Here is a 72,089-nt window from a genome sequence, read left to right on the forward strand (position 1 = left end):
AGATTTGAGTACCTGGCATTTCCTTCTTGTCTAATTTCCTTTCTTCTTTGACCATAAGCATTACCGTTCATACCTCTCTTCCTCGCTTCATCATGCTCCTCCTTTAAGTTTGGTACTCGTAACCTGTGAAACTCTATCTTTGACATCCTTGTTGACCTGACTTCGATTCTTATCCCTAGGAAGTTCATCATAGTTCTTTTGATTAATTAAGTTTGAAATCTCTTAGCGTACTTTGCATTTATGATATCTAAGTTCTTTCCTTTTCGTACAATTTCTAAACGTTTAAATTTATGATTTTTGGTTCATTGTTAAAAATTTGTATTATTTTTACAAAACCTTACCTATTTTAAAAGGTTCGAAAATGAAAATTTGATTTAGTTCTCTATCTGTTCTTTGAGTGTAAAATTATTTATCATGATTTTAATTGCTAAACCCGAGATTTCTTTAAATTTTATCCAATTTTTGTTAACTTTGATCTATTTATGATTTCTTTGTCAAAGTTTAATATTATGTTTTCAGGAATTTGACTCCCTTTTGAGTTTAAAACTGAAATCTTTATTTCTATTTTGGCTTTTGCAAAAGCGAATTTGAGTGGATTACCTTTTCTTTTGATTCTAACGTTGATCGGATGTTAGAACTCGTTATTAGAGATGTTTAATAACTTGTTCTACGCTTGTCGGCGAGTGATTTTTGTTTTAAATTTGTCTTTGACTTGGAAAGCTAGCGTTCTTGTGTGCACAACAAGAGCAATTTCGTTCCATAAATGAGACTTATACTTGATAAGTGCATATTTTATATACTTTCATCCCCTATATTAGCTCCATTTTATTTGTTATTTAGCACTTATCATAGTGTCATAAGCTAATATTTGTTGTTCTAGTGTATTTGCTTGTCTTAACATGTTTTTGTAGGAATCTAAGCATTTAGAGGCTTTTTCCTATCATTTTATACACTAAGTTCATTAAGCTAAACAAGACCAAGTGTTGGACTAAGCATGGAGCATTGAATTGGGTTTTGCATGGAGAAATTGATGGATTATTATGTATAGTGCAAATGTTGACAACAACCAAAGTCAAGGCCCAATGATCAAATCTAAGTCAAGGTGGAAAGCATAAGATTCCAACATGCTTAGGATGCTTTTTGGGAGTTCTAAAGATCATAGATGAGGCATTTACCCGGGTGATTAAGGAGCATTAAAGTATAAACTTTGGATTCCTCACGCAATTAAGAGAGGAATTAAGAGAAAATACCCGGAGACACACGACCCCGATCGGGGCCATGCAACCCCGATCGGGGCCACAGTCATCTTGATGGTTTACGTTATGCTCTCCTCTCCTATAAATAGGAGAGGTGTTCCAAAGCTTTTGGCATCCAATTTTTACGTCCAAGTTTAGTTTACAATAGCCTTAAGCATTATATTTCTCTCAATAGTTTTCATATTAGTTTACAAATTAGTTAATCTTGTAGTTCTTCAAACATTTGGTTCTAAGTTATTTCAAGCTTTTGGTTATACATTGTTCTTCCATACAAGTTCTCTACTTTTAAGGTATTTCTACTTATAGTTTATATCTCTACATTTCTATTTCAGTTTATACATAGTTTATAATTAAATAATTTGTTTAGATTACTTTAGTTTAATTCTTCCACATGTTAAATCAATTAGTTTATATAAATCATACAATTATGTTCACCATTTCTCTTAATTTAGTTTGCAATTTACATTTTAGTATGAGTAGCTAAATTTCCTAGTCTAAGGGCTAGGGAAGCCATGCATAAATTTAATATATAAACATGATAAAATAAGTTAATAATAATATTGTTCATATTGCTTCTATCACATGCTTGTGCCACAATGTTTAATCTTTGTTTAGGGCCCTATTCATTTGATTAAGTTTGTTTATTCGTTCTATAAGTCGAGAGGCACGGAATTGAATTAGACTAAGCATGTATAGTAGGACGACCTAGTCATGGACGAGAGTTTCTCTAGGACCCGGTCTATGGTTGATGCTAATGCCGCAAGGTGGGTATCTTTAAGCCTAAGCAATTGACAATGTTATTAGTACCGAATTTATCATAATCATATATTTACCTTTGCATGCGTGACCCGAACCCCTTAGACTCTATTTTATTATATAATTTATATCATTATTGTTATTAATCACCAAACAATCAAACCAACCCAAATCGTAATCGACCTTGATAAAAATCTACCCATAACAATTCACGAAGTAATTCCCGTTTCCTTGTGTTCGACCCCTATTGCTACATTAATTTGTGTTTAGGGAATTTTATCTTTGCATAGGTGTGCGAAAGCCTATCAAATTTTGGCGCCGTTGCCGGGGAAACGGTTTTATTGCATTTTGAATTGTCGATTTTTATCTTGTTTTTGTTTTGTCTTGAGGAACACTTGTTCCTTGAGACCGTTACTTATCATTTTCCTAGAAATTGTTGTCTTATGCCCAGGTCCTCTCGTAGTGGAGAATTGCTTTCACCGGATTCCAAGCCCGAGAAAACCTTTAGGAGAAGACGACGTTTTTGGAAGGAAGTGAAAGAAGCCACTTCTCCCGTACAAGTTGAAAGTGCTAGAAAGTCTTACTTAGACGATCTAGAAGCCCTTGAAGAGGAGGAGGTTTCTTGTTCATCATCTCCACCATCATCTACTACCAAAAAGATGGTGAGACTTTCCAATCACTCAAAGCCCACCGCGGCCATGCTACCGGCCGGTATCACCACTACTCAAATCACCGCGCCGGACTTCGAGATCAAACCGGCTTTTATTAGCCTTGTGGAGAGGAAGCAATTTGGAGGAAGTCCTTTGGAGCATCCCAATTTGCATGTGCAAAACGTTTGTGACTATTGCTCCATGATCCGTCAAACGGGCGTCACCCAAGCCCAAATAAGGGAAATACTTTTCCCTTTCTCTTTGAAGGACAAGGCCAAGCTTTGGATCAATAGCCTTGACCGCACCACCTTGGGAATCACCAATTGGGAGACATTGGCTCTTGGTTTTATCAAAAGTTTTTTCCACCGGAGAAAACTCAAACTTTGAGGAGCCAAATTACCGGATTCCGTCAACAAGCTCTTGAGAGCTTATATGAAGCTTGGGAGAGGTACAAGGAGTTGCAAAGGCAATGCCCACATCATGGGATAGATGATTGGTTTCTAGCAATAACATTCTACAATGGATGTTGTGCCGAGTCCCGAAGGATTCTTGATTCCGCCAACAATGGGCGGTTTGATCAAATTGACACCGATCTTGCTCATTCCACGATCGAATCTATGGCGATCCACGATGCCCAATATGTCAATTCCCGAGTTGTGCCATCCAAAAGTAAAGAAGAATCCTCTAACAACTCCGTCTTGCTAGCTCAAATTGCCTTACTCCAACAACAATTGGCGGAGAGAGATGCTAAGGATTCCATTCAACAACTCAATGTTGTGTCTTCAACGAGCCAAATAATTGTTTGTGACGGTTGTGGAGGTGCAGGCCACTATGCCGCTCATTGCCGAGCTCCTATGGAGGAGGTAAATGCTTTTCAAGCTCTAAGACAAAGTTCATATCCACCGGGTACATTTTCCAACACATATAACCCGAATTCAAAATTTCATCCAAACTTGTCTTACACTAGCAATAATGTGCTTAACCCTCAACCCCCACCACAACAAAATGCCTATGTCCCTCAACAACAAAAGTATATCCCTCCACCGGGTTATCAAAATCAACAAAGGCCCCCACAAAACAATTACCAACAAAATCCACCACAAAATGGCCAACAAAACAATCAAGGAGTTGGTAAGCTCGAGGGCATGATAATCCAAATGCAAAGGGAATTGTTGGCTCAAATTCAAAAGAATGATCAAGCTCATAGTGCCGCGGTCAAAATGTTGGAACAACAAGTGGCTCAATTAGCCGCTTCTAATTCTCAAAGGAAGAATGGTCAACTACCTCCCCAAGGTGAGCAACCACATGAAACCGCTAATTCTATTTCCTTGAGAAGTGGTTCAAGCTATGATGGGCCATCCATGACTTTGGATGAAGAGGTGGTTGTTAAAAAGGCTAAGCTTGGGGGAGATGACAAAAAGAAGGCTAGTGAAGAGCCTATTGTTAAAGATCGTGTGCCGTTTCCTCATCGATTGTTGATGCTAAAGAGGAAGAGCAAGCTTGATGCCAAAGATGTTGGGTCTCCAATGCCAAAAGAAAGTGATGAGGTGGTTATTGAAGAAATCTCTCCCAATGTTAAGGAGAGTGATGCCGTTTCAAACAAGGTGAGTATTCCCAAAGAGATAGTGAAAGATGTGGAGGATGCTCCTCCCAAAGAAGTTGTTCAAATACCATTTCCCCATCTTCTAGCAAAGCACAAGGAGGAAGGTAAGTTTGCTAAATTTTTGGAAGTTTGTAAGAATTTGCAAGTCACCATCCCGTTTATGGAATTGATTACCCAAGTCCCCTCCTACGCAAAGTTTATGAAGGAAATCCTCTCAAATAAGCGATCCTTCAATGAGGTTGAGACCATTACTTTCACCGAAGAGTGTAGTGCACTCTTACAAAACAAGTCTCCCCCGAAACTTAAGGACCCCGGTAGCTATTCTATTCCTTGCACTATAGGCACATATACCGTTGATAAGGCCCTTTGCGACCTAGGTGCTAGTGTGAGTGTCATGCCCTATTCTCTTTATGAAAAACTTAACATGGGTGCTTTAAAATGCACAAGTACAACATTGCAAATGGCGGACCATTCTTTAAAGCGACCTTTAGGTGTCTTAGAAGACGTACCCGTCAAAGTTGGCAAGTTTTTCATACCCGTTGACTTCCTCATACTCGATATGGCCGAGGACTCACAAACCCCAATTATATTGGGTAGGCCATTTTTACACACCACGGGTGCGTTAATTGATGTGAAAAATGGGAGGTTGACATTGGAAGTGGGTGATGACCGGGTTTCCTTTAGCAAAAACAATACCATTAGAAGCCCAATGTTACAAGAGTCTTGTTATTTACTTAGCACTGTGGACTCTTCTTATGCCTCTACTACGCTTGGATCCTCACTAACGGATCCGTTGGAGGACGATATGGGTGTTGTTTGCTTTGTAGGTGATGATGCTAAGGACGCTAATGCTAAGAGTGTCAAAAAGAAGAAAGGGAAATTTTATTTGAAAAATTTCAAATGGTTGCGAAATGCTAAAGGAGCTATGACATGGAGTTTGGTTGGTGGCAAGCTCAAGAACAAAACTTGAATCAATTAGCTTCTTACGTCGTGCGGGACGTTAAACCAGCACTTCTTGGGAGGCAACCCAAGCCTTTTATTGCTTTTATTTATTTTCGTTTTTAATTTTCTGCAATTTATTGTTTTTCGTAGATTAGTAATAAATTGTTCGACTTGATGATGTTTCTTTTTGTGATTTTTTAGGTGAAAATGAAGAAATGAGGTTTAGAAGTGAACATGGCACGCTTCCCCATGCAACAACCCCGTTCGGGGACGTGGTTTTCAAAAAAGAGAAGGAAATTACATCAACGCGGAAAAGAGGCAAAACCTGAAGAGGAGGTCAACCCCGATCGGGGTTGGTGGCCCCGATCGGGGTCGTGGTTCTGTGAAATTTTGGCCTTTCTTTCTTATGCGGGTGATGAGTAAATCGTTTTATCATTCTTATATAAACCCGATGGTACCTCCATTCTCTTTCTCTACCATTTTTCTTCACTATTTTTCACTTTGGTCACAAAGAAACATCTACATCTCCCCCCGAATTCATGCTAGCTTGGGAGAGTTTAGCAAGTCGAGTAAGTTTTTAATTGCTTTGCATATTAGTTTAGATCTTGCAACCCATTAGACATAACCTCTAGTCCTTGCTTTGTGCTTTGAGCCGTTTTTATGGTTTGATTGGGTGATTTGGATAGTTGGCACATTGAGGACAATGTGATGTTTAGCTTGGGGGGAAGATATTGCATTTGCATATAGCATAGTTTGCATGTAGTGTAGAAATTTTGAAAATTTTTGAGAGAAATTTTTGCTTTGTGCTTGCTTGTAACCTACTTTCCTCTTTGCTTATCCTAATATTGGCTTATTGCTAATGATTTATTCTTTCATGTTAGGATATTAGCTACATGGGGATGTCTTGACATAGTAGGTGGGAGATGGAGAATGAACCGAATAGGCTTGATCTTGACTTGTGGCAAGCTACAAAATTGATAAGGTAGAACCTCCTTTAAGGCCATTTCATCTTTATTTGGTCTCACTTAGGTGAGTGTAGGTGTCTCCTTATAATGTGTGTTACATCAAAACACACAAGTATGGTCTTCATGTCATTTCTTGGTAAGCATGCATTCATTTGTTTTAGCATTTTGGAGCCATTCACATGATATTTTAGCCTTTTTGACCCATTCACAAAATTTATCCTTAGCTACATCATTGAAATTGCCTACCCTTGTTGAGCTAGTAGCTTAGTTGGATAGTGTTTGGGTGCTCATTGGGATATATTTGGTTGTTTGTAGTCATGTGAGCTTGGTCTTAATGCTCAAGAAAGAAAAAGAAGAGGAAAAAAATGAAAAAGTTGAAGTGATGAAATTGGAAAATGAAAGAAAATGAAAAAAATGAATATGAAAATTTATCCTTAGCTACATCATTGAAATTGCCTACCCTTGTTCAGCTAGTAGCTTAGTTGGATAGTGTTTGGGTGCTCATTGGGATATATTTGGTTGTTTGTAGTCATGTGAGCTTGGTCTTAATGCTCAAGAAAGAAAAAGAAGAGGAAAAAAATGAAAAAGTTGAAGTGATGAAATTGGAAAATGAAAGAAAATGAAAAAAATGAATATGAAAAAAAATGAATGAATGAGAAAAAGCATGAGAAAAAAAGAAAAGAAAGAAAAGAAAAAGAGAAGAAGAAAAGATGTGAAAAATTCTCAAGCATTATTCATATATTTTGGAGGATTTTCTCATGGTTTGAATTGCAAAATTGGGTTGGAATTGGGATTGAGCATCCTTACATTTGGTTGTTGCTAGCTTGACATTAGCTCCACAATCCATAATTCATTTGTTCCCCCTTCTTACCCATGTTTATTTGCCTTCTTCCTACCCATTTGGCTTCTTTGTCATGCTTACATGTGATTACCTTTGCTTGCTAGTTTTGACATGTTTACCATATTAGATTGCGGGCACATTGTTATAAGTTGAGGATAGTTGAGTGTTTATTCACAAAAATTGTCCTTTCACATAAAAAGAGTTGAGTGCCCCGTGAGAGTCCATAAGTCAAAAAATCACGCAAGAGCTTAAAGGTTCATTCAAAGTTTTCTATGCTACGCCGTCATGTAAATCTCAACCATGCTTTGCTTTATTCCTTGCCCATGTTGTTTCGGGTTTCAAAATCATTATGCTTAGCTTGTTTGGATATTGCAATTGATGGGATTTGGTTTCTTGCTTGAGGACAAGCAAGGGTTTAGCTTGGGGGAGTTTGATAAGTGCATATTTTATATACTTTCATCCCCTATATTAGCTCCATTTTATTTGTTATTTAGTACTTATCATAGTGTCATAAGCTAATATTTGTTGTTCTAGTGTATTTGCTTGTCTCAACATGTTTTTGTAGGAATCTAAGCATTTAGAGGCTTTTTCCTATCATTTAATACACTAAGTTCATTAAGCTAAACAAGACCAAGTGTTGGACTAAGCATGGAGCATTGGATTGGGTTTTGCATGGAGAAATTGATGGATTATTATGTATAGTGCAAATGTTGACAACAACCAAAGTCAAGGCCCAATGATCAAATCCAAGTCAAGGTGGAAAGCATAAGATTCCAACATGCTTAGGATGCTTTTTGGGAGCTCTAAAGATCATAGATGAGGCATTTACTCGGGTGATTAAGGAGCATTAAAGTATAAACTTTGGATTCCTCACGCAATTAAGAGAGGAATTAAGAGAAAATACCCGGAGACACACGACCCCGATCGGGGCCATGCAACCCCGATCAGGGCCACAGTCATCTTGATGGTTTACGTTATGCTCTCCTCTCCTATAAATAGGAGAGATGTTCCAAAGCTTTTGGCATCCAATTTTTACGTCCAAGTTTAGTTTACAATAGCCTTAAGCATTATATTTCTCTCAATAGTTTTCATATTAGTTTACAAATTAGTTAATCTTGTAGTTCTTTAAACATTTGGTTCTAAGTTATTTCAAGCTTTTGGTTATACATTGTTCTTCCATACAAGTTCTCTACTTTTAAGGTATTTCTACTTATAGTTTATATCTCTACATTTCTATTTCAGTTTATACATAGTTTATAATTAAATAATTTTTTTAGATTACTTTAGTTTAATTCTTCCACATGTTAAATCAATTAGTTTATATAAATCATACAATTATGTTCACCATTTCTCTTAATTTAGTTTGCAATTTACATTTTAGTATGAGTAGCTAAATTTCCTAGTCTAAGGGCTAGGGAAGCCATGCATAAATTTAATATATAAACATGATAAAATAAGTTAATAATAATATTGTTCATATTGCTTCTATCACATGCTTGTGCCACAATGTTTAATCTTTGTTTAGGGCCCTATTCATTTGATTAAGTTTGTTTATTCGTTCTATAAGTCGAGAGGCACGGAATTGAATTAGACTAAACATGTATAGTAGGACGACCTAGTCATGGACGAGAGTTTCTCTAGGACCCGGTCTATGGTTGATGCTAATGCCGCAAGGTGGGTATCTTTAAGCCTAAGCCATTGACAATGTTATTAGTACCGAATTTATCATAATCATATGTTTACCTTTGCATGTGTGACCCGAACCCCTTAGACTCTATTTTATTATATAATTTATATCATTATTGTTATTAATCACCAAATAATAAAACCAACCCAAATCGTAATCGACCTTGATAAAAATCAACCCATAACAATTCACGAAGTAATTCCCGTTTCCTTGTGTTCGACCCCTATTGCTACATTAATTTGTGTTTAGGGAATTTTATCTTTGCATAGGTGTGCGAAAGCCTATCAATACTTCTGAAAACTCTTCATTAATGTTTTTGAAAGTATTTTGATTTTTGATTTATACAAATGATTTGCTTTTTGACCTTATCTTTGATTTGGAATGTGATGTTCTTGAATGCGCAACGAGAGCACTTCCGTTCCTTTGATGAGAATCTGGTTCTGTCAGAAAATTCTACTTGAAAGTTTTAAAAGAATTTTAGTTCTTACTATAAGTAGTCTTTCAATGTTAGTTGTCGATTTCAAAAAGTCCAGTTTTATCTTTATAACCTTTCATTTTCTATTTTCAAGTTTCGAGGACGAAACTTTTTAAAAGGTGGGGTGATTGTAACACCTGCGAATTTTCCCTTTTTAACATTTATAATTAAATTGACCATTCTATTGTTTTATTTATATTTTAAATTATTTAATTTAATTAATTTTTATTTTTAAACATGATTTTTATAAAAAAACTATATTTCTATGAGCTTGTTTATATAAAATAAGTATTTCAGTCGGATAGTAATAATAGTGAGAATAATGATGATATTTCCGTCTTAAGTCAATATAGACTCGAGACATTATTCCGTCTAGCTATAGACCGTCACATTTCACTTTGTACCTGCTTTAACCCGGACCAACCAGAAATCGACAACATGCTCACCTACCTCTTACACTCTACTTTTAAATATCTTATATATTATTATTATATATTATATATATATATATATTACTAATATTATTATTTATCATATGGTAATATTGTTGTTGTGTGTTTGACGCGTCCCCACAGCCCCTCTTTTATTTCTCTTCTTCTTCCTGCAACCACAAACAAAAAGCAACAACAACGAAACAGCAGCAGCAACCAAAACAACTACTCCATTCCGTCATTCTCATCCCCCATTTCCTCCCTTATTTCTCAACCAAACTCCATTATTTTTGTACCATTAGCTTCCTCGTCCCTTCCTCCTTCTTTCTAGGTAAGAAAGTCTCGTTCTTGTGGTGGTTTCGTCTTTCGCCGTCTTATAAAAGTATCGTCTTTTAGCTTCTTTATCTGTTTTTATTGCTCTCTGATGAAGGATTTGAAGACCCGGAGCAGTTTGAGTCGGAAATCGTGCTCGTTGAGGAAGTTATAAGGTAATGGTGATAGGTTACTCGACAATAAGTTAATATTTTCGCCCTTTCTTACTCGGCTATTCCTTATTTATCGTAAAGTTTGTTTCTTTAATGTGTTCCTCATACATCGAGTCGATTTCGTAATGCTTGAGGTTAGTCTACATGGTCGTTTGCCGGCTTTAACGGTTTGGGTTCATGTGTAGTCGATTAAAATGTGTTGCGTAGCTGGTCCGCGAATTTCCTTGTCGTGTGTACATGCTTTTCCCTGCTGTTTGTTCCTGGTCTGTCTATGGCTGAAACCGTTAGTGCCATTTCCTTTGAGTCGTGCAAATTTCGTCCCAATACTACCTGCGAGGGAACACTTGAGTTGGGTCTGACCGTCTGAAACAAACTTCTAAGACCCGATTTTATGCGGCTTCAACAACCCGTTTTTCATGACAGTCCTGAGTATGGCTAGGGTATATAAGAAGGTTATTATTCGGGATTTAGTTGCGTTTCGCCTTGTTTCATTCCTGTCCTAAACTCCGTCTGAGAGCTGTGTGGAAACGGGACTGTTTTGACTCAGTTTAGGATTACTTGAGCTTTGTTTTAATGCCCAGTAGTACGGTCTTGTGTAGCCCTTTGGCTTTGTTTTGAACAGGGAATGGTGGTGGATTGACACGGTTTTGGGGACTGCAACGGGCTGTCCACGACCTGTCCTTGGGCGGCTCACGGTAGTCTGTTTGGGTAGTTGTTGAGGCATGTAAGGGTTGCCCAAAAGAGGTTCCTCTTGTGTCGTGGTATTAGTTTGCCCTTGGCACAAATTCGGTCTTTGGAAATTATTTAATTTCCGTCTCGTATTTTATATAACGATAGTTCGTTAATATCGTGCTTTCACATATTTAGTTTGTTGGGCTCATTTGATTTTAGTAAATGGGCTAGCTATATTTGGTAATTTGGGCTAGTCATGTTTATAAATTGGTTTGGCGCTAGTTTGGTTTAATTAAAATATGATTAAATAACCGTCTCGTATTTCACATAACTTAATTCGTTAAATATCGTTTATTTGTATATTTTCCTCACATGATTTATAATTGTGGAATGCATTATTTAATTATCTCAATTATATATAAAATGACGTGTTTTCAGTTTAATATGAGACTAAATTAATTATTCATGCCTTGTGAGTAGTAAATGGTTTATCTTACATTTGAGTCATTTATAATTGAATGCTTGTTTTGCTTATTATAAATGGTTCATCTCCGTTTATTTACATTTTTATTCAAGTGACAAATATTGAAGAAATGAGTTACTTATTCATATTCGTGATTAAGATTTGGTATGAAATGTCCCACTTGGATTATCATCGGTTCATTATATGTAGTAGTATCTGTCCAAGTTGATTCGTATCGCTTGGTTGAGTCGTACCCGTTTTTATAATGCCTTTATGCTATACCGTATTGCTTGACTAATCTTTACGCCTCTTTCGGACTGTCCTGCCGATTGTGGGTTTAGCTCATATCTTCCACCTCTTTCGGACTGTCCTGCCGATTGTGGGTTCTCGATTTCCGATCTGTCTTCGAGTCTTGGATGCGGACTGTTCTGCCGCATGTCGAATCGGGGACCGTTTGTAGACACCTCGTTTCTGCACCCCTCGCAAACCACCCGGTGATGATTGGGCCGCATGTTTGATACGCGGAACGATTTGTGACAGTTCGTAAGATTATCGTCATGTGATTGCTCAAATATTAATGTCAACCTCTTAAAAGTCATCTACGTCCCGATACGGTCGTTTTGGCAGTAATTAGAGTACATTCGGAGTCCGGGTCAAAAACCGTCTCCATTTTCTGATAATTGTTAAATCCCGAGTCAGAATGTTCTGGAATGTTCCGGATATTTCTATTCCATATTTCTCAAATTTTATCTTTTGGCAAATAATATCCCGTAATATTTTCATAAGATATTAAAGATAATCGAATTAATTCCGTCCTACCATAACTTAAACACGGAAATCTTTCTTAAGCAGGAGGAAACCTCCTGGGAATAGACGCAACGCAGTCTTTGCGCGCTCTTCCAAGAGACGCAGTGGCTGCTGCACCTCTTCCCAGGCCCTTCTTTACATGATTTACGTATCTTTTTTATATCTTTCCGAGATTCACTTCCAAAGAGTCTCCGAAACCCTATTTCTTCACGTGATTAGTATAAATAGGAGCTTTCGTTCCTCATATTTCTCACGCGAGTGTCCGCCCTTCTCTTCTCCCTTTGCATTCTAGACTTCGTTCTTACTAACTGGCGCCTACGTGCTTGGACTTCCGACCACGTAAGCTCGGATCTTTCCGGGTACCAGCCTCCCCGTTTGCATGACCGACCAATTTGACCACTACACTCAATCAATCTAATTAATCAACTTGTTAAATCGTTTTCCTCTTACGAGGGCACTCTTTCCTTGCATTCGCGTCGAGCATTCACTAATCGATCTTCTTAGTTCATCTCGTTCCGTCAACATGTAAGTCTGAGGGTGTATAATCTCTTTTATTTATTGTATTTTAATTATTGTATAACAATTGTAAGGTTTATGTCGAAAGTACCTCATTAAAACCGATTTCTAAAACCGTCTTTAAAACCTTTTTTGCGGATTTCCAGTAGACAGACGTCGAGAAAAGACGCAGCAACCGCTGCGCCTCTTCGAAGGAGTGCAGCACCTGCTGCGCCTCTTCGTGAGGCTGCCGCAGTTCCTGCTTCTTTTCTTCTTCCTCCGTCCTCTGTAATTCGTATCAAATTTATTTCTTTTGTTTTGTTCGTCTGTTAATTCGTTCACATGATAGTTTAATAATTCATATGTATATTAACCATCATCATTAACATGTTTAAATCGTCATAAATCCGACTCAAATCCCAAATAATCAATATTTGCGGGTTTTCGTCATTAAATTCAATTCGAGTTTTAGGGATTCAATTCGTTCATGTTGGGTTTCTGGGATTCATCGTTGGTATGTTTTCACCTGTTTGTTCATTAATCCGTCGTCGTTCATCATGTTTAGTCTAATTCGTTTAGTTAGTTAGTTTAATTAATCATTCATTAACATCGACCCTTCACGTAATTAATCTGTCTTGTTTCCGTCTCATCCATGTTTTACTGTTTTATGACCTCAATCATATGTAAATAATTCATTAATCACTTTCATTCGAGTCTAATATCGAAATCAATCCTTAAAATTAACAAATAACATTAACGGTTTGCAGTTCCGGCTTCACAGCCAGAACTCACCCTTGGAACAGACGCAGCAACTGCTGCGCCTCTTCCAAAGGGCGCAGTGCCTGCTGCGCCTGTTCCAGGGTGAATTCTGTCCCTGAACCCCTGTTCTGCCTTGACCTAGTTTAATTAGCTACGTATTAATCAACTAATATCTGTATTATCACGCTAATTTCTGTCGTAATTTATTTGTTTTATTCTCTTATTTCTTTTCCCAAATTATCCGTTTTAAAGGTATTTCCGACATAAATCGCCTATTCCAATGTAATTATTGTAATTTATATTTATTATTATTGTATTTTGTATCATTTGTATGTCTTCACATGTAAATGAGCATTAAATCTCAACTTCGACCCAATTGTTTGCTAATTACATGTCAACCGACTTAGTATTAATTCTCACATGCTAGGATTAATCTATGGATGTTGCATTGCATGCATATAGCCGACGATATATCAAGTACGAATAACTTCCCTAATCATTAGTAGAGGCCGCTATCGAGGAGGGCGGGATTAGGTGTTCGATCAAAAGAGCTTCCTAATACGTACCCTCACCCCTTACTCCAGATCTCCGTGAGCACCCGTGTTCATTGGCATCAACGAGAGTCATTCTAGACATAGAATGCTAAGGGTAACGATTGCTTAGTGTTCATGTCACTACTTTGTGTCTTGACATGGCACGAGGTATTCGAACGGTTCCAATTTCCCATAAAAATTGGTGGCGACTCCATACAAAATGCAAACGCTTGTTTTCGAGCCCCTTCACCAAGCGCCCCCGTGGGCGGCCCGCTGTCCACAGTTTGGCGACTCCGCTGGGGATATACACTTACGTGTAGCTAAGGGTGAAACTTGAACAAGGTTAGGGAATAAGTTTTGTACAAGACAATTGTCGGTTTTCATAACTCGGTCTTCCTAGACCGTTTAATTCGGCCTTCCTAGGCCCAACCCAACCCATTCGACCAATCGTCCCGTCTAAACGGTCCTAATTCTTATTTGGGCCTAAAGATGGATAGCGATTGACGTCATCCATACCATGATGCTTACTCTTGTTTGTATCAAGGGCCTTCACTACTTGAGGAAATGGACTAGGAATCGGCCTTACTCTTGTTTGGCACGAGCCTCTCCACAGACTTCGGGTTTGATGGTTCGGTATGGCAACCCACCCTTTAAACCAAAACCCTTCTAAATGCACTCAGCATCCCGTTATAATGCTTGTATAAATATGTAAACCTTACGTGATCACCATTTCAAAACAAATCATGACGAATTTTCAAAAATCAAAACCCAATTTCAATCAAGAATTTCGAAATAGGGCCTTTAATTAGCACAAAATCCGGTCAAAACTCTGTCCGTCTGTCGTGTCAAAATTCGGGCCACAAGCCCATTTTAAACCTCACCTCGAGTCCACTCCTACAACTACACTACAGTTGGCTAGGACACACATTTTCAAAGACCTTGTCTTTCTTCAAAACTCACTCAACACAAGTGGCACACACCCACTTCACGAGTCAAAACTTTTCCTCTTTTAGCAAGTGTGATGGAATGGTCGATCGTGTTTTGATTCGTCGCCGATCTCTTATCCAGTTTCCAAGATGCCCGGATCAAGTGATGATACGAACCTCCAGCAAATTCAAGAAAGTAATGATCGAATCCTAGCTGCGATAGCCCAAATGCAAATTACCCAGAACCAAACCTATGACCGCCTTGAGCTCATCGAAGGCCGTATCTTTGATGTAGAGGGAAGGTTGCGTCCCCTCAAAAGTGAAGTACTACGCTTTTCCGATGACGAGTCTAAAGACGAGAATCCTATCATAGGGACGACTGCAGCTGAAAAAAGACTCCAATACCTAGAGGAACAATTAATGTACCTTAAGGGGGATGACATTTATAGGGAAAACAATCGCAAGTATGAAGCCGCCAATTCCAAGTTGCCAACTAACTTTAGCATGACGGATATCCCTAAGTTCAAGGGGCACGAGAACCCTTTGAACCACATCCGAGCTTTCAAGGACTACATGTCTATCAAAGGCATCAAACCTGAGATGTTCTTAAGGATCTTTCCTTCATCTCTTGACACCATCCCGAAGCAATGGTTCTACACTTTAGATAACAAGAAGGTCGCTACTTGGGAAGATGCCGCAATCGAGTTCTCTAAACAATATGCGGATAATGCTGAAATCCAAGTCAATATGCGTACTCTAGAGGTTCTTACCCAAAATGACAAGGAAGGATTCACCGACTTCCTAAGTAGGTGGAGGAAGACTAGTACTCAACTAGTTGAACGCCCGGATGAGGCCACTCTTGTGGAGAAGTTCGTGGACAATCTCAAGCCCATATATGCCAACCATTTGAGATATCAAAATATCAAGACTTTCAAAGACTTAACCGTGTTAGGGACACGAATTGAAGATGACATCCGCAAAGGACTCTTGTCCAAAACGGTAGGTCGAGGATATCAAGGGTCCACAAGTCGTTCATACGGCTCTACTAGCAAGACCGACGAAGTTAACCTTCTCGAGCCTTCCAAGAAAACTAGCCCACCAAGGAAGTTCACAAACCTTGGGGATACATACTCCAATGCTCTAAAAAGGCTAATGAAGCAAGGCAAACTCCAACCCATTGGACCTACTCCCGAACCCGAAAGGAAGTCCAAGTTTTGGGATGAAAATTCCTACTGTGAATACCATAGGGGCAAAGGGCACGACACAGAAAAATGCTACAAGCTGAAACACGTGCTTCAAGATATGATTGAAGATGGTCGACTTCCAATCCCACCGGGTGGCAAGCCCAACAACACTGAGAATCCTCTTGGAGTTCTAGTGATTACAAGTGACGAATCTACCTTAGATTGCTCACACCTCATCTCTCCCACCGAAAACGAAATCCATGCAATTGAGAAAGAAAAGCTTTATTCCACTATCTCCCCTGCAATCTCCGACTTCATCGCATGGGCAAGGAGTGTAGATAGGCAAGTGTGGGAACTAGAAAACATGGTAATGATCTTGCGCAATCCCAATGCAACACCTAAAGAACGCATACCATTGATCTTCTCTCCAAATACCACTATGCAAGAAGTAGTCACCGTGGTCGATAAATTAGTCGATCAAATCATACGACTAGAAAGCGATATCATGAGAATGAGGGAACTAGCTGCAGTTAATGGGGTTTGGGCCGATGACGATGAAGACGAGTATCTCATTGAAAACTCCTTAGTCAAAGAAATAGTCCAAAATGGTGAAGACCAAGATGTGGATCACCTAACTCGCTCGGGTCGTCCATACCAAAGCACTACTCAAAACGGTCCAACCAACGTCATCACACCAAATGACAACGAAGATGACCCCACTGATCATTTGCTCAAGCAATTACAAAGAACCAAGGCTGATCTTTCAGTCTGGCAACTAGTGGCAAGCTCCTTTCCACACCGCCAAGCTTTACTGCAAGCTTTGGCCAAATTAAATGTAGCACATAACTCTACTCCTGAAGATGTAGTCAACTTGGTCTTCCAAGAATCACCCAAGCTAAGTAATCCTATTACTTTCTCGACGAAGACTTGCCACCTTTCGGCGCCACCACAACCTTGCTCTATACATCACTCACTATCCGTCTAAAGAAAAATGTGCCAATGACCTTGGTAGATGATGGCTCCGCGGTCAACGTCATACCCCTCAAAACGGCATACAAACTAGGCATGAAAGAGTCGGACAGGACCCCTACAAATCAAGGTGTACGTGCATATGACGGTACACGACGAAAAGTGGTAGGACTTGCTAACCTAACCATAGCAACAGGACCAATCGAACGAAAGGTTAACTTCCAAATAGTGGACATCGAAGCTTCATTCAACATACTTCGGGAAGGCCTTGGATTCATGCTTCCAAAGCAAGAACATCCACCCTTCATCAAAAGATCAAGATCCCACTAAATGGCAAAGTTGTGACGATCACTTCGTCACCCATCAAGGCCATAATCGAGAAGCAATCAAATAATCAAGCCCTTGCGGATCCCATATACGAACTTGGGGGCTTCCAAAGTGTAAATGTCATAGAAAGTGAGTTGGCACCCTTATACTATAATCCCTACTCTAACTTGGTGGTCAACCACATACTCAAAAATCAGGGATACTTCCCTGGAATGCCTTTGAACCCGATTCGGAAGAACACCTTCGCGCCATACAAGAAAGGCAACTCATCAAGAATACCACTTGGACTAGGGTACAAACCCACAACAGAAGAAGTTCTCGAAATGCTTGCCCAAGTCCAAAATCGCAAGTATGTAGGAGTCCAAATGAGGCCATATCTCCCTACCTTGAATGGATACTTCGTTCAAGAAGGAAGTTCAGAACTCTTTCATGGATTTCCCGAACCTTGGCATTACCTCGAGAGGAAGTTAGCCGGAATCGAGATCTTTCACGATTGCTACTTCATCCCTCCGAAACGTTCCTACCGTCAAAACCCGTCAAGCACCTTGCTTAGACGAGCAAGTCATTAGCCTTTTGTTTGGAGAGGACCGATTTGTTAAGGCCGCGCAAGATGAGATCATTACTACGATACTTCAAGACGATCGCTTCAACCCCACCGCATTGATCACGAAATCGACACAAAGCAAGCGAAAGGATGGAGAAAATCAATCAAATGGACCAACAATCAAGGAAGACTCTTCAAGCTCACCACTGGAGAAGGAGAGATGTTCAAAGAAGAACCGAAGACGACGAGTTCGAATCGAATCGAGTCGGAGTCAGAGTCGGAGTCTAGAGAAGTCATTAGAGAGTCTACTCCCGTCGTCATCCCCACTCCCTTCGTTTCTCCTAGCTTATTTTCAAGTAGCCACGTAGTTCGGGAAATGCCCCACCATCGTCCCTTTACCGCCACCGACCATGGATCAGTTGGCTTCTTTGTTTCAACTTTACTCGAATCTTAATATGAATAAATCAGGTTCTGCTTACTCTTCGCGTTATCTTGAGTGCAATTCTGTTTATGATGATACGAGGATGACCGAGACCCGGACTTGACCGAAATACCTCCCTACGTAGCCGCAGAAATACTACGGGGAAGGGGAAGGGGGACCAGTAATTGAGGACACCGAACCCATCAATGTAGGAACCGAACTAGAACCCAAAGAACTTAGGATAGGGACTACCTTGAGCTCTACCGAACGGGCCGACCTCATAGACCTCCTAAATGAATTCAAAGACGTCTTCGCTTGGTCCTACAAAGACATGCCAGGGATCGACAGGGATATTGCCGAACATAGAATTCCGATTAAGCCAGTTTTCAAACCCGTGAAACGAAGCTCCGACGAATGAGAACAGAGTGGGCTCTAAAGATTAAGGAAGAAGTTGACAAACAATTCAAAGCCGGGTTCATCAAAGTTTCCGAGTATTCTGACTGGGTAGCTAACATAGTACCCGTACCCAAAAAGGATGGGAGAATCCGAGTTTGTGTTGACTTTAGGGATTTAAACAAAGCGAGTCCAAAAGATGACTTCCTCTACCTCACATCGACATATTAGTGGACAATCTTTGCCGCAGACCACGCATTACTATCCTTCATGGATGGATATGCGGGTTATAACCAAATCAAAATGGCCATGGAAGACATGCATAAGACCGCGTTCGTCACCCAATGGGGAACCTATTGCTATACAAAGAATGCCGTTCGGATTGATCAACGCCGGAGCTACATACCAACGCACCGCAACTACACTCCTACATGACATGATGCACAAAGAAGTTGAGGTATATGTAGATGACATGATCGTCAAATCCAAGGAGAGAGAGGGACATATTGCGAACCTTCGCAAGTTCTTCGCAAGGCTACGGAAGTACAACATGAGACTCAATCCTCAGAAATGCACATTTGGGGTAACATCTGGCAAACTCCTAGGATACGTCGTTAGCCAACGAGGTATAGAAATAGATCCTTCCAAAATCAAAGCTCGATTGAAATGCCACAACCTCAAACAAAAGGAAGTCGAGGGATTCCCGGGAAAAGTGCAATACATAAGTCGATTCATATCGAAACTTACGATGATTTGCGAGCCTATCTTCAAGAAACTCAAGAAAACAGACCACACCATGTGGGATGATGATTGTCAAAAGGCGTTCGACCGAATCAAGGAGATATTGGCTAAACCACCAGTGCTCATGCCACCACAACAAGATCAACCTCTTGGTTTGTATCTCACGGTAACCGAAACCGCCATGGGTGCCATGCTAGCTCAAACCGTAGGAAGTGAAGAAAGAGCTATTTACTATCTAAGTAAGAAGTTCTTGGAATACGAGTGCAAATACTCACAACTCGAAAAGACATGCCTCGCTCTTGTGTGGGCAACGAAGAAGCTACGTCACTACATGCTTAGCTACTCTGTCAAGATATTCTCCAAAATGGATCCAGTCAAATACCTCTTCGAGAAACCCGTTCTCAACGGACGTCTGGCAAGATGGACCATGATGCTCTCAGAATTTGACCTCAAATATGTGCCACTGAAAGTTATAAAGGGTCGCGCCGTCGCCGAATTCTTCGCAGAAAATCCCATCAACGACGCACAAACTATAGATACTTGGTCATTTCCCGACGAGGATATACTTCAAACAGATGTAGACTTCTGGGATCTATACTTCGATGGAGCATCAAACCTGAGAGGATTTGGGATAGGAGTGTTGCTCATTTCTCCTGAAGGTGAGCATACACCGATCGCTGTCAAACTCGACTTCGAGGTGACAAACAACGCCGCAGAGTATGAGGCTTGTCTCATTGGACTACAAGCGGCAGTAAGCTTAGGCATCAAAAACCTCCGAGTGCACGGAGATTCATCACTGATCATCAACCAAGTTACAGGATCCTGGAAAATCCGAAGTGAAAGCCTAGCACCCTATCAGGCTAGGATAAACCAAGTCGCTCAATTCTTTGATCACGTAACCTACTTACACCTACCTCGAGAAGAAAATCAATTTGCAGACGCTCTTGCGAAACTTGCATCTTTGATAAACATGCCAGATTACATGATGGAAATGCCTTTGTGTATCGAACGACGGTCGGAGCCGGCTTATGTCCATCAAATTACCGATGAAGAAGAAATCGCACAGGAACCCTGGTTCCAAGCAATCCTGAACTTCAAGCTTAATGGTACCTATCCACCAGATATGGACAAGAGGGGACAACGAGCTATACGCCTATTGTCTTCACAATACGTTCTCATGCAAGGAGAATTATACAAAAGAACACCTCTTGGTGTAGTCCTACGTTGCCTTGATCATTCACAGGCACGAAAGGTGATGGAAGAAGTCCACGACGGAGAATGCGGTCCTCACATGAGTGGACCTATGATGGCAAAGAAAATCACACGTCTAGGGTACTATTGGACCACAATGGAATCTGATTGCATCAAATATGTGAGACATTGCCACAATTGCCAAATCTTCAGGAATGTGCAACATGTCCCTCCTTCGTTACTATACACAATGACATCTCCTTGGCCATTCTCCGCATGGGGAATTGACATAATCGGGAAAATAACCCCAGCCGGAACAGGAGGTCACTGTTTCATCCTAGTGGCAATTGACTACTTCACCAAATGGGTGGAAGCGGCTTCCTACACCGCTCTCACGGCTAAAAATGTGGCAAAATTCATACAAAACAACATCATCTGTCGATACGGTTGCCCACATGAGATCATTAGTGATAATGGGTCCCACTTCCAAGCCGAAACCGAACAATTGCTAGCCAAGTACAAGATTAAGCATCACCACTCATCGCCCTATAGACCACAGACTAACGGCGCGGTAGAAGCGGCTAACAAAAATGTCGTCACAATCCTCAAGAAAATGACTGACAATTATAAAGATTGGCCAAGCAAAATACCCTTCGCTTTGTGGGGGTATCGTACATCAGTTAGGACGCCCACTGGGGCTACTCCTTTCTATTTGACTTACGACATGGAAGCCGTACAACCAGTCGAGCTAGAAATACTATCTTGCCGATTCTCGCTAGAAAGTCAAATCCCTAAGCCGATTGGAAAAGGGATAGATATGAAGAACTCATCCTCCTGGATGAACGTAGGCTTCGTGCCTTACATAATGTCCAAACATATCAAGCACGTATCAAACGAGTTTTCAACAAAAGGGTTAGGCCAAGAAACATCAAAGAAGGAGATTTAGTTCTCAAATCGGTCAGAGCTCTTTTACCTGTCGACCCAAGGGGAAAATTCAAACCTAACTGGGCCGGACCATATCTAGTCAAATCAATACTCCCAGGGGGTGCGGTTAGAATCACAGACCTAGATGGGAATGAGTTTTCAAACCCCACAAATCTCGACCAACTGAAACGATACTATGCCTAGAATAGGAACAAAAACGCGCCTCGCGTAAACCTACGTGTCGCTCTTGTGGCACTAAATAAACGGCCCCTGGCCCATTTGAATGTCACTATGCTCTTGCATCTTGGCAAACTTGTCATCCTCATATCATCAAACAAACTAAATTCGCACCTCCCGAGTAAGCAAAAGCTCATGCTTATTTTCTATGTTCATTACAAGCTCTTGCTTCGAACAATTATTCTTTTACATTTACTCGAACTACGCGCAAGGGTTTGATTTCGCTTTTTTTTAAGTGAATACGTAGGCAATCCTTCACGGGATTCAACCCACCATTATATTTAAAATGTAAATAGAAGGACATTTGCATTGCATTTGAAATTCGACAAGAATAATTAAAGAAAATCACAACGGTTTCATAACCACTTAACATTTTTATTTCATTCAATTTCTAATAATAATAATACGACAAATAATAAAAATAGATTAGGTTAGGATTCTAAAAATCCCTCCTTTCTTATTACAACAATAATAATAATAATCAAATAATAAATAAAACTTGGGCTATTCCTCCATCTTTCCCTTGCCCTTGTCGTTCTTGTCATATTTCTTATCACGACCTCGAGCCGGGCGCTCTTGCACCACTTCAGACCTAATCACCAACGGTCTTTCTCGAGGCCTAACTCTTCCATTCTTGCCAACCACCATCTCTCGCGACAGAGTAGTCTTCGATTTCTTCGAAGGATGAATGACTTGGAACCCGGCTTCTTCTTCTCCTTCAGTCAGATGCTTCTCCTTCTCTTTCTCTCCCTCGCGCACCTTGTAGTCAACGGGCTCGCGCCTCCTCAGTCCTTCGCGCTCTTCCGAAGTTGCAGCCTTCCTCCACCTCAGATAAGAGTCCGACACCCACAAGGCATTGGAGGAGAAGTTCAAGAACCACATGTTTCTTTGGGCCCACTTCATAGCCCACTCTCTTCGGCTCTCTGTAGTAAGCGCCATAGCGATCTGGGAACGGTGTCAAGCCTAGGAATCATCTGCTTCAACCCAACTTGCCTCATCAATCTCTCAGGGAAGATGCATATCATAAACTCCAATCCAGGAATGCGCACGGACCTAGTAGGATCCAAAGAAGACACTCCAGTGACAGACTTGAGGTGCCACCACGGAACGACCCACCTGATCAGCGGGCCATCATCATTCTTCAGCTTGTCCTTCCAATAGTCGCAGACCCGGGTGAAGTCCACCATGTACAGCCGTGTCCTCATCGAAATCATACGGGCATGATAGGAAAGTGCATGAACTGGGGGCTCGAGCAATCGGAGCCATTCCATAAGCCAAACCTACCAAAAAACAGGTATTAGACACCCGCAAAAAAAAAAACGAACGAAAAAAAGACGGAAAAAAAAAAACGAAAAAAAAACAAAAAAAAAAAGACAAAAAAAAAAAAAAAAAAAAAAAAAAAAAAAAAAAAAAAAAAAAAGAAAGGTGTCTTTTACCTGTAGGATAACGGGACTCCCCAAAAATGGAAGATCACGATTGGATTTCCTATTATCCAAACCCAAAATGATCTCCCCTAGGCATAGACAAGCTGGGCTCCTGCGCAGCTCCATTTGCTCAATAAGACCCAATAGACGAGGATCGCCTCTCAAATCTTCATCAACATGTCCCTGAAAGACATATACATGAAGCAAACAGAAGCCAAATGCTCTCCTCCTAGCAACATACGAGACAGTAGGGTCGGCCCTGTTGATGAATCGGTCTACAAAGTCCAACATTCTCACGCCTTTCGGGGTAACTAAGCGATCCACCTCAAGTCTAGTAAGTCCAAGCAAATCTCTAAACTTGCTCTTATACCCTTGAGCGAGAGAAGGGATGGCGGTAGATGTTCGGGGTCCCACCCGCCAATAGCGAAATTTCCTCCTAAAAAAGGACAAATATCACCTCCTGGGAACGCAAAAACATGATAATTTGGGTCCCAATAATCAAGGCAAGCATCCAAGAACGGTTTTACAACCTTAATGAGTTTCAAACTCAATAAAGACCCAAGGTTATAAGCACCCATATCATGTTTCTCAATGTTCGAAAACTCATTAGTCCATTCCTTCAAGCGAATCTCCAAAGTATTCATGATGATAATTTTCTCTTGAAAATTTATTGGGAGTTTTTATGTGTGAATCGACGAAGAAGAGACGGAAGAATTATATGATTTAAAGCTTCGTCGACGCTTCTATTTATACTAATTGCTGTTTCCAAAAATCCGTCAGAACGGACAAGCCTGGGAACAGGCGCGGCACCTGCTGCGCCTCTTCAAAGGGACGCAGCTCATGCTGCGCCTCTTCCCCAGCCTCACTTCTGTGATTTCCGCGTTTGGATCTTTCCTAATTCTATAAACGAATAATTTCCTATTCCTACGGGATTTTATTTTGGTAAATCCGAGAAATTTACCATGCTTCAGGTTTCCTTAATCCGCGGACGCGCATTTCGAGGCGACATCGACATTTTCCGCCATTTTTTCTCACACTTTTATATTTAGTTTTCATTTTAATTCTTTTTTATTTCAACATTTACTTAGTCATTTCATCTTCTTAATTTCTATTTTTTCCATTTTCTAACTTATAGATTTCTCTTTTTCTTTTTTTTTTTCCGGGGGTAACCCTCCCTACCGTCCGGTCATTTCCGACAAAATTTTTGCATTTTCACGTCCTTTCGAGTCTCATTTTGCACTAATTAAAGGCCCTATGTGAATATAAATGTATGTGTTACGTGATTTTCTATGTAAATTCCGGCAGCATGACGGCATAAACCGTTGTCTACCAAACCTGTTCAAAAGCTAACCTGCAAGTACAAACAACGCAACCCAAAGAAAAAAAGGCACTCGGCCGTCGTATATACAACAAAAAAGCAAATGTACAAGCAAATCGGCTTCGCCCCAAACAGTCCAAATGTACAGTAATCGGGGCTTCGCCCAAACAATTCCAAAAGTCCGAAAATCGGGGCTTGCGCCCCAAACAAGTCCAAAAATGTTCAAAATCAAGTCTACAAAACCACGCAGACTACTGCTGGGCACCCTCCAGCTCGGCAAACCTCGCCATAAGAGCGGCAATCTCGGCGTCCCGAAACTCGAGCTCCCTCGACAAGCGAGCCGTCTCCTCCCGAGACTGGGCCAACTCTCGCTCCAGCTCGCGGTCACCCTGCAAATGGCAATAAATTGACTCATGTCAATCAACTCAATCAAAAGGGGAGATAATCAAAAATCAAAAGAAGTCAAGTGAGGTTCATACCTGACGACCCCGACCACCGATGAGTGCCTCAATGGCGGTAGCTCGCAGCCGGTTGGCCACCCTCCATAATGCCACGAACCGGGACGGCGCAACCTGCATTTTCAAAAAGTAATTCTCAGCAAAATTGAAAAAATTCAATCAAATGTGTTCTTACACGAAAACTATGCAAAATGGGAACTCACCCTCCGAATCAGATGCTGCCAGTCATCTAGGCCAGCATCCGTCACAGCCACGTCAAAGTCACGCAGCTCGGAGATCGTCGTCCTCCCAGTAGCGTCAGTGTACTCAAGGGTCTCGGGGTACTCTGGGGGCTCGATGCCCGCCGCCTCAACCTCCTGCAAAGATACTCACCACTACCGGCCAATACGCCAACCTCCCGTAAAGGAACGCCGAGTAATCCTCGTCAGGGAGAAGAAGGTCGTCGCCACTAGCACCAGCCAAGTCCGCCTCCCTCTCAGCCTAAGAAGGCTCCCTAAACATCGTCCTAGGAGGATCGACGGGAACCGTCAACGCGCCCCGAAAGCACTGACGAGCTAACCGCTCGCCCAGATACCACACAGGACCCATCGACGTCCACAACAGCAGCCGACTCGAGCTCCTAGGTCGAAGGACCTCAGCGACAAAAGGAGGCGCTCCAGCGTACTCCGCCCAAGGTCTGGGCACCCACTGCGACAATATAAAGGCAAAGGTCATTCCTATGATCAATTTAAAACAAAGTATGAGAAGGTGTGAATGAATACAAATGGGATACTCACGCTGCTCAGCTGAAGAGCGTTCACATCCCGCCGGTAGACATTGTGAGAAGAACGCTTGCTCTTCGTCCGGCACATGACCCAATCCCTCACCACGGGGTAGGCCCTCTCCAACGGCTCCGTCCTCTTGGGCGCGAGGCCCGGAAAGTAAGAGTACACCCACGCCCGTAAAATGAATAGTCAATGACGATCTTTCGATCTTTGATAAAAGAAAGGAATTTACTTTGGTCTAAAGGAAGGTTCATACCTCCAACAAGAGCCTGTGTCCGACGGCGCCAGGAGAAGTCCCCTTCTCCATCAACTCCGGACGAACCATGGCCCTTATAAAGCGGATGAGAACCGCAAAACCAGCAGTGACCTAGTCCCAACGCCCTAGGGAACTCAGGTCAGAAAGAAAGGGGAGAAGCTTCGTCGACAGCCTCTCACCCTTGTCTCCGAGGTAGATCGAAGACAAGAACCACCAAAGCCACGACGAGCCCTCTCGCTCACCAGTACAAGGAGGAGGAGCCGTCTCCCTCCCGTCGATCACCACCGATCCGGGGTCTTCCCCGCAAAGTAATCTCGAACGTAGGTACTGGGTACCAAACCCGACCGCAACAGCCTTCGGCGACAGTTCCACCGATCAACCTCCTCGCCTCGGCCGAATCCGCCCTCATGCCGCCTCTCGCCACACCATCTCCTCGATCCCCACACGGCACTGAAATCATGCCGTAGTCCTCCAAGGTGACTCCCACCTCACCAAAAGGCGGGTGAAACGTGGAAGTCGTATCCCAAAATCGATCCAAGAAAGCGCGGACCAGGCTAAGGTTGGCCCGCAACTTCCTCTTCACGATATCCCTCCGGACACAACCAAGGGACCGAACGCTCCACGCTCGATCATGGCTCTCTCCTCCGCCGACGTAGCTCGTAGTGCTCCATCGCCGTCGTGTACCCCGAGAACGACCGGATGTTCCCAGCCTCCTATTATGATTTGAAACAAAGCTATCTTTAGTTTTGAATGAATTTAAAAGAAATTTGAACAAAAATAGAAAAGGATAGGTAATGAGTTAGGGAATTCCTATTTACCAAGCTCTTCACCGTCCCGTAGGACAAGTGACCCTCTGCAGCCCACACGAGGTGCCTACTCTCCCGTGGTCTCGGCCCATGCAGAGCACCTCTCGGTGACGACCTCCTCGTCCGAGGTGGGCCCGTCTCGGAATCTCCTCCTCCTCGGCCCTCCTCCTCGGGAACCTCGTCCGCAGCCCATCACCGCGGTGAAGGCCTGCTCTAGCGCCTCCTCAACAACAGCGGCGTCTATGTCCATGGGATCTCTCCCAGAAGTAGAAGCATCGTCACCTGCAAACATTAAAGCAAATTCAGGCCGCGTCCCATGACGACAAGCCTTTGTTAAGAAGTTTTCGAGCCTTCAAGGCCCCGGAATTCCCCATTTCTGGCCATCCTTGGCCATATTCCCACCAATTCAATCACTCATGTGATGAATTGAGTCAAGTCGAGACAAAGTCAAGGCCTAGTCTCGGGTTCGAGTCGAAAATTCGGCAGCATTTCGCTATAATGGCGGTTATGCCCTAAAAAGTGTCCTGAAAAAGTTGTCACAAACCAAAATTCCAAGATGGTAGAAAGTTTACCCATCATCCAAGGATCCCAAATATCGAGTTTCATCGCAAATGGGCAATCCTAAGGCCATTTTCGAAGCAATTTACGATCTAGCTGTGAAACCGTCTCAAAATTCGCTCAAGGGCTCAAAACTCGATGAAAATTCAAAGTAAATACATGGTTATGTTCCTAACATTACCTATTATCCATTCCTAGCATCAATTTGGCAAGACAAATCCATTTGGGGGAAAAGCCCCAAATTTTCGATCAAAAGGGTCAAAAACCCTAATGTTCGCGGCTCAAAATTCGACAAATGTGGAAGATTAATGCAAGATTAAAACACATACCTCGATTAGTCATGTTCAAAGCAAGCTTTTGAATCAAACCTTGGCGGAAATGGTGAAGATTTGAGAGAGAAATTGCAAAAATTGTGTTTCGAAATAATGAAATAAAACCTTCTGATTTCGCGTTTTTACGCAGAATTGCTTTGAATTGGGAAAAGACGCAAAGAAAGCGCCGCCTCTTCCAAGAGACGCAGCTCTTGCTGCGCCTCTTCCTTTGTTTCCCTCCATATGGATTTTCAAAAATCCGTTATGGGTTCGTTATTCGTGGGCCCATCTTTGGTGCGCCTCTTCCTCGATGACATTTTATCATTTTGGTCCGTTTCGACGATTTCCTTTCGTTCCGGCCCGCGTTTTATCCAGCGCGACAATATTTTGCAGTATTGTCCAAATTCATTTTATCCCGCGCAGCAGTATTTCGCAGTATGGTTCGAATTTTTATGTCCAGCGCAGTAGTATTTTGCAGTACTGCTCATTCAAGACTTTCTTTCTACGACGATCAAGATGTTCCTGGTCGTCTGTCCCCAGCGCAGTAGTATTTTGCAGTACTGCTCACTCAAGGTTTCCCCTACGACGATCAAGATGTTCCTAGTCGTCGACATATTCTCCAACCCAGAGTTCGCTTGAGACCAACGCAAGCAGATTCAACCTCCAAATTTCGCCAGAGTTCGCTTGAGACCGACGCAAGCGGATCCCCAGCAGTTTCTACCGACGTCCTGCTGTTTTCAATATCTCTCATTCCCCGCAAAGTCCGATTAAATCTCAGGTATGGTCTCTTCTTATGGCTGGCGAGCTTCCTTACGTAGTCTAATGGACTTTAAACGACCCTCCCCGATAGTCGACAGACTCTAAAATGTTCCCGACGACAGGTCCTTGGCTCAGACCCCTTGAGCTGCCTCGCGTCGCCATAGTCGTCAGGTTGTAATCTTCGATTGACCTGATGGCTATACTTTGACTTTTGCCTTGTCCAAGCCTCGGTCAAAGTGGGGCTCTCAGAGACACCTCGTTTCTGCACCCCTCGCAAACCACCCGGTGATGATTGGGCCGCATGTTTGATACGCGGAACGATTTGTGATAGTTCGTAAGATTATCGTCAAGTGATTGCTCAAATATTAATGTCAACCTCTTAAAAGTCATCTACGTCCCGATACGGTCGTTTTGGCAGTAATTAGAGTACATTCGGAGTCCGGGTCAAAAACCGTCTCCATTTTCTGATAAATGTTAAATCCCGAGTCAGAATGTTCTGGAATGTTCCGGATATTTCTATTCCATATTTCTCAAATTTTATCTTTTGGCAAATAATATCCCGTAATATTTACATAAGATATTAAAGATAATCGAATTAATTCCGTCCTACCATAACTTAAACACGGAAATCTTTCTTAAGCAGGAGGAAACCTCCTGGGAATAGACGCAAAGAGTGTCGCGCCTCTTCCAAGAGACGCATGGGCTGCTGCGCCTCTTCCCAGGCCCTTCTTTGCATGATTTACGTATCTTTTTTATATCTTTCCGAGATTCACTTCCAAAGAGTCTCCGAAACCCTATTTCTTCACGTGATTAGTATAAATAGGAGCTTTCGTTCCTCATATTTCTCACGCGAGTGTCCGCCCTTCTCTTCTCCCTTTGCATTCTAGACTTCGTTCTTACTAACTGGCGCCTACGTGCTTGGACTTCCGACCACGTAAGCTCGGATCTTTCCGGGTACCAGCCTCCCCGTTTGCATGACCGACCAATTTGACCACTACACTTAATCAATCTAATTAATCAACTTGTTAAATCGTTTTCCTCTTACGAGGGCACTCTTTCCTTGCATTCGCGTCGAGCATTCACTAATCGATCTTCTTAGTTCATCTCGTTCCGTCAACATGTAAGTCTGAGGGTGTATAATCTCTTTTATTTATTGTATTTTAATTATTGTATAACAATTGTAAGGTTTATGTCGAAAGTACCTCATTAAAACCGATTTCTAAAACCGTCTTTAAAACCTTTTTTGCGGATTTCCAGTAGACAGACGTCGAGAAAAGACGCAGCAACCGCTGCGCCTCTTCGAAGGAGCGCAGCACCTGCTGCGCCTCTTCGTGAGGCTACCGCAGTTCCTGCTTCTTTTCTTCTTCCTCCGTCCTCTGTAATTCGTATCAAATTTATTTCTTTTGTTTTGTTCGTCTGTTAATTCGTTCACATGATAGTTTAATAATTCATATGTATATTAACCATCATCATTAACATGTTTAAATCGTCATAAATCCGACTCAAATCCCAAATAATCAATATTTGCTGGTTTTCGTCATTAAATTCAATTCGAGTTTTAGGGATTCAATTCGTTCATGTTGGGTTTCTGGGATTCATCGTTGGTATGTTTTCACCTGTTTGTTCATTAATCCGTCGTCGTTCATCATGTTTAGTCTAATTCGTTTAGTTAGTTAGTTTAATTAATCATTCATTAACATCGACCCTTCACGTAATTAATCTGTCTTGTTTCCGTCTCATCCATGTTTTACTGTTTTATGACCTCAATCATATGTAAATAATTCATTAATCACTTTCATCCGAGTCTAATATCGAAATCAATCCTTAAAATTAACAAATAACATTAACGGTTTGCGCTCCGCCAAAACTTCACGGCGAACTCACCCTTGAACAGACGCAAAGAATCGCCGCGCTCTTCCAAAGGGCGCAGATGCTCGCTGCTGTTCCAGGGTGATTCTGTCCCAACCCCTGTTCTGCCTTGACCTAGTTTAATTAGCTACGTATTAATCAACTAATATCTGTATTATCACGCTAATTTCTGTCGTAATTTATTTGTTTTATTCTCTTATTTCTTTTCCCAAATTATCCGTTTTAAAGGTATTTCCGACATAAATCGCCTATTCCAATGTAATTATTGTAATTTATATTTATTATTATTGTATTTTGTATCATTTGTATGTCTTCACATGTAAATGAGCATTAAATCTCAACTTCGACCCAATTGTTTGCTAATTACATGTCAACCGACTTAGTATTAATTCTCACATGCTAGGATTAATCTATGGATGTTGCATTGCATGCATATAGCCGACGATATATCAAGTACGAAAAACTTCCCTAATCATTAGTAGAGGCCGCTATCGAGGCGGGCGGGATTAGGTGTTCGATCAAAAGAGCTTCCTAATACGTACCCTCACCCCTTACTCCAGATCTCCGTGAGCACCCGTGTTCATTGGCATCCACGAGAGTCATTCTAGACATAGAATGCTAAGGGTAACGATTGCTTAGTGTTCATGTCACTACTTTGTGTCTTGACATGGCACGAGGTATTCGAACGGTTCCAATTTCCCATAAAAATTGGTGGCGACTCCATACAAAATGCAAACGCTTGTTTTCGAGCCCCTTCACCAAGCGCCCCCGTGGGCGGCCCGCTGTCCACACCGTTCTGCCCAGAGAGTCTGGCCAGATTTAGACTAGGACTGAGTCTTGGGAGTACCATTGTCGTCCTACCAGGGGAATTATATTTTGATATATGAGTAGTAAAGGTCTTGCTTGGTTATAGATATTGGTATTTGTCTTTCAAGGTAAGAGTTATGCCTTGTGCTTTTTGTCTTGGTCATATCGGATACTAGAGGTGAGTTATAAGCCCTCTAGTTGCGATATGATCGTCGGGATTGATGCTCCCATCTGTTCTTATGGTGAGATGCAAGCCATAAGTATGAATGTGACATTAGTAGCCACGTCCCGTGCAATGTTTGCTAGTGGTTTTCCAAGTAATGGCTACAGTTTCTATCCTTGTAATTTTACATTGATTGATCCCTTACTTAACTACTTCACATGATTCGGATTCTGATCTCATATCTATGTTGTATTTCCTTGAAATGCGTGCTTTTGTATAAATGACCGTATTCTTGTGTTTCATACTATTTAATTGTCTCACATGATTAGTTGAATCTTTATTATGCTAATCGTTCCATCTCATTTAATTGCCATGTTTAAATATAAACTTGATATTCATACCTTTTGTAAGTACTTTACATGACTTACCTGTTTTAGTTCTTTATTATGTCCGTTTCGACATTTTGTGGCTGGGAGAACCTTGAGTTACTCCCCACTAACTGTGGCGTTCATGTTTAGATGAATGACAGGTATTAGTGGTGCATTCATGGGGTGAAGACATGTGTGAGCTAGCGAGCACTTTGGCCTAGTAGTTGGTTTATTAGGATTGTGTAGACTCACCTTTTACTGTATTGTCATTCGAGGGATATATTTTCCCTCACCTTGGCTATCACGTTTGTATAACTTAAATTTTATTTCCGCATTCTTTATTTGTGTTTTGTATTTTAATGAACCCGTTCTTTAAAATTTAAAAGTTTCAAAAATTCCCTAATTTCCGCTTGAATTTATAAGTTATATTTTCCGCGTTATCGCGGGGTGTCACAATTACGACCCAACTCAGCCCAGAAATTATCTGCAAATGGTCACCCACACACCCGTCCTGAAACAGGCTCACGGACTCCCTCCCCTTGTCACGGTTTCAAGCTGAAATCGAAGCCCCAACAGCTTCAAAAGCGAGCCATTTAACTAAGATTTAAGACATGGACAGACGAAACTAGAACAACCATTCATGAGCAAGGTTACCAAAATTTCGCTCAAACAAAACCCGAATTATCCACCCCAAAATAGCTATCACTAACAACAATTTGAGACGAAAATAAAATGCAATTCTACAGGAAAAACAACCTCATACAAAATCATCTTAACCAAGCTCGACCATCCAAGTAAAACAGTCCATTTAAAGGTTCATTTTGAGACGGGCATATGACACAACCCGTTAGCACATAACAATCAGTGGTCCAAGCATAAAGACGGTAATGGAACGATGAAATCAAGCATACGAATGAGGACGGATATAAAGAACTGCACTTTATCACCCAAAGACACATAAAACGACACATAAAGCAGGATTTCGACGTTTTGTCGAGTAACCTATCACCGTTACCTGTCTTTGATCTCTTAAACGTCCAAGGAACCGTCCAAGGGTGATTCTAAACTCAAAATGGAAGAGATTAGTTTAGAAACCGCATCCTTTGAAAGACGACCGAAAAGACACAGACGAAAGCTTGGCTCTTTTTTATATAGAAAGAAGGAGAATGTAGAAGGGGAAGCTAATGGTACAAAAATAATGGAATTTGGTTGAGAAACGGAGGCGGGATCGGGGTTGGGAGGTTGACGGGAATGGAGTTGTACGGCCTCTGTTTTCTTTTGCTACTGTTGTTGTTCTTTCAAAAAGAAAAGAGAGAGGAGGGGAGTATGCAGGTATGTGGGGTAGTGAGTGGACAACAACAACCATACATAATACGTTTATATTAATAATGATAATATATATACAATAATGTATAATAATAATAATAATAATAATAATAATAATAATAATAATAATAATAATAATAATAATAATAATAATAATAATAATAATAATAATAATAATAATAATAATAATAATAATAATAATAATAATAATAATAATAATAATAATAATAATAATAATAATAATAATAATATTCTGAGCCCCAAACATGAGCTCTATAAGCTGGCTAGGTATAAATGCAAAACATGGAGGAAGAAGTTAGCTTGTTGTGCTCTTGCTGCCGGAATTTATGGGCTCTGGCATGAAAGAAACAAGCGTATTTTTGTGGGTCAATCACGTTCTGTGGAGCAGCTATTACGTTGGATTAAGTATTGTGTTTGTGTGCGTATGTATGCCTGGCAGAAGGGCATACTAAGGTATGACATGCTCAATGTATTAGTAGCTTAGGGATGGGTCATCTTGTTTTTCTTTAGTGGTCAACCATGTACACTTTGTTTCTTCTCTTATGAATGAGAATGCTGATTGATACCCGTCGTTGTGAGTACCAAAAATAATATTTATAATTCCTATTAAAACTAACCTAGGCTAGTGGTAACAGGGTCGAACCACAAGGAGGCGAATGTAATTAAAAGTTGTCTAAATTTAATCTAAGGTAACGAGTGTGGGGGTTGATTTGATTTGGTCTATAGCTAATAACAATAAAAATTAAACTAAAGAAATATATTAAATCAAATATAAATAAGGGTACTAGGATGGTCGGTTCACTATAGTTTCGGCGGCAGCAAACTAAGTCGGTCTAAATCAAACACATAAGGCGGGAAAACAAGAGGTCCTCTCGGTCCACTATTTACAGATAGCATCTTTCGATCTCGCTATAAGTCCCTAATATCACTAATACTGACTCTCGTCCTGAAAAGTGACTAATAATCTAAACTTTACCTATCTTTCGATCTCAGCATAGTTTAGTCATTTTAATTGGTGATCTAACAACTGCCCCTATCTCCGATCTAATGGGTCAGTCACATCCTAAACATTCAACTAGTCGTGTGCACTCGATTCGTCGAATAAAGAATTAAAACAATTAAAACGAAGGTAAAACCTCACGTGGCCAGTCGATCGACCAGGTATGGCGGTCGATCGACTGACACGCGATTTCAGTCCATGTTAATTCTACGCCGCCTAATCCTACAGTTCCCCTACATCCTAGCACAAGCAATTTAGCTACTCATACTGAAATTAAAGGCAACAATGAAATTGGCTAAATAAACTACAGAATTCATGATTAATACGGTAAAATAAACAATTAACATAAGACGGCAATTCGGCTTTGGGGAAACTGATCTAGCAATTCTACAACTACGAATGAATGCAAAATAACTGAATAAAACCAGAGAATACCGTGTGAATTGCGAAGGAACAGAACAAAGTCGAATGCCAAAGTGAATTGTATTTAATACCGAAATAATCCTTGAACCCTAATTAATATTCTAAAAACTGATGAAACTGAATGTAAAACTTGATTATTTTGAATGAATGTATCTCTGAACTAGGTTACTTTTTATAGAAAAGTATACGTAACATAATTCCTAAACCTAATATCGCTTTGGGCTTTGGAAAACTCATTCTATATCTTCACGTCTGAGTAGCGGCTTGGTCGATCGACTGCTCTTCAGTGTACAGTAGCTTCTGTAGTCATGGGTTGGTCGATCGACTAAGGGGACCAGTCGATCGACTGCTGTAGCTGGTAATCCGCTTTTAACTTCTCGTGGATTTGTCTTTTGGGCCTTGGAATGCGCACCAAGCTCGTTCCTTGAGTAAGTACTTCACGTCAAATGCTATGCAAGATACTCGGGGGCGGATTTAGCTTGATTTCCGCTGGATTCTTCACATTTCTGCAAATAATCTACAAAAACACGAAAGTAGACGGAAATAGGGAGAATAGTAGCATAAACTACTAAAATGAGCTCTGAAATGCGTGTAAAACAGGATGTAAAACATCATATAAAAGACACGCATAAAACTTCCCCAAACCAAACCCTTGCTTGTCCCCAAGCAAGAACTAGACTCGATCTAATTACCTAATGGAACGAGTTCAATCTCAGAGCGAAATGCAAACTGTCAAGCCTAAACCAATTTAATGCAATAACTAACAATCAATTAGCCATGCGAATCATGCAAACGAATTATAAAGTCGTTAAGAACTGCTGAACCGTCAACTGTAGAGACTTATCAAATTGGACACTCACGGGTCGCTCAAATCACTCATAAGCACAGGTGAAAATATAAGAGGATAGAAAGAATTCATTTTGTAGAGACTCTTACCTAACTGCGACCTATAAGAACATGCCTGCAATATAATATGAAAGAAATCTCTATGACCGTACATATGCATTCCAACCAGCAAATGACCATGACACATGCCGAGGTATATATGGATATGTGAGGCATGGGTAAGAAGAGGCAAAACATTTACGGGAAAGTGGAGGTACAGGTGATCAAGCTAGTACCAAAACGGAACCATATGACAACATCCTTCTTCTTGCTCAAAATTCATTCAATACGGTGCTATAGCAAGCACAAAACTCACAATCTCCATCATAACAGTAATCAACCAACTCCCCATAAGATACTAATGCAACATGGGAGCAAAAATCGCCATAAGATAAGGATTTGAATATGCGAATTGATTCCTTTCTTCTTTTTCTCGGATCCCAGTCGATCGACCAGGATTGGCAGTCGATCGACCGCTTGAACAGTACAACGCTCTCTTATTTTTTTCTTTTTCGAATCATTTTTTCTTGTTCTTTTTTTTTCTTTTTTTTTTCTCTTTTCTTTCTTTCCTTCCTTTTTCATCTTCCCATCAATATCTCAAAAGAGCAAATGCCACCAAAAACTAAGTAACAATCCCAACAACATAGACTACTAGCTTGACAAAGGACATGCTAAATGTAGGATGTAGTAATGGGACAAAAAGGCTGTTTTGGCAGTGTGAAGCTTATGGGCAAGAAGAATAAAGGGAAGCCTCTACCACATGTGTCAACAAACCACAAACCGAATGCATACAGGTATTAAGCAGATTAAGTTCATATTTATGCACATTTATGTAACATGTCTCATAAGGAATAACTACTCTCATTCCTAAATAAACTGGTCATAGATGACACCAGTTATAAGCTCTAAATCTCAGAAATATGATGTAGTTTGCCAATATTCTAAGTCAAGTCTCAAGTTCAGCAAAATAGATTAACGAAAAACTCGTAGACTATGCAAATGATTCTACTAATAACATGTCAATTAAGCAAGGTTCAGGCATAAAACAGCTGCAAATGCAATGTCATCATTGAAATACTACCGTTCCGACTCGACCTATATGCTAAAATAAACATGCAATTGTTTTGAATTTTTTTGAATTTTTTGCAAATTTTTGGATTTTTTGTATATACGGATGAAATGAAATAACAATGCAAAACAAAAATATAAACGTGAAACAGAAATGCAATAAAACTTATGCAAATGCGACGCAAAACCCTTCCCCAAACAAAATCACACAATGTCCTCATTGTGCAAAATCATGTAATGAAACAAAAGAGAAACGGGAATTTGCGAGAAAACAAATGAATACGACATGAAGTAAAGACTTAGAAACTCACAAGACTTTAAGCGCAACAAAGGAAACCTCCCCAAACCAGCGTGAGCTAGGAGGTTTCAGTAGCCAACAGTGCTACTAATAAGTACCTGAAAGACAAACGAATACCACGCATAAAACCGAGAAAGCAATAAAGAAGCGATATTTTGTGCATAATTGAGAAAAATAGAAGAAATAAATAATGACGGAAGATAATGGTGGAGTAGAAAATTCCCTCAATTCCGTAAATCGACCAAACACAGCAGGGGAGAGGTCGTGAACAGGTACATGAGTGCAGGGCGGTCGATCGACCACAACACTCAGTCGATCGACCAAGGTGAAAGGAACAGTAGCTCCTGGAAACTGCAGACCAGTCGATCGACTGGAAATACTGCTGTAACTTCTGATTTCTTCGTATTTGCTCAATAACTTGATCTAATGAGGTCTAAAAACCTGCAAGTGCACAATAATACGCGCCCAAAATTGCGCAAAACCCAAAGTAAAGTCTAAAGTGCTTAAAAATCCTAAGCAAACGTAAACGGCGAAGTTTCGCGCACACAAAACAATAAATAAAAAGGTTCAACGAAAGCAAATAAAATGTAAATATTTTAAAGAAGTCTCAATCAACTAATAGTTGATCAAGAACGGCCATGGAATGGCCCACTTGACTGGCTTCTGGCTACAAGAAGTAGCTTCAATAGTGCTCATCTTCTCAGCTGCACTCTCACTTTCATCGTCTGCAAGACTCAACGGGTCAACACGTCGGACATCATCCCAAGCAATCACCTCTTCAGACTCGTCGGAATCCAGATCAGACTCCGTTGCTTTGACCGGCTCATCTTCAACCTCCTCATCAGTGCCATAGCTAAGGCAACCAAGACCGCCTCGTGAAATGATCGGCTCCTTCACAGCTGGAGCAACATACGGCTCTTCCTTCCTCAAACCAACTCCTGCAATATCAGAAATAGACAAATCTTCCTCCAATTTGCTCCCAATCTGGGGCGGAGGGGTTACGACAGGAATAGGAATAGAGACAGGCATATCAGGAAGCACAAAGTAGGATTTCTTTTCAGAAACCGTATTGCAAGTCACAGACCACATGGGATCTTTCTTCTTAGCAGGTTGGGCAAAAACAATGGAATGCTTCCCTACTTTGAAGGTCAAGGTTACCGAGCCTACATCTATGACTGCACCAGCAGTGTGCAGAAATGGCCTACCTAGTATGATAGGAATATGGGCATCCCCAGGCATATCAAGTACAACGAAGTCTACAGGGAAGAAGAACTTTCCTATTTGCACGGGAATGTCTTCTAAGACTCTTATAGGCTGGACCACAGATCGGTCAGCCATCTATACTGTCATGTCGGTCACTGCGAACCTAGTTAATTTGAGCTTTCTAGCAAGACTCAAGGGCATTACACTTATACTGGCTCCTAAGTCATATAATGCCTTCTCAATCGAAAAGGTACCAATGCTACAAGGAACGGAGAAGCTACCTGGGTCTTCTAGTTTGTGGGGTGAAGTGTGGGTTAGATAAGAACACGACTCTTTAGTAAGTGCGACAGTATGCACAGTTTCAAGTGACCGCTTTTTAGATAAAAGTTGTTTCATGAATTTAGTATAAGCGGGTACTTGGTTTACTAATTCGAGAAAAGGAACGTGTACATTCAAGCTACGAATAACTTTTTCAAATTTATTTAAAGATACTTGTTCCTTCGTTGGCACTAGTCGCTCTGGATATGGGGCTGTAAGAAGTAACTTAGCCCTCTCCTCTAAATCTCGCATGCCGGTATCCGTGGACTTAGGCTGGAAGTCCACTACCTTCTCCTTATTGAAGCTTGACCCCTCTTCAGACCGTCTCAAATATGAACCATTGATCGACATTGGGTCGTACTTGAACCGAATGACCCATCAGCGGTCGGTCCGCCTCAATATTTTCGGGCGATCGTGCCAAACAAATGATCCATCAAGTTATCGGGCATTGGAGGACGAAAAGGTTCACTATCGCGGAATCTCGGTCGATCGATCGGTTAGGTCGATCGATCGATCGCTTCAACGATACCGAAGCTCTTGTTTGTTGCACCTCAGTCGATCGACTGGGTATGTCAGTCGATCGATTGACATACCTGGCAGACGCCATTTTCTTTCCATTGATCGTTCCAGCTTTGTTTTGACTCGGTTCCGGCTTATCTTTTTCAGGGGCATCCTCAATCATAGCAGGCCCCTCCAGGGTGGACCCGCTCCTCAAAGTGATGGCATTAAGGGTCTCTTTTTGGTCCGTCTGAGTCGGTAAGTGCCCCGGAGCTCGAGTGGTATTCTTGCTAGCCAATTGAGCAATTTGGTCAGTGTCTAGCGCTTTTATTCCTACTCTCTAGCTTGGGACTCCTTTTGCAAAGATATTCTTCAACTCAAGAAACTCGGAATTTTAGGATTGTTGTTGCTTTGCGGCACATAGGGAGGTTTTTGAAATGTTGTTGCTTATGAGGAGGCACATAAGTCTGCGATCTTTCTTCTTTGTGGAGGTTGAGTCGGATTCAGGACATTGTGGTTACTCCACCTCAAGTTGGGATGGACATTCGGCTCATAGTACGTGTTTGTCTGCCTGTAATGTTGAAAGGCAGCACACGACTCAAAGGGACTAGGACAATTTTCTGAGACATGTCCCTCAGCTCCACATCTTCTACAGACGAAAGGACCGTCGGAAACAACATTCACATGATACATCCCTCCTTTTGAAGCTCCTCCCAACTCGTATTTGTCAAACCTCGTCGTGAGAGCCTCTAATGCAGCTACAGAAGGGGATTCAGCACTCCTCCTCTGATTGCCTCTCGAATTCCCATATTCAGCTTTATGGGTGGCTAAGTCATCAATGATATTCCACCCCTTAGTCTCTCCCATATTCTCAAAGAAATCGGCCATTGGTCTGATCATCAAAATAGCCCTCGATCGTCGTCATACGACCCGTTATAAAACTGATTGCAAAGACTCCATTTTTCGAACCCATGGTGCGGAATGGTTCGTACCAGCTTCTTGAAATGGACCCATGCTTCATGGAAGTTCTCATCAGGTCCCTGTTTAAAGCTCGTGATCTGAGCTCTAATGGCATTCGTCTTCGAGGCAGAGAAGTATTTCTTGTAGAATGCCAAGGCCAAATAATTCCAGTCGGTAATCCCATGAGCGGCTCGATTCAGATCTCTGTACCACTCCCTTGCAGCATCGCGGAGTGAGAATATAAACATGGTCTCCTTTATCTGGTCCTGGGTTACACCGGTCGGCGGGGGTATAGAGCAACAATAATCGATAAATATCTCCACATGCTTGGCTGCATCTTCATTTGCAGCTCCCCCGAACTGGTTCCTCTCAACTAAGTTGATATAGGAAGGCTTCGGTTCGAATTTCCTATCAGCTCCAGGTAATTCGAACCCCTTGTATAGATTTGCATCTGTCGGCTCAGAATGACTTGCTATAGTTGCTTCTTCAGCCATGATTGGAATGTCTGGAGAAGTGACTGTCTCAGCTGAAGAAGTAGAAGCAGGAGATGTAGGTGGATCTTCTTCGAACAGTTCGTTCTCGTAGTAACTAGACAGAGTACTCAGCTCTTCCTCTGTCGGCAATACCCTTGATGATCGTCTTAACTCACGCAAGGTCTTCTCAATCTCAGGATTGAAAGGTACTAATTCACCACCCTGTGACCTGCACATAAGAAGAAACTACAAAAAGAATATGAGAATAGTTTAAGGAACGAATGTCCCTTAAACTAAGAAACAGACTAAAATAAAACAACTAAAAATTAGAACAATTGCCTCCCGGCAACGGCGCCAAAATTTGATACCCGTCGTTGTGAGTACCAAAAATAATATTTATAATTCCTATTAAAACTAACCTAGGCTAGTGGTAACAAGGTCGAACCACAAGGAGGCGAATGTAATTAAAAGTTGTCTAAATTTAATCTAAGGTAACGAGTGTGGGGGTTGATTTGATTTGGTCTATAGCTAATAACAATAAAAATTAAACTAAAGAAATATATTAAATCAAATATAAAGAAGGGTACTAGGATGGTCGGTTCACTATAGTTTCGGCGGCAGCAAACTAAGTCGGTCTAAATCAAACACATGAGGAGGGAAAACAAGAGGTCCTCTCGGTCCACTCTTTACAGATAGCATCTTTCGATCTCGCTATAAGTCCCTATTTTCACTAATACTGACTCTCGTCCTGAAAAATGACTAATAATCTAAACTTTACCTATCTTTCGATCTCAGCATAGTTTAGTCATTTTAATTGGTGATCTAACAACTGCCCCTATCTCTCGATCTAATGGGTCAGTCACATCCTAAACATTCAACTAGTCGTGTGCACTCGATTCGTCGAATAAAGAATTAAAACGAAGGTAAAACCTCACGTGGCCAGTCGATCGACCAGGTATGGCGGTCGATCGACTGACACGCGATTTCAGTCCATGTTAATTCTACGCCGCCTAATCCTACAGTTCCCCTACATCCTAGCACAAGCAATTTAGCTACTCATACTGAAATTAAAGGCAACAATGAAATTGGCTAAATAAACTACAGAATTCATGATTAATACGGTAAAATAAACAATTAACATAAGACGGCAATTCGGCTTTGGGGAAACTGATCTAGCAATTCTACAACTACGAATGAATGCAAAATAACTGAATAAAACCAGAGAATACCGTGTGAATTGCGAAGTAACAGAACAAAGTCGAATGCCAAAGTGAATAGTATTTAATACCGAAATAATCCTTGAACCCTAATTAATATTCTTAAAACTGATGAAACTGAATGTAAAACTTGATTATTTTGAATGAATGTATCTCTGAACTAGGTTACGTTATATAGATAAGTATACGTAACATAATTCCTAAACCTAATATCGCTTTGGGCTTTGGAAAACTCATTCTATATCTTCACGTCTGAGTAGCGGCTTGGTCGATCGACTGAGGTAAACGGTCGATAGACTGCTCTTCAGTGTACAGTAGCTTCTGTAGTCATGGGTTGGTCGATCGACTAAGGGGACCAGTCGATCGACTGCTTTAGCTGGTAATCCGCTTTTAACTTCTCGTGGATTTGTCTTTTGGGCCTTGGAATGCGCACCAAGCTCGTTCCTTGAGTAAGTACTTCACGTCAAATGCTATGCAAGATACTCGGGGGCGGATTTAGCTCGATTTCCGCTGGATTCTTCACATTTCTGCAAATAATGTACCAAAACACGAAAGTAGATGGAAATAGGGAGAATAGTAGCATAAACTACTAAAATGAGCTCTGAAATGCGTGTAAAACAGGATGTAAAACATCATATAAAAGACACGCATCACTGATCTCTTTCAAATAATAATAATAATAATAATAATAATAATAATAATAATAATAATAATAATAATAATAATAATAATAATAATAATAATAATAATAATAATAATAATAATAATAATAATAATAATAATAATAATAATAATAATAATAATAATAATAATAATAATAATAATAATAATAATAATAATAATAATAATAATAATAATAATAATAATAATAATAATAATAATAATAATAATAATAATAATAATAATAATAATAATAATAATAATAATAATAATAATAATAATAATAATAATAATAATAATAATAATAATAATAATAATAATAATAATAATAATAATAATAATAATAATAATAATAATAATTGGATACTGAGGATGAGCACTCTGTCAGTGGGACTGAGGATGCTGTGGTTTTTGAGTTGGATCCTGGAGACATTCCTGCCTCCCATGATCCTCACCATATGGAACATTAGGGGTCTCAATGACCCCTTAAAGCAGCAAGAGGCTCACCATCTCTTCTTTGGATAAAAAGGTGGACTGTGGTGCTCTAATTGAGACTCATGTCAAGCACACACGACTCTCATGGATATTAGTAGTAGATTTCTTCCTTATCACCGTTTCATAATAATGATCAGCATTATAATGGTCGTATTTGGATTTTTTGGAACCCTGTGGTTATTGCTCTTACTGTTCTTCACAAGTCAGCTCAGCACATACATTGTTCTCTTCTTCATATTGCTTCCCAACAGCAACTAGAGGTTACTTTTGTATATGCTTTCAATGCTAGGCTTGACAGAAGGGGGCTCTGGTCTCATCTTCAATCCATTTCCTCTCAGGTTTCAGTGCCTTGGTTATGTTTTGGAGATTTCAATGTTGTTTTGAATATTGATGAAAGGCTGGGCTCTTCTCATGTCCAGGTTGCTGACATTGATGAATTTAGTCAGTGTATTGACAATTGTAGTCTCAGTGGACCACCACCTGCTCATCGGGTTGCCATTTTACATGGAACAACAAGCAGGGTGATGGTCTCAGATGGGCTAAGTTGGACAGGATTCTGGTGTCTCCTCAGTGGTTTGCTAGCTTTCGTTCTACTGCCACTTTTCTGAATGTTGGTGTCTCTGACCACTCCCCTTGTCTGGTCCAAATTGATGGTATGGCTTCTCCTTGCAGACCAAAATTCAAGTATCTGAACTGTTGGGCTCTTTCCCCTCAATTCCAGAGCACTGTTTGTAGGAGTTGGAGTTCTCATTATTATGGTGGGCACATTTTATCTCTTTTTCAGAAGCTTAAGCAGCTTAAGAGTGGTCTTAGAAAGCTTCATACTTCCTCTTTCACTAACCTCTCTAACAGGGTGGCTAGTTGCAAGTTGGCTCTTAAGCACTGCCAGGATAATCTTAGTATTTCTCCCATGGATACTGCTCTTCTTAGGGAGGAGCGAACTCTGGTTTAGGAGTATCTTCAGATTAAACGGGCTGAGATGCAAATCCTGTTTCAGAGGGCCAAAGTTCAACACATTCAGTCTGGTGATCTCAGTACTCAGTATTTTTGTTCCAAGATTTCTGCCAGGAAAGTTAGGAACAACATTGGGAGCATTCTTGATGCAGCTGGTAAGATTTGTACTGGCTCTCATGAGGTGGCTCAGGGGTTCCTAGACTACTACTCTTCTCTCCTGGGCTCTTCTACTCCTGTATTGCCTTTGCCTCCCCATCTTTTTCTGCAAGATACAGTGTCTCCAGAGCAATGTGGCTCCCTTACACAACCTGTGAGAGTGCCTGAGATCTTGGATGCATTGAAATCTATAGACAGAAATAAGAGCCCAGGTATGGATGGATACTCTTCTGGATTTTTTTTGGATGCCTGGACTGTTGTTGGTCAGGATTTTAAGAATGCTGTCCTAGAATTTTTTCAAACTTGTTCTATGCCTAAGGTAGCTAACTCCACTTTGCTAGTCCTTGTCCCTAAGATGGATACCCCTCTTACTGTCAAAGACTTCAGACCTATTGCCTGTTGTACTACGTTTTATAAGGTCATTAGTAAAATTCTTGCTAATAGACTTAAACAGGTCCTGGACTCCATTGTTGGTCCAGAGCAAGCTGCTTTTGTGGCTGATAGAGATATCTTTGATAATACTATGTTAGCTCATGAGCTAGTTTCTAAATATGGCCGTGCCTATCTCACTCCTTGATGTCTACTCAAGGTAGACATCAGGAAAGCTTTTGATTCTGTTAATTGGACTTTCCTTAAGGACTGTTTGCTCTATCTCCATTTTCCTTCAACTTTTGTGGAGTGGGTTATGGCTTGTGTCACGTCTCCATATTATTCTTTGCTGATAAATGGTGAAGTGCAAGGCTTCTTCCCTGGTAAATGTGGGCTCAGACAGGGTGATCCCTTGTCCCCATACCTCTTTGTGCTTTGTATGGAGGTGTTGTCAAGGCTTCTCAGGACTCTTCCTAAGGTGAAGAACTTTTCTTATCACCCAAAGTGTGTTCAGTTGAACCTTACTCACCTTATATTTGCTGATGATCTTCTTGTCTTCACTAGGGGGACCTCCCCCTTCATTAAAGTCATTTCGATTTATGCCTGGATCAGTTTAGTTTGTTTTCGTGCCTGGCCGCTAATCCCACTAAAACCGACCTTTATTTTGGAGGGGTAGCAGCTGATGTCAAGGGTCTCATTTTGGCTGCCACTGGATTTAGTGAGGGCAAATTCCCTTTCAGGTATTTGGGTTTGCCCTTGTTCAATGCACGAATTACTCAGGATATGTATCAGCCTTTGCTAGATAAACTCAAAGCAAGCATTCAGCATTAGGCTAACAAGCATTTGAGTTATGTTGGTAAGACTTTGCTGGTGAACTCTATTATTTTTGGCTTAAACAACTTTTGGGGGGCTAGTATCTTATTTCCCAAGGTGGTCATTAAGAAAATCAACAAGATTTGCAAGGATTTTGTTTGGGGTATCTCTGATGGAGCTCGTAGGCATACTTTTCTTAAGTGGCAATTACTATGCTCCCCAAAATTAGAGGGGGGGATAGGCATAAAAGAAGTTCTCAGTTGGAATTGTGCGCAAATGGTAAAATGGGTTTGGAAGCTGTTTAATAAGCCTCAGTCTATCTGGACTAGGTGGGTTCACACTTATATTCTTAAGGGGCAGAGTATTTGGTTAGCCAGGGAGACAATTTCTAATTCTTGGTATTGGAACAATGTGGTTAAGATGAAGGACCTTCTTCTTAATGCTGCTGGCTCTTCTTCTCTTGCAATGCAGTTGCTTGAGACTTTTACCCATCATGCTCGGTTTGACACAAATGCAACCTATGATTTGGTGAGAACTAGACGTGAGCCTGTGCCTTGGCATTCAATTGTTCATGGTAAAGGTTGTCACCCTAAATACTCTTTTACTGGTGTTATGATTTTGACTGATAGCCTTCCTACTGTGGCTAAGCTCATTAACCGTGGATTCTGTTTGGTTAATCGTTGTGTGCTTTGTGAATGTTCTATGGAGGATCTTCACCATATCTTTTTTGATTGCTCTTACTCTCGACAAGTTTGGGCTGCCATTGCTACATGGGTTCATCTTCCACTGCACTTCTCCTTGGATGCTATTGTTCAGGCATTCCTCTCTGAATTCAGGACTGGCAAGCAAAAGGCGAGTTTGATGGCTTCTTTTCATTTCATCTGGAAGGAAAGGAACTCTAGGATTTTTAAGGGGACTAAGTCCTCGTCTGATTCTCTTTGTATTGTTATTAAACGTGCTATCTCTTTGCGTCTTTATGGCACTTTTGCTTAGGCTTTTTGTTGGTTATTTTCTTTTTTAGGGGGCCTCCTTGGTCTCCTTTGTAGGAAAGGGTGGCAAAGATCTTGTATGTAATGTTTTATCTTGATGAAATAATAAGATCTAAAACTTTTCTGCAAAAAAAAAAAAAAAAAAAAAAAAAAAAAAAAAAAAAAAATAATAATAATAATAATAATAATAATATATAAATATATATATATAAGATATATTTAAAGGTAGGGTGTAAGAGGGTAGGCGACCATGTTGTCGATTTCTAGTTGGTCCGGATTAAAGCAGGTACAAAGTGAAATGTGACGGTCTATAGCTAGACGGAAAAATGTCTCGAGTTTATATTAACTTAAGACGGAAACTAATATTATTATTATTATTACGGTCATTATTATTGTCACTATTATTATTCGTCCAAAATATGTATACATATATTCTTATATAATTTACGCCTCAAAAATATAATTTAATAATACGTATTTTTATATAAATGAGCTTTTATATATTACTTTTATAAAAATGGCGTTTGAGATAAAATTAATTAAATTGAATAATTCAAAAATATAAAATAATGTAATCAAACGGTTTTAATAAATTTAAATGTCAAAATGGGAAATTCGCGGGTGTTACAATCACCACACCTTTTAAAAAGTTTCGACCTCGAAACTTGAAAGTAGAAATGAAAGGCTAAATAAACTAAAACTGGAATTGGAATCGCTAGCCAAAATATTTAAAAGGTTACTTATCGTAAGAATTAAAATTCTTTCAAAAGCTTCAAATAAAATTTTCCGACAGAACCAGATTGAAAGGTAAATCATTGGTATAAATCAAAAATCAAAATGCTCTCAAAAACCTTAACGGAGAGTCTTCAGAAGTGTAAGTCTCATTCATGGAACGAAATTGCTCTTGTCGTGCACACAAGAACGCTAACTTTCCAAGTCAAAGGCAGATTTAAAACAAAAATCATCCGCCGACAAGCATAGAACAAGTTAGTAAACGTCTCTAATAAAGAGTTCTAACATCTGATCAACGTTAAAATCAAAAGAAAAAGGTAATTTACTCAAATTTTCTTTTAAAAACCAAAATAGAAATAAAGGTTTCACTTTTATACTCAAAAGGGAGTCAAATTCCTGAAAATATATCATTAAACTTTGACAAAGAAATCGTAAATAGATCAAAGTTAATAGAAACTGGATAAAATTTAAAGAAATCTTGGGTTAGCAATTAAAATCATGATAAATAAGTTTATATTCAAAGAACAAGTAGGGAATTAAATCAAACTTTCATTTCCAAATTTTCTAAAATAGGTAAAGTTTGCAAAAGTAACTACAACTTTTAACAACGATTCAAAGCTGGTAGTTTGAAAGTTTAGAAATTGAACAAAAGAAAAGTAGCTTAGGCATCACAGAAGCAAGTATGCTAAGAGGATTCATACTTAACTAATCAAAAGATCTATGATGAATTTCATAGGGGTAAGGATTGAAGTCAAAACAACAAGGATGTCAGAGATAGAGCTTAATAGATTACGAGTATCAAACTTAAGGGAGGAGCAAGATGAAGCGAGGAAGAGAGGTATGAACGATAACGCTTATGGTCAAAGAAGAAGGGGAGTTAGACAACAAGGAAACGCCAGGTACTCAAACCTCAAACAACAACATCATCCTAAGCGGTTCCGAAAACTTCCTAACAACAAAACTTATAATAGCAACACTCCCAAAGATTTCCACAAAACACTCATGTTACTTCATCCTAATCTATTCCATGAAACATGGTACTCCACTATAAGTGTAATCTCATCATTCTAAATCCTCAAACATCCACAAACAATTTCCATAAGATCAAGGTCAAGGTTTCCAATTAAGGTTGTACTCATATCCAACTAGTGTCAACTATGGGCTTATCAAAATGGTAAAATCCTCAATCAAGGGTCCTAATTCCAATCTCTAAATTCCTAGAAAGAGTTCCTCAATTATTCCACAAAGTTCTCATTTTAAAATAAGGTAGTAACATGCCAACCCAAAGTCTGAAAAATCAATAGGATCTCGAGTCCATCTATCCTTTTACTTATTACGGATTCCCAAAAGTAGAACTACACCCATCTACAACATCATCCCATCATCTCATGTACCCAATACAATTTCAAGGTTTATAAAACTATAGGGTTAACAAATTCTTCTCAATACTAATTCTCTCTCAACTGAAGAACTCTCACGAGCCAACTAATACCAATCGCATCACCAATCCCTTACGGTCATTAACATCCCAAGGTATACTCTTTCCAATCCAATGTCCTAGAGCTTTACTCACTATCGAGTTCCCCAAGAAACGAGATCTCAGTTGTAACAACACTTTACCACCTCATATATTCTCATCCTAACACCATAAATTGAAACTATGTCCTTTAACTTAACATTTTGCGTCAACCATACCATTATCCTTTCTAGTTACTAAAACAAGCGCTAAGACTTCCAATAATGTAGCTTAGTCTCACACTCATACCATACCTCAAATCCACCATTCAAATTCATCCATTTTAAGTCAAGAACTAAGCACTAGCATCCCAAGACACATCTCACTACACTTCCCAAGGCTTTCAAATCCCAAACATAAACAACAAGGCCAAGCTCTATAACCTTAGTAACAAATGCAACTCACACTCGACAACACAATTAATTCCACTAAACAACCATACTCACTTATCAAGGGACTAGGTATAAGAACCATCAAGTATGTCTTATCACACTACCTAAGACTTTTCAACATCACAACCTCTCAAAACCAGGGTTATGGGTTAACCACAGACAAACTCCACAAAAGTCAAATTTTTCAATCAAGGTCAACATTCCCTAAAAGAAAGAGTACTAACAAAAAGGCGTTAAGGGAGGATAAGCACCAAGAGATAAAGAATAAGGCAAGGTACACAAAGAATGAGAAATATCTTCGAGGAAGTAGAAGCATTATTAAAAGGTTGAACAAATCTTCAATCCTCAGCAATAGGCACCAAATCTTGATCACCACATTGGTAAGTTTACGGTTGTTGATCCATGGGCACAACAATTATTAAATGACAGTCAACAAACATGTTAGAACCTAACAAGGAGCAAACACACTACAGACTACCACCTTAGGTCCTTAAGTCTACCCATATCTCATTCATTATTCAAGGTCAAGTTCAGGTTTAATTTGGGGTACACGTGTGGGCATCGGGAGTAACATATGCTATGATACCAACTGTGACACCCCGCGATAAAGCGAAAAATATAACTACTAAATTAAAGCGGAAATTTATGATATTTTTAAAAACTTTTTATTATAGGTTAAAGAATAGCACGCGGGTGCCACTAAAGAAATGAAAAAAATACAACAACAGACAAATTTAGGTTATTACAGCCCAAGTCTAGAAAACGGGGAAAAGATATCCCACGAATAAACATATGAGGGGTTTCTAAACTAGCAACTAAGGTCCAAGGGTTTAGTTCTCGCTAGCCCACACGTCTTCTCCACGTAAACATCTTCACCACCTGTCATTCATGTAAACATGAACGCCACAGTCAGTGGGGAGTAACTCAAGGTTCTCCCAGCCACAAAATGCCGAAACGGACTTAACAAAGAACTAAAACAGGTAAGTCATGTAAAGTACTTACAAAAGGTATTAATATCAAGTTTATATTTAAACATGGCAATTAAATGAGATAGAACGAGATAGATCAACATTAGCATAATAAAGATTCAACTAATCATGTGAGACAATTAAATAGTATGAAAGATAAGAATACGGTCATTTATAAAAAAAAAGCACGCATTTCAAGGAAATACAACATAGATATGAGATCAGAATCCGAATAATGTGAAGCAGTTAAGTAAGGGATCAATCAATGTAAAATTACAAGGATAGAAACTGTAGCCATTACTTGGAAAACCACTAGCAAACATTGCACGGGACGTGGCTACTAATGTCACATTCATACTTATGGCTTGCATCTCACCATAAGAACGTATGGGAGCATCAATCCCGACGATCATATCGCAACTAGAGGGATTATAGCTCACCCCTAGTATCCGATATGACCAAGACAAACAGCACAAGGCATAACTCTTACCTTGAAAGACAAATACCAATATCTATAACAAAGCAAGACATTTACTACTCATATATCAAAATATAATTCCCCTGGTAGGACGACAATGGTACTCCCAAGACTCAGTACTAGTCTAAATCTGGGCAGACTCTCGGGGCAGAACGGTCCCCGATTCGACATGCGATAGAACAGTCCGCATCCAAGACTCGAAGACAGATCGGAAATCGAGAACCCACAATCGGCAGGACAGTCCGAAAGAGGCGGAAGATATGAGCTAAACCCACAATCGACAGGACAGTCCGAAAGAGGCATAAAGATAAGTCAAGCAATACGGTATAGCATAAAGGCATTATAAAACGGGTACGACTCAACCAAGCGATACGAATCAACTTGGACAGAGACTACTACATATAATGAACAGATGATAATCCAAGTGGGACATTTCATGCCAAATTATATTCATGAACATGAATGAGTAACCCAATTCTTCAATATTTGTCACTTGAATAAAAATATAAACAAACGGAAATGAACCATTTATAATAAGCAAAACAAGCATTAAATTATAAATGACTCAATTTAATTAAACAAGTAGAATAATTCACTCATATTTGAGATACGATAAATAAATGAGAATGAACGGATCAAAAATTCATATTGTAGGTAAATGAGACATTTCATCAAATTTTGACTTGAATAAATAATAAATTCCACATTTATGGTTAATGTGAGAAAAATAAATGAATGAACGATATTTAATGAATTAAGTTATATAAAACACGAGACGACATTTAAACATTTCAAATGACTCGGAATTGGCACCAAAACACCCATAACAAGTGTGGCCTAAAAACATAAAATGTAAACAACCCAATCAAATAAGCATTTCAAACCCAACTAATAAAACCTAACAAGCCCCATTGATGAAACATGACAAGTCCAAAAGATTGAGCATGACAAGCCCAATTACCAAAACCATATATAAATCACTAAGTGGTGAAAGAAGGGGAAACAAGATGGCTACTCACTACTCAACCCGTGACCACCCTAACACGGCCAGGCCGTGACCCTGCTGCCACTCACGGCCAACCACCTCGGTCGGCCCCAAACAACCACCATTCAACTCACAACCAACCATCAAAACCTATACAAATAGCCATCAACAAAATCGTGTAACAACAATCAAACGAGACAAGCTTAAGACGGGTACATACACACACGCATTCACATGCTCATTTCCCATACTAACTATTCAACCTTTACTACTGTATATCCCGTCCCAAATCAGACCCAAAACGGACCCGAAACAAGCCACCATTACGACCCAACTCAGCCCAGAAATTATCTGCAAATGGTCACCCACACACCCGTCCTGAAACAGGCTCACGGACTCCCTCCCCTTGTCACGGTTTCAAGCTGAAATCGAAGCCCCAACAGCTTCAAAAGCGAGCCATTTAAGACATGGACAGACGAAACTAGAACAACCATTCATGAGCAAGGTTACCAAAATTTCGCTCAAACAAAACCCGAATTATCCACCCCAAAACAGCTACCACTAACAACAATTTGAGACGGAAATAAAATGCAATTCTACAAGAAAAACACCCTCATACAAAATCATCTTAACCAAGCTCGACCATCCAAGTAAAACGGTCCATTTAAAGGTTCATTTTGAGACGGGAATATGACACAACCCGTTCGCACATAACAATCAGTGGTCCAAGCATAAAGATGGTAATGGAACGATGAAATCGAGCATACGAATGAGGACGGATATAAAGAACTGCACTTTATCACCCAAAGACACATAAAAGGACACATAAAGCAGGATTTCGACATTTTGTCGAGTAACCTATCACCGTTACCTGTCTTTGATCTCTTAAACGTCCAAGGAACCGTCCAAGGGTGATTCTAAACTCAAAATGGAAGAGATTAGTTTAGAAACCGCATCCTTTGAAAGACGACCGAAAAGACACAGACGAAAGCTTGGCTCTTTTTTATATAGAAAGAAGGAGAATGAGGAGGAGAAGCTAATGGTACAAAAATAATGGAATTTGGTTGAGAAACGGAGGCGGGATCGGGGTTGGGAGGTTGACGGGAATGGAGTGTTACGGCCTCTGTTTTCTTTTGCTGTTGTTGTTGTTCTTTCAAAGAGAAAAGAGGGAGGAGGGGAGTATGCAGGTATGTGGGGTAGTGAGTGGACAACAACAACTATTCATAATACGTTTATATTAATAATGATAATATATATAAAATAATGTATAATAATATATATATATATATATATATATATATATATATATATATATATATTTAAAAGATATATTTAAAGGTAGGGTGTAAGAGGGTAGGTGACCATGTTGTCGATTTCTGGTTGGTCCGGATTAAAGCAGGTACAAAGTGAAATGTGACGGTCTATAGCTAGACCGAAAAATGTCTCGAGTTTATATTAACTTAAGACAGAAACTAATATTATTATTATTACGGTCATTATTATTGTCACTATTATTATTCGACCAAAAATATGTATATATATATTCTTATATAATTTACGCCTCAAAAATATAATTTAATAATACGTACTTTTATATAAATGAGCTTTTATATATTACTTTTATAAAAAGCGCGTTTGAGATAAAATTAATTAAATTGAATAATTCAAAAATATAAAATAATGTAATCAAACGGTTTTAATAAATTTAAATGTCAAAATGGGAAATTCGCGGGTGTTACAATATGTCAGTTTGTAAACTTTGTATGATTACTATATATTTTACTCATATTATTATTACTATTACTATTACTATTACTATTATTATTATTGATATTGATATTATTATTATTGATATCATTATTATTATTATTATGATTATTATTATTATTATTATTATTATTATTATTATTATTATTATTATTATTATTATTATTATTATTATTATTATTATTATTATTGATACTAGTTGGAAAGCCCGTGTGATGCACGAGGCTCCTAATAGTATTATATGTTAAAATATATACTAAAGTTGATAAAAAAAGTTCAACTATGATGAATCATTGATGAAAAAAAAAATTCGTGGTTGGTTTAGTTGATCACTGATGAATTATTAGTGTTTTTAACATTAAAGCTTTGTCATTCAATAGTATAATATCAAGTGACATAGTTATAGTATGTTGTTAGTTTTTTCATTGTTACCGGCAGAACTTGTTTTTAATTAAAAAAAATGATATGAATGTTATGTAAAATAACAGGTGTCAAGATTATATATACTTAATATGTTCAGAGAAAATGTTAAACCTCTTACAACATAATTTTTAATTTTACCTTGACTATTTTTACAATTAAGAGTATTTGCTCCCTATATACCTTTCGCAAAATCAAATCCAAAATGAATTTCAACAGAATTAGTAGTCTCTAAACAACAATCAAAAATATTTGTGATTCTATTAAATAAAATGCAGGGGCCAGGGGGTGCTTAGTAGTATTAGCTTTGGCAACATCATTTAGTAGGTTATGACATCACTAAAATCATTGAGTTACCAAGTTAGTATTTTATGGCAAATTTTTTAAATCCAAAATGAATCACTGAAAGCGTTGGTCTAAGTTACCATGGTCTAGTAACAGAAAATTTTTAAATTTAACAAAAAGTCAAATCGTGCTGAAAATGGGAGCAAACAAAATTTCGGGGGTTGATTTAGATGAGGATCGATTAATCATCAGTTCCAATAACAAAAACGCAACGAATACGTTGTAGCATTTGGTATTAACTATATCACTTGTATAACATTCATAGATATAGTTGGATTTTAGAGTTATCGTTCTTATTGTTTCACGCACCATCAATTTTTTTACCAAAATAGTCTTTGACTATGTATACTTAACATTACTTATCCTTTGGAGTTTCATGCAAAATATCTAATACGACACCTAATTTTGTAAATTTGTGAAAATTTCTTTGTAAACAATGTTCTTCGTATGGCCTTAATACCTTTGGTCTCTATCATCAATGAGAACCTAAATCCCTCGGATGATAATGTTTTTGATGCTTTTACGTAAAGCTGGCCATTACTAAATACTGGTTTCGACACATAAACAAGAGTCCATGACTCTTGTTTATTGTTATGGTGTAGAACAGGTTCAATGTATATTGTCTCCGCTTAAGAACGAAAGGAATCTTTGCATCCGAGGAAGTCATTACTATCCTCGGGTTAAGTACATTTTATCGACTTTGAAACCTGTAATTATCTTCCCTTCTACTACGAATTTTCCAAGGCGATTTATAATAAGACAGATCCCCTTACATAATCCTCTTACAGAGTTAATGTTCCTAAATTCTCAACAACATAATCGGCATACCGTACTTGGTCTAAGACTCACCTTGCTTCTTAAACAAATCATTATGAGTTATATTAAAAAAAAAAAATCATCATGGATAATCCCTTCCCTTCTTAAACATCTTCCAATTTGTATTTTAGGGGTCAAACTTTAATAACTTTGACCATTAATATGTCTAAAATCATGGTCAAAATACCCCATTGATGACTGTGTAAAAGCAATACAAACAATCATTGCGAAGAGGATGAAGTACATTTAGTCAATTCCTAAAAGTAATGAATTTTGCTCCCAAAATATAACACGACTAAAATACTCTGTCAAGTCTCGCAGAACCAAAAAAACGACTCCTAAAAGCAAGGATGTCATACGGGGGAGGGGACATGACGGATGCAGACCTTCTCATACCCGTATTTAATAGAAAAATTACATGCCCCTAGTTGTCGCGGATAAAGTTTTCAAAACCATACCCGCTTCAACGTGTTGTAATCTTAAAATAGTTTCGTTCCATTTAAATGTTATATACTCGTTTATTCTATAGTTTTCTTAAATAATTTTGATATTATTTGTACCCATGTCTAAATCCCATGGTTGACATGATTTAAAATTCAGTTTGAACCTAAAACTTTATTTATATCCGCTTCATCCAAGATAAATGCGATATAATTGGACACTTGTTATAGATTTCCTTTTTGATCAAATTTTCTTTTTCTTATTGTAGAGCTAACCATTTTTATTCTTATCTAACATTTATTTTGAACCAATTACTTATTATTCTGTTCCTCGTGATGATGGACTATATACATACTTTGCGTTACAAATTTACAATGTCTAATTGCTAACATTTATTCTGAACCAATAACTATTTATTCTATTAATTAACTTATAAATTTTTTTTTTTAAAAAAAAACGTTACATCAATTCCTAACAATAGGCTCAAAGCAAGTAAACATGCCTAGAATAAAACATCAAAAATAAATCAATTTGATATGAGAATGGTTCGTAGATCATGAAAAATCTCATATGGCCTTGTTCCCAAGAAATAAGCTTAAGCTTATTTGACCAAAATTTCATTTATCTTAATTTTTTGTAAGTATTTGGTAGATAATTTATTTACCAAAATAAGAGTAACATATGAGAAAGCTACCAATTTTTTAATCCTTCTATTTATAATATTAAATATGAAGTACTTATAGAGACGAGGTAGACAGTCAAGCTGGAACACACTTATAGGGAAGCTAATAGAGCCGTTGATTTCTTAGCAAACTTTGGGTCAATTCGGGTTCCTTCATTACGCATTTAGACGCTCCTCTTCCGGAGCTATGTTCGATCCTTCTGGAGGATGTTTTTGGTGTCGCTTTTCCTCGTGTTATAGTTAGTAGTTAGTTTTCGGGGCTTCTCCCCTCATTTGTACCAAAAAAATATGAAGTACTTATTATGTCATTTTACCAAAAAAGCAAATACCTTTCGGTTAATTAGTAAAATATATACATACATCAAAATTCAAAAAATCAATATACTTTAAAAGCTTTCGAATACATCAAAAGTTTAAAAAAATCAATATACTTTAAAATCTTTCGAAGGCTGCATAATCTTTGATCATCTATCTCAAATTTTACCCCTATATACATAGAAATCTAAGTAAATATAAATTTAATTAAAAATATGAGTAAATAGAATTCTACCTAGTATGTAAAACCAATACTAAAACACAAAGATGCATGGTTGAGTAAATACTACGTAGTGCACAAGCAAGATATGGTTAAATTAAAACATAATGTGCGTTCTTTTAATTTAATTAATTAATGACCATAACATATGTACAGTCTTGAGTAGGGCTGGGCACCGGTTCAAAACCGGACCGGAACCGGAATCGGAAAAATTCATGGTACGGGACCGGACTGGATTACAAAAATTCCGGTCTGGGACCGGACCGGAAAAATTCTGGTCCAAGACCGGGCCGGTTGGACTGAAATTATTCACTTTTTCAAATTCCGGTCCATTGGACCGGATTGGATCGGTTGGACCGGATTGAACCGGAATAAAAATACAATTTTAAGAAAAAAAATGAAAATAACAATAATTCCGGGCATTCCGGTCCAAACCGGTCCGGACCGAAAAATACCGGTCCTAGACCGGACCGGACCAGAATTTTTAACTCTGGTTCCGGTCCACTCGATTCCGGCCCGGACCGGATTATGCCCACCCTTACTCTGGAAGCCTTTAATAATTTGTAGTAAAAATTATTAAAACTCTTTCAAACTTAATCTTATTCGAAATCTAGGCTAATGCGTGAGTTTAGAAATGTCCAGTAATTCATCATATGAATAATACTATGAGTTGCTCCATTGTTACAAAAAGCCTTGAGTTGTCCAAGCTGCCAAATTCTAATTTAATTCTTTCGTTTCTCCACCTAATTATCTCTACATTCTTATAGAAAGTAAATTGGTGAAACAAAAATAGTAACATATATAGATCGGTGTATTGTTTTATATGCATTGATCACTTGAATGTATATGGAGACATTTACGATGTATATACACACTTCAATAATTATTTAGTGACTATATTTTAATGGAATCGTAGTTTATACTCCGTGTAACTATGTAAGATTACATTACATCATATTAACATAACACTTTAATCAAATAAATTCATTATTTATCCACCAGTTCCTTAAATTTATTTTAATGCTAGAATACCAACTACAAATGTATGATACCATAAGTGGGGCAAAAATAAAAATGATAACTTGAACTATTACGAATGTCCATTATTTATTTGATCATTTTAATCTACTTATAGTAGGATAATTTTATTAAGATATATTTGATCTACTTATGTTAGGATAGTTATAATAAAATTTGTTTTCAATATTAAGAAATCTATTTTTCTTAGGATAATTTTATTTATTAAATTATTTATTAATTTTTTTTCGAAATCTACTATTGTTAGGATTTCAATTTATTGAATGTTTTATTTTATTTATCAATTTTTTTTTTCGAAATCTACTCTTGCTAGGATTTCTAAAAAAGTTGGACTCTCTAATATCGCTCGAAAAGTTCCTGCTTTATATATATGTATTTATGATTGATTGATTTATTGATTGATTGATTGATTGATTGATTGATTGATTGATATTGATATTGATATTATTATTATTATTATTATTTTTTTTTTTTTTGCAAGAAATTATAATCCTTCTTATTCATCTATAAGGGGAAAAAACAAAAAGGATAAATTCAATACAAAAGAATATCCACTAATGCCTACATAGTAGGCTGAAGAGGGTGAAGAGCAGCTACAACCATACTTCTAGCATCCAGGCAGGGACGAGAAAGAAGAGCAATAGTAGAGAGACGCTTAATGATTGAGACGAGTGGTTCTGCAGAGCATTCCTGGCCAGTGAATATCCTCTTATTACGTTCCTTCCATATACAGTACACTGTTGTGGTGAGGCAACTGAGGTACCATGAATGTTTCCAATGCCTCCGACTACCTCTGTGAGTACACCAAAACAGCTCAGTCCTAAAAACACAGCTCCTCCCAGGCATATTCATCCAACTTAAAACCTGAGACCAAACAACAGCAGAAAAATGACATTGGAAGAAAAGATGATCATGGCTTTCTGCAGCCTGTTTGCATAACACACACCTATTGGGAATAGACACACCCCTGCAAATAAGCTGATCCACAGTGGCTAGCCTCTCCTGACTAGCCAAAGAAGCAATCAGACCATGACAAGGAACCACTACATGATGAGTCAAAGCTTTAATCCAAGGAAGAAGAGGGTATTTCGTTCGAAACCATTCATAAGCATGCTGTACCCTGAACTTACCCCCATTATACCAACTGTTAAGCAGGTTAGAAGCAGCTGCAGGGTTACCAGTTTTGCTGAGAAGATCATTTTTGAGAGAAATTATGCTTCTAAAGCTCTCACAATACCTGTCTCTACAGTCTAACTCCCAAATGGAGCAATGAGAAAGATGGTAAGCCCTATTCCAAGAGCACCAAAGGCTGGAAGGATTATGAGTAAGTAACCAAAGCCATTTGCAAATCAGTGCTTTATTCCAAGAAAGGAGCTCCTTGACATTAAAACCCCCCTCAGCTTTTGGTGAACATATGCTAGCCCAACTATTCATAACCATTTTCCTCTGAACATTATCTTTAGTCCAGAAAAAATTCTTACACAGCTTGTTAATCAATTTGAGTATACTCTGAGGCAATAAGGCATTAGCACACCAGAAGTTTTCAAGCCCAAAAATGACAGAGTTCAGCAACTGAAGTTTCCCAGCATAAGAGAGGGAAGAAGAGGACCAATGCTGAATAGAAGCCTGAATTTTATTAATGAGCACACCATACATATCCACAGAGTTCCTAGCAGTGTGCAGAGGCAAGCCAAGATATCTAAATGGAAAGGTGCCTTCAGAGAAACCAGTAGCCTTTAAAATCTCATCTTTAACACTTTGCTAAACCTCCCCAAAATAGACATCAATCTTATCAGTATTAGCATGGAGCCCAGACCAAGTAGCAAAAGTTGAGAGAGTGTGAGCCACAGCTGCAACAGAAGGTACATCCCCTCGAATGAAAATCATGAGATCATCAGCAAACACAAGATGAGTCAGGCCTATTTTAGAACATTTAGGATGCAGAGAGACCTGAGGTTGAGAGCAAATAGTCCTCAAATATCTGGAAAGAATCTCCATACTTAAAACAAAGAGGTAAGGGGACAAGGGGTCCCCTTGCCTAATACCACTTTTACCAGGGAAAAAACCATGGACAGAACCATTGAGCTTGATAGAAAACCAGGAACCAGTTATACACCCCATGATCCGGGTAATGAACTGAGGAGGAAATTTCAGTGCCTGAAGCATGTTTTTAATGAATTGCCATTGCAAAGTATCAAAAGCTTTCCTAATGTCAACTTTGATTAAGCATCTAGGAGTGAGATATTTCCTACCATAACCCTTAACCAAAGCTTGTGAAAGCATAATATTCTCATGAATGTTCCTGCCTTGGACAAAAGCAGCTTGCTCAGGACCAATAAGCTGAGGGAGAAGTCTACTGATCCTTTTAGATAGAATTTTGCTAACTGTCTTGTAAAAAGTAGTGCAACAAGAGATGGGCCTGAAGTCCATAACAGAAGCACAGACCTTCTTTTTAGGAATTAGAGCAATAAGAGTAGAATTAGCCTGTTTGCTCATTCTACCAGTGGTGAAAAAGGATTGAACAGCTTTACAAAAAGAGTCCTTGACCAAGTCCCAACTGCTTTTGAAAAATGCAGAAGAGAACCCATCAGGGCCAGGACTCTTGTCAGAGCCAATGTCAAACAAGGCAGACCTGATTTCTTCAGTAGAGATTGGGAGGGTCAAATCAGCAGCATCATCAGAATTAATACAAGGACCCTGCTGAATATAACAAGCATCCAAAGGCATAATATCAGTACTAGCACCCAGGAGATGCTCATAATAATCAACAAAACTGGTAGCAACATTGGGTAACCCCAGCTGAAGTTGACCATTCCTGTCAGTAATTTGGCCAATAATTTGTTGTTGTGCCCTTTCCTGAATTTTTGCAAAGAAGAACTTAGAGGAGCAATCACCATGAGCAATGTTATTTACTTTGGCCTTTTGCTGAAATATACTGGTCTCAATTCTTTTATATTTGCAATATAGGAGCATCAGATCTTTTTCCTTAGAAATGAGATCCTTGGAAAGAGGATTAGCCTGAGACAGCAGCTGGCAATCCTGCAGCTCCTGCTTTAAACCCTTAACTTTAGCAGAGATGCCAGAGAAGTGATCACCATGAAGAGATTTAAGGGCAGTCTTAACATTTTTAAGACTGGCAAAAAGTTTAAAAGTGGAAGAGCCAGAAACAGGAATAGCCCAGGCTTCCTGAACTAAAGATTGATAATTGGGATGCTCCAACCAGCAGTTCAGAAAACTAAACCTAGTTCTTTTCTTGACATCAGCAAAAATAGTAACCACCACTGAGGAGTGATCAGAAATCCCGGAGGGTAGGAAATTAGCGTATGCGCAGGAACCGAGTAAACCACTTAACATTAGCCATAGCTCACAAGTTTAGACCGCATAAATAGTGTCATCATCATGCTTATTTGTCCAGGTATACTCACAGCCAATACTATTTAAATCAGCAAGTTCACATTTCAGGAAGCAGGAGTTAAAATCAAGAATGTCAGAGAGATTAGGGGAGGACTTACTAATCCTCTCACTGACATCCCTAACCACATTAAAATCACCCATAACAAGTCAGCTATCAACAGTGGGCTTGATGCTGAGCATTTGATCCCAAAGCAAATCCTTACTCTAGCATCATTACTAGCATAAATCATGGAAATATAGAAAACCTGATTAGAAGCATTGTGAAAGACCTTACAGTGAATGAATTGAGAATGAACAATCAAAGGAGTAACCACTAACCACTACAGTAGAAGATTTCCAAAGCAACCAGATTCTACCCTGATTCAGATGATCATAGTTGCAGAGGAAATTGTAAGACCCAAAGTAGGACCTCAAAACAGTCCCAGATACTCTCTTCTTAGTTTTAGTTTCCAGAACACCCAACATATCCAAATTGTTAACCCTCAGGAAATCATGAATTTCCTGAAGCTTGAGGGGATCATTACTCCCTCTCACATTCCAAGAGGCAACTTTCATTATCCACCCCTATCATGAGCAAAGCCAACCCCTAAATTCCTTTCAACTACTGGATCCAAAGCACCAACAATGTGAGTATCACTGTCTGGCACTAAGATATCCTTATTAACCAGAACAAGAAGATCACCCTTAGTAGATTGATCCTCAGGAGTAACCAAAATTGACTCAGGAGAACACTCTCTCTTCAAGGCTATTTGAGTAGTGTTCAACTGGTCCATCTTGTTGCATAATGAGTGTTGATCAGAAAGCAGAGAAAAAGAGTCTGAACCAATGGGCAAGTGAGAAGAGCCTAGCATAGAGCATTCTGAGCTCTGCACAAGACCAGTGGATCCAGAGTTCAGGATCTCTACTTCTGAATTATCACCTAGCAGACAAGGAATAAGAGAGCCAGAGGGAGTAACAAGAGCCTGAGTATCCAAGGCATCAGAACTACCATTAATGAAGCTCTGAGCAGAGGTCAAGGGAATGACCGGTCATGATTGAGGTTGATCTCTCCTCTTATTATTATTATTATTATTATTATTATTACTACCATTACTATTATTACTATTACTATTATTATTATTATTATTATTATTATTATTATTAGTATTAGTAGTAGTAGTACTACTACTACTACGTTTTAATTCAGTTTGACCTATGAAAGTGCTCAACTGGTTATTGTTCAAAAAGTTAGGATGTACGTAATAAGTTGTGTTCGGAAAAGATGGTCTGTTAGTTAGAGGGTTCTGATTTCTGAATTTTGATGTTTCTTTTCACGATTCCAATTTGAATAAACACAACTACTAGCTAGGAAAGTAGTTGGGATGACTTTTGGGCTGAAAATGTGATTATATTCTACCAGCACAATGCTATGAACAAATTAAGGAATCTTTTAATTGATTGATTGCCTAGAAAATCAAAATTTATTTATAAAGTTTAAAAAAACCCAAAAAACGAAATGCAGGCAAATTAGGTTTACAAGGAACAATATATTCCTTAAGATGCAGGATAGTAATAATAGCTAAATACATGAAACAAGAAGCAACTTAAACCCAAAGCAAACAAATAAGAATAATTGTTTCAAGAGAAGATCTCAATTGACACTTTTCTTTCAATTTTTGCACCTATATAACCAACCAAGTATTCAGGTTTTGTTGAATGAATATAACCAACCATACAATAATCTTTCATTCAAGCCAGCCTTAATTACAATTTACAGACCAAACCAAAAGAAATGGCATACAAGAACAAGGCTAATAATAACTTGGCTACTAAGGCCCCTGCATCACCTTCGTACGTCGATTTCGAGCCCAAGACCGAGCTTAAGGAAGAAGGAGCTGTTGACACATTGATCATCTCTCTCCCTGGTATTTTACTCTCTACCTTGTACTCATCACTATTTTCCATTAGCTAAAACGACATTATACTGTTACTTGAAGCACGGGTACTTGGATATCGAAAAACTAAATTCATATGCAGCTTTTCATTTCTATGCTAAAAGAAATGAATTTCCCAAGTAATATAATACACTTGGATATTTAAAAAGGCACGTTAGAAAAACCGTTGTTCAAATATCATAGTTAGCTCTAACAATATAGCTAGATGCTAAAATTCATATATATTCATTCACTTGTTATATTTTGTGTAAATATATGAGTAGGTTTTAAGAAAGAACAACTGAGGGTTCAAGTAAGCAGCACGGGCATCCTGAAAATAAGTGGAGAGAAGGCAGAGAACCCTGAAGGAACAATCAAACATCGGTTTCTTAAGGAAACAAAGGTACCAGAGAATTGCGATATGAATGAAATTCGCGCTAAGTTCACCACTGGCGCGCTTCATGTTATAATGCCTAAGAAAGCTGTAACTCCTCCTCGTGTCGTTGAGCAACCAACAAAATCAGAGCATACTCATCAATTACCCAATAATCATGGTAGTGAAAATGGCGAAATGGGTCTTAAACAAAAGGGAGACCAAGGGATTGTAAATGGTAAAATGGAGGCAAACACGGTTCATGATAATAAGAAACAGGAGCCGATTGTTGGGCTTGGGACCGATTTAGCCAGGTTGCGAGGAAGGAAGAGTAACAATGTGTATATTGGGTTAGGAGTTGCTATGGTGGCCATGGTTGCTATTGGAGCTTATGTAGCTTACACATATGGGTCTCCATCTACTTCGTCATATATGGAGGAGTAGGCCTGCCTTAATTAAACATCTCTTTTAAAATCTTGTCAAAGTTGCAAATGTGATCAAGTGTACAGAGAGATGTATGTATAAGCCTAATCTGCTTAGTAAATAAATGAGCTTGATATGTATGAGATATTGATGAAAAAATTATTCATTTTAATCAGATCTAAGGATCTAAACTATTTCACTTAATTCCTCGTTTTTTTCGATCTTTTTAATTTTGTTTTTGGCCCTGTTTGGTAAACAGCGGATTAATTTCAGCATAAGCAGATTATAAATGATACTCCCTCTATACCACACCAATGGTAACATTGACTTTTTCACACTTGTCGAGACACGTTTTGCAACGTGAATATTTTTAGTAACATATTATTAAAAATTATAAAAATTTGATATTCTTATAGTATTCATGACGATAAATCAAACAAGATCTCACATGACTATATTTTGTCTTATAGATTAAGAATAATATCAAAGATTCCATACGGCCATGAATAGTGCCAAGATTCTCAATGTTACCATTGGTATGGTATGGAGGGAGTAGATTTTATCAGAAAGTTTGACTAGCATATCATAATAAGTAGAATTAATTTGAATGTTTGTTAATTGGCAAATTACGATTAGTAGATTGTTAATTTTCTTTGTAAAATGGAGCAAAATTTCCTATTTTACAATATGCTAACTAATATGCTGGGGTAAGCAACATATTGGATCTTTTTGGTAAACATCGGATTAATATTAGCAGAAGCAAATTTAGAAAGCATATTTGACTATAGCAGAATGATTTAACAGGTTTGACTAGCAGATTTATTTAGCAGAATTGTTTTAGAGATGTTTGGTAATTCACGGTTTTAGATTAAGAGATTGTTTAAGTCCTTTGTAAAATGACAAATAAGGATATGAACAAATTATTTATTACATATATAAAAGGAAGGTTAGTATATTTTAAGGGGGGTAAATAAGATAATTTTTTTTCTTTCCAATCCGCTAACCCAATATGCTGGTAGGAGCAGCATATTGTAAAATAGCATATTGGACTCCAATATGCTATTTCAATATGCCATTAACCAAACGCTCTAAATAGCATATTCGTAAATCAAACATGTTAAACCTATCCAATATGCTGAAATTTGGCCAATATGCCATTTACCAAACAGAGCCATTGTAAAACAGCATATTGACCCCAAATATGCTATTTCAGTATGCTGTTTACCAAACACTAAAATTAGCATATTAATTGGTCAAACATCCTAAAATTCTTGAATATGCTAAAAATCGGCCAATATTCCATTTACCAAACACTCCCTTATATAACCACGTTTTAATAGGCTATCTTTTTTTATTAGACTCTTTTATATAAGAGTTACTGTACAATGTAACACACTACAATTTTTATTTGTTGAGTTTGATAAAGGAAGCCCAAATAAAAATCATGTTCACATAGAAAACATTAATTAATCTTTAAACACGCATAACAAGCTGACTCGTTAAAACCTTTCCATGCAAAACCCAGTGGGACAAAACCATGGCTAAGGGAAAAGAGTACATCACGTGCTACTCCCCCTGATGATTACATAACTTGATAAATCTTGAAATGATCCATGATTTGACATAACTCCTCGATCGTTGAAGTAGTACCCATTGTGGTTAATAAACTTGAATCTTCGATCAATAGAAATCCATGACAGCTTCGATATCATATTTCTTTGAGAACTCATAGTCTGGATATAATCATTTCATAATAACTCTTGGATCTTCATTTCAATTAATACTTCGACAATAGTGATATAGTTTGTCCTCAATAAACAACATAACATTATATGTCTAAAACAATTGTCATCTCAACAATCACTATGACATGACTATAATGTAATAATGCGCTTATAGTGCTACCTCATTAAAAAACTTGTTAGGAAAACCCCATTGAGGCAAAAAACCTAGTCGAAGGGGAAAAGGGTGTAGAATTCATTCCTGAATTCGTTGTGTTCAGGAGAATCAATCCGATCATTATTGAATAAATCATCCAATACCTTTGAGTGATTTTCTTTGCTAAACCATTTATGGATTTACATTTTTCATCGTAGATTTTCACTACATTATTCTAATCGTTATGGTTATTCTGGACCATAAATTAATTTCACATGTTTAACAAAAAGCTCATTCAAATCTAAATTCCAATATGCCCAAACTTCAAGTTGAGATAATAACTCTTTAAATAAACTTTATAGGATTTTAATGTTCCATTTTGGAACTAATCCCGATATCTTTCAATCGTATTGTAGAGGTTTATATATTTCATCAAGAGTTTTCAATAACTCACAACCATTAACAATTGATGATCAATTATAAGAGGCTCCTACAGGGAGTTATCCTCAAAGGAGTATATCATAATATATTTCTCTTTTCTAACATTATCCATTCAAAATTATATTATGAAACATGTGCATGCATATGATTATATAACTTGATAAATCTTGAAATGATCCATGATTTGACATAACTCCTCGATCGTTGAAGTAGTACCCATTGTGGTTAATAAACTTGAATCTTCGATCAATAGAAATCCATGACAGCTTCGATATCATATTTCTTTGAGAACTCATAGTCTGGATATAATCATTTCATAATAACTCTTGGATCTTCATTTCAATTAATACTTCGACAATAGTGATATAGTTTGTCCTCAATAAAAAACATAACATTATATGTCTAAAACAATTGTCATCTCAACAATCACTATGATATGACTATAACGTAATAATGAGCTTATAGTGCTACCTCATTAAAAACCTTGCTAGGAAAAACCCATTGAGGCAAAAAACCTAGTCGAAGGGGAAAAGGGTGTAGCTTTCATTCCTGAATTCGTTGTGTTCAGGAGAATCAATCCGATCATTAATGAATAAATCATCCAATACCTTTGAGCGATTTTCTTTGCTAAACCATTTATGTATGGATTGACATTTTTCATCGTAGATTTTCACTACATTATTCTAATCGTTATGGTTATTCTGGACCATAAACTAATTTCACATGTTTAACAAAAAGCTCATTCAAATCTAAATTCCAATATGCTCAAACTTCAAGTTGAGACAATAACTTTTTAAATAAACTTTATAGGATTTTGATGTTCCATTTTGGAACTAATCACGATATCTTTCAATCGTATTGTAGAGGTTTATATATTTCATCAAGAGTTTTCAATAACTCACAACCATTAATAATTGATGATCAATTATAAGAGGCTCCTACAGGGAGTTATCCTCAAAGGAGTAGATCATAATATATTTCTCCTTTCTAACATTATCCACTCAAAATTATATTATGAAACATGTGCATGCATATGATATTAAACCAAGTTATAAATAATATATCCTAACAAATATGCAATAATAATAATGTAAATATTAAAACTAATATGCAACGATGAACTTACTCTCTATATTCACATGATGATGACTCAAAATGCAAATTGTACAGTTTTCTTTTCCAATATTCATAATTTGGATTAACTTCAGGTCAATAACTGGACTTCTAATCCATGAGCTCATTTATAATCATTGATTATATGTCGACAATCAAAATGGACTTATATAAGATCCCTCCATTATCGAGTCCATAAAATATCGCGCGCAAATGTATGTAGGTTCCATAAATATATCGATATAATTTCATCATCTCTTGATGATATCAGTACTGTTTAAGGATAACTGGATCTGAATATGTATGTGGTACCATTATATTCATTTAAGTCATCTGTTATCCTTCAGCTATCTTGTCACTTCAGAGACACTTCAAATATAGCAATTATATGTCATACCAACTGCTTGAACTTGATATTTCACATTCATTGGAACCGTCAATTCATCTTGACTTTCCTTATGCTACACTCATTGGCATATCTACGAGGGGTACGGTGGCTGCACCTGCATCCCCCCCTTATCTAAGAAAAAATGATAATAGATAAACAAGCAGTAAAAATAGCATTATGTTGGTAATGGTCCGGCGGTAAGTAGAAAGGGAGTGATGTTGAACGTTGGGTGTGTTCGACCTCCTTATGCAGCAGTTTTACTTGCCTTTTTTTATTTAATTCCTTTCTCGATACTGTAGTACTATAATTTGTAATTAGTTATCACAAAACTCTTTTTACAATATTTTGTATAAAACCGTCTTATACAAATATATTAATTTTAATATTGTGATTATAGGAATTGAATATAGTCCTTTAATAGTCTATTCTTAGTAGTAGCATTTTAGTGTAAATTTCGTTACTGCTATATAGATCTGAAACCGCACCCCCTATAAACAAATCCTGGATACGCCACTGACTACACTTCATGTGTACTTGTATTATTCTGGTTAAACATATTGTTATATCAAATTCAAAAACCTCTACTCAATGAATTTAATGTATGTATAACATGCTCTGAACTTTTGGTTCAGTAAGGGATCATATATGCTTTTACCGGCTTTTAAATCACATTTCTCCCCCTAAGGTGGTAAAAACTATAACCAATTTATAGTCCAAAATTTATCATAACCACCTTAGACATCAATTTCTCATATCATTGATGACAATTTATATGGGCATTTTTGATAACAAAACATTTCAGGGAGTAACATATAATGCAGTTGGACGTTAAAATGTGCTGAATCACAAATGCCCGATTTAAGAGATCAACAATTTCATATAAAAATCAGAACGTGATTTTTAATCACGGGAACTACTCATAAAAATCATTATGTGACTACAAGCCACACAATATAGTGTCAATCCATACACGAACATTTACGTTCTTTATTCAATATCGAGTAGTGTTTAGATCTCCAACATCATACATACTCAATCTCAGTATAGTGTCTTGCCTTTAATAAAATTTCTACACGAGATAATTTCAGCACTTATCTTTTCTTGAAGATAAACTCAACGTTTATCAAAACGGGTATAGTAAGAACCCGGATGGCTTTAATTTGTCACATCTGAATCATTTCATGTCAACTTTCTTAGTTTGCCAAAATTACACGACAATCTTTAATAAGAACTGGATGTATCTCAATAATTCCACTTATCACATACCATAGCACTAGTAGAAAAACCCCCTACGGTGGCGGTTATAAATGACCTTTTGTGGCGGTTTTTAGAGATTTAGGGTCCGTCGTTTATCGCGGCGTCGTATAAACTTTACGGCGGTTGTAGCCGGTTGTTGAACCGCCGCTATAGCTCTCCTATAATGGCGGTTGTTATAAAAACCGCCATTATAGACTTATATAAAACGACGGTTGTTAGACAAGAACCGCCACTGTAATTCATCTACAATGGCAGTTATTTTCTAAAAACCGCCACCATATGTATTTCAATAATAACTTTTTACCACAACCCGCCACTACAGGTTCCTTATAACGTCGGTTGTTGGTTAAAGAACCTAATAGCGGCGTTTCATATTAAGAACCGCCATCATAGATAGATTTTTTTAAAAAAAAAAAATTGCTACCAAAATTTCGATAGCTATGTCTAATAGATTTGAGAAGCCAAATAGCGAAATACATACAAAAGAATGCGAGCCAACGAACTTGCATATCATCCGACCGAACAATAATGTCAAATTTCAAAATTATACATCCTAAGTGTATAAATAATCACATACACATCTTAGTTAATAGACTAATCAACATTACATATTCCCTAAATAGTTGTTAACCTACACCTCTTTAACATCCTTCATCTTGTCAATTGACATTCTTAAATCTAAAATGATACATTTAACAAAACCAATAATAAGAAAATCAAACCAAACATTATTAAACAAACGTCTAACTTTACTAAAAATTAACCTAAGAGACTATAAACATTGAAATATCAATCCACCTTATGATTAGCATTAAGTCAAACGCACGCTGGCTATACACAATAAATATATTTTAAGAATAAGCAATAATTTGTGACCATCTACAACTTTTCATTGAATTCGAGTTACTTGTATAAGGCATAATAATACTATATTGTACATAATAATACCCTGATACGGAGTACTATATTACAAGTTCTTGGCGTTTTCACCGAGATAATATACTTCAAATAAAAATGTCACACAACAGTTTCATAAAATAGCGATTGCAAGTGTAGCAAAAGCATGCGGAAAAACTCAAAACGATGGCCTAATTTGTGCACATCTGGACATAGGGTTTGTTCTCCTCTAATTTGCCGCATGCTACTTTTGTTTCAAACAATAAGATTTGGTTTAGACACATGGGTTGCAGTATAAGTGTATTCTATGTAACATGTGTAAGGGAATTAGACACACAGGGGAAAACTATAGAATTGGGAGGAAGGACATAGTAAAAATTCCAGTTAAGAAAGTGTGGCAACCAATTCAGAAAATAGGTCAGCACACGCGCATTATTAGGACAATGCATAATACAAGTACAACAGAAGAATAACATGTTACAGACATAATGGCAACACTTTTTTAAAGTAAAGGAAGAAGCTCAATCAGAGGGAAAATATAAGAACAGTAGCATAGGTGCAAAAAATAGAGTTGGACCTGTTGGCTTCAATGCTAGGTGCAACCATCATTTCTTCAAAACGAAGCTTGTCAAAGGAAATTCTCGCATCAGAAGACACCTTCATTGAAACAGGTCTAGTTAAGAAAAAAGTATAGCTACTAACTTTGCTAGAGGGCATTTTAATGATCCGCAAATCTCATCAAACAAATTCCTCTAAATAAACAACAAACATGAGGTAAGGCATAAAAAATCAGTTAATCGGCTAGAAATCCAACGATCAGCGTTGTCGAGCAGGAGTGGTACAACTTCTGGAGAGGAAAATAAAATATATTTCGGTGTATTATTGAATAAAATTAGATAAACATGGGTTGATGTATAAGTGTATTATTGAATAAAATTAAAATTCTTACCATCTAGTACGATGTCGATTCTTTTCTTTACATCAGACAAATAAGTGCTCTTGACATCCAACTCGTCAATGTTTTGCCTGAGCTGTCCAACATCATCAAACACCAAAACCTGCATAAGAATGGGAAAAAAAAAACACAAACAATAATAAAGATATTGATCAAAATGAGAATGCAGGTGCAACACAGCAAATGACTGCTATAATACAGCCTACTGTAATTAATTCCTCTAGCTAAAACTCAAATTATTTGACAGAAACCATAGAAGTGCACTACTAGAGGCTTACACTCAAATTTATATTTAACTCCCATCATAAAGTTCAAAACATGTTGTTTTCTTGTTATTGGGAGAAGGCTTACATCTCCATCTCCATCTCCATCTCCATCTGCATTCCAACTTAATGCCTTCCTACTTAAACGTAAATGACAGATGAAAAACATAAGCAGATCGTCACTAAAACATACCTTCAGTACCTTAAAACTAATACTCCATATCTCACCTCCAATGGCTAATAACCTCAGCCTCAGAAATCTTATTAAAAGTTTGATCTAGGGTCAAATGAAACAAAAGCATTGCGATTTAGCACAGGATTTTATTCTATGGACTACATTTGAAGGGTTCATCTATTGACAGTAATATATGAGAGTTAATTCAACAATCAACGGGGGCCATACTAAACTATAAGACGGTCTTATTCTATAATATGTGATAAACAAACAAACAGGCATTTTCAATTTAACATAACCAACCAAAAAACAGCAAAAAAAACTTGAAAAAAATAGTGAAACAAATCAGCTTTTTTCACCAAGAAATTTACGGATATCAATAATACCATGATTTGAAATAGTAATACAAGTATTAATAGAAAATGAGCATAAAACATGAACATAAACCAGTTATCAAATTCTCAATATGAGAAAAAAATTTTCTAATTGCAACTGTGTTCTTCCATTTTTCTATACCACAAATCAATTTTCAGAATTATGAATACCAGAAGCCTCACCTTAATTAACTTAGTCAGACGTTCCCGAGACCAGGTTTTATAAGATCTTCTAAATACTTTTTAATATCATTGACCAAATCCCCTTCAAGACCGTGATCAAGCACAACGGCCTGCACAAACCAAAGATATGATTACGACCAAGACTCAATATGATGCAAGCCAAGAACCTGCAGCAATAAGCATTAGTACTGGAAAGGTTGGCGCCAAACTATCACATTCAAATATGGAGGGAAATAACTGTAAGAAGCTAAAAGGAGGGGCCCAGGAGGATGAGCATATGGATAATTACATAGGAGTGGTGAGTCATGAAACATTAGTCACCAAGGAAGCTCTAGTGACATTTATGGGAGGGAATGAATCCGTTGGAATTGCACATGAAATTAGTAGTACATGAATTTGGCATTTTGTGGAGCTGGCAACTCAGAATAATTAGAAGGCCTTATTTAGTTGGTTAATTTACTTATTCCCCAAGTATTTCCTTCCTGTAAATAGTTAAGTGTAATGAAGCAAGATCATGAATGAAATTTAGACCCTTTCCCTTGCTTAATCCTCTGTCACTTTTCTGGTAAGAAGTCAAGCAACTTTTCTGTATTTACAGTTGCTCCATTTCGTATTCTAGCTAAACGCCTAAACCTATCAATTCTCTGAAATTGAACAGCTTTATTCTTATTTGCAGAAATTTAAATACATCGAATTTATTTCTTTGCAGCAATCCTTAACTATTATAAATAACCATATGACAATACCAGAAGCAAGTTGAAGAAATTGGGCATCTCTAATAATCAGAAATGATGCATATGTGAAACAGAAGAAGAAACAATAATGCATCTGTTTCCTAAGCGCGTTTACAGCAGGAAGATCATCTTCTCCATTGATAGCTGGCTGAGCATAAAAGTGAATGAAAACAATTTCCTCAACTGGCCCCTTGACTAATAGAAGATCTAAGCTACAAAGAAGAGCGATTGGTGCCATTTTGAATGCATATTTATACCAAATCTGGAATCAACGAATTAAGAGTCGGGTTGAAGCTAAGCTATAGACAAACCGGAAATAGTGACGGATCGATTAAGAATAAAGCAATGAAGATCAGAATTGCAAACCTAATTCGTCACCACTAACCCCATTTTCATCCTCTAAAAAGTTCACATATCAATAGCAATAAGTAATAAATAAAATAATTAAAAAAAATACATACGAAGTGATTAACGACGAAGGAAGCGGTAGACGGAGGGAGGAAGCGTCCAAAGTGACTGAGGGACGACG

General features: G+C 38.4%; 3 protein-coding genes and 2 non-coding genes across 5 annotated transcripts; 3 read left to right on the forward strand and 2 right to left on the reverse strand.

Moving 5' to 3' along the window:
- Positions 1-3,042: 3,042 nt before the first annotated feature.
- LOC141618529 (small nucleolar RNA R71) lies at positions 3,043-3,149 on the reverse strand. Its single transcript, XR_012531418.1, has one exon. It is a non-coding gene; the product is annotated as a small nucleolar RNA R71 (small nucleolar RNA).
- Positions 3,150-39,544: 36,395 nt separating this feature from the next.
- Positions 39,545-39,651, forward strand: LOC141620500 (small nucleolar RNA R71). Its single transcript, XR_012531979.1, has one exon. It is a non-coding gene; the product is annotated as a small nucleolar RNA R71 (small nucleolar RNA).
- A 2,876-nt stretch (positions 39,652-42,527) lies between these two features.
- LOC141649179 (uncharacterized) lies at positions 42,528-45,668 on the forward strand. The gene is made up of 7 exons (XM_074457877.1): positions 42,528-42,559; positions 42,673-42,802; positions 42,847-43,329; positions 43,381-44,034; positions 44,083-44,340; positions 44,475-44,602; positions 45,005-45,668. Exons 1-7 carry the CDS (start codon positions 42,528-42,530, stop codon positions 45,666-45,668), a joined length of 2,349 nt encoding a protein of 782 aa, XP_074313978.1.
- An 11,672-nt stretch (positions 45,669-57,340) lies between these two features.
- On the reverse strand, positions 57,341-58,435 carry LOC141649188 (uncharacterized). Its single transcript, XM_074457883.1, has one exon. The coding sequence runs from the start codon at positions 58,433-58,435 to the stop codon at positions 57,341-57,343; it is 1,095 nt and encodes a 364-aa protein (XP_074313984.1).
- A 3,457-nt stretch (positions 58,436-61,892) lies between these two features.
- On the forward strand, positions 61,893-63,079 carry LOC141594483 (22.0 kDa heat shock protein-like). Its single transcript, XM_074414525.1, has 2 exons — positions 61,893-62,097; positions 62,391-63,079. Exons 1-2 carry the CDS (start codon positions 61,965-61,967, stop codon positions 62,921-62,923), a joined length of 666 nt encoding a protein of 221 aa, XP_074270626.1. The 5' UTR covers positions 61,893-61,964; the 3' UTR covers positions 62,924-63,079.
- Positions 63,080-72,089: the final 9,010 nt, after the last annotated feature.

This window comes from Silene latifolia, chromosome 1, assembly GCF_048544455.1.
Source record: "Silene latifolia isolate original U9 population chromosome 1, ASM4854445v1, whole genome shotgun sequence".
NCBI classification, from domain to species: Eukaryota; Viridiplantae; Streptophyta; class Magnoliopsida; order Caryophyllales; family Caryophyllaceae; genus Silene; species Silene latifolia.

Bases quoted from the DNA above. Each gene is read 5' to 3' on its own strand.
- LOC141649188 (XM_074457883.1), bottom strand. From the start codon at position 58,435: ATGTATGGTGTGCTCATTAATAAAATTCAGGCTTCTATTCAGCATTGG.
- LOC141594483 (XM_074414525.1), top strand. From the start codon at position 61,965: ATGGCATACAAGAACAAGGCTAATAATAACTTGGCTACTAAGGCCCCT. The intron at 62,098-62,390 runs GTATTTTACTCT...ATATATGAGTAG, and splicing joins ATTGATCATCTCTCTCCCTG to GTTTTAAGAAAGAACAACTG.
- LOC141649179 (XM_074457877.1), top strand. From the start codon at position 42,528: ATGGTCGTATTTGGATTTTTTGGAACCCTGTG. The intron at 44,035-44,082 runs GTTTCTAAATAT...TGTCTACTCAAG, and splicing joins CTATGTTAGCTCATGAGCTA to GTAGACATCAGGAAAGCTTT. The intron at 44,603-45,004 runs GTATTTGGGTTT...TATCTGGACTAG, and splicing joins GAGGGCAAATTCCCTTTCAG to GTGGGTTCACACTTATATTC.